The following is a 59,488-nucleotide window of genomic DNA, read 5'->3' on the forward strand; positions in this document are numbered from 1 at the left end:
GTTTGTGGAAAAAGCACCCAGTTCCTTTTTCACAAAAATTCCCTGGTGCAGATCCACAAGCTCTGCATTTACTGGAGCGCTTGCTTGCATTTGATCCTAAAGATCGTCCAACTGCTGAAGAGGTAAGAATTAATGAAACCAAGTTTACATGGCCTTTTATACGTCATTATTTTTCTGGAATGAGTATATTGTAAATGCTTCGTGCATCTCTTTCCTCACCCTTGTCATTGTTCTCTTAACAGGCTTTAGCTGATCCATATTTTCATGGACTGGTAAATGGGAAAGATGAAATATCTAGGCAACCCATTTCAAAACTTAAGTTCGAATTTGAAAGGAGGAAGCTGACAAAAGAGGATGTGAGAGAGCTAATTTATAGAGAGGTACTGGAGCAATTGATGCTAGCTTTTTTGGCTTTACATTATTTCACTTTTATCTTAAAGTGCTTTCCTTGCCCTTATGGTATACCTTATGTTAAATTTGACCAGATTCTAGAGTATCACCCACACATGCTGCAAGAGTACCTTCAAGGCACAGACCATACTGGCTTCATGTATCCAAGGTCAGGAACTAAAACCCTTTTTACTGCTGAAGTTTTAATAGATGCTGAAACAGAAAGTGAGGAACCCTTGTTCAGGTGCCATGCATGGTTGTGAAGATATTTCTAAAAAACCTAGAAATTCTTTGAATAACCCAAACATATGATTGGCCCTATGTCAAAAGCCGTTAGTTTGTAAATGTATCACTTGTGTTGAACTTAACAGGATGCTCACCATAGCGGAAGGTTCTTGTTGATAAGATAAAGCTGTCACCAAACACGCAATGAATGTGATTCAAGTTTATGATTAACATTAATGTTGAAAGATTTTATCCCAAAGAAATGAAACAAGTGTAAACATTGCATGTATGGGTTGTGTTTCTCCATTTCCTGTCTAGAAGGAGACTGTCATCACCTGTGGGTTGTGGCTTTGAAATTATTAAATTTGTTGATGGCACTAGTTCATCATTCTCATGGATCTCTGTACCTTCCAAGTGTTCCTTTTACTACATTCTTTGTCATAACCACAGATCAGTCATGGTATTTTTCTTCCCCAGTTTCAGTCAAGACCCATGTTCTGACAGTCCACTCCAATTTGCAAAGCGATTTTCATTTGTTGAACCTTACAAAATCATCAGATAGGATCAATATAGGACTATGTTAGATGAAATTTGCTTAATTGCTAGCTTTGTGGATGAACAAAACTTATGAAAAGGATTTCGGAACTTAAGAAATCTGAGATATTATTGCCTTCTTGTGGGCATTTTTAGTTCTTAAGCAAATCTTAGCAATGAACAGGACTTGTACCGTAGAATAAATTTTAATGTAACCAGTTGCTATTTCCTTTTTAAGAATCCTTTTCTGTATAACTGAAGTTGCAAGCTACTCGCTAAATTGATTGTGGCTTTGTGGGGTCTAGAACTTGGCATCTGGTTATCTTCGTACTTGTTATCTCCTTCTCACTTCTAAGAAAAAATTATTGACTACCATTTACTTTTTTCTGCAGTGGTATCGAACAGTTTAAGCGACAGTTCGCCCGTCTTGAGGAGCAGTATGGTAAAAGAGAAAGAAGCATCCCACTTCAAAGAAAGTATACTTCCTTGCCAAGGTAAAGTGGTTAGAAAAAAAACACGCCATGCATTATATCATTTTTTGTATCACTGATTGCTTTCCCTTTGTTACAGGGAAAGAATCAGTTCTGATGATGAGTCCACTGATCTAACTGATCTTGCAAAAAAGCGAACTGCTTCTGTTACTCGGGCAACTCTTCAGAGCCCTCCAAAATTGCAGGATTTTGCAGAATTGAAGTCTGCTAGTCAAAATGCTCCGCAGAATGGCTCTAACCATCGAAACTGTGGCGCCCTCTTGAGGAGCGATAGCATAAGTTCTTCAAAGTATGTCGACGTGAGCAAATGAGAGGCTCCTTAATTCACGGACAGAGACAAAAGGGAAAAAGGTACCTCATAAACCATGATCCCTTTATTCCTGGAAAATTCTTCTAAAATGATATGTTATTATTAACATACATTAATTTTTTATGGCCACTGATGTTATGGGACCCAACCAATCTTGACAGATACACTTCTGTAAACCTAATTTTAGAGAGAAGGCTCCTTACTCTTATCCCTCCTTATTGACCTTCCAAAATTATTAAAGATGGTTAACAATTGGACAACTAATTGTAGACCAATTTGTTAATCTTCAAATGTTGTATTATCTTACTTTATATGATTGAAAGTTTAGTATTAGGCTCTCCAAATAGCTATATTGAAGAAGTCTGCATCTTTTGTCAATAGTATGTTTGAATTAGAGTTTTACTATTCGCCAAATAAGGGATTAGTTGAACAGTCAGGTATATGGTTTAAACTTGGTTTTAAGAATCCGGTTCAGACCATCTCGTTTGACCAGGTTTTGGATACCAAAACCGGATTGAACGATCAGACTAGTTAAAACCTGCCGGTTCACATTTGCAATGGCTGGGTCTTAAACCTGAGAGCCCAGCCGTTACACAACATTGGAAAGCACTATAGGTCACACCATGTTTTGATTTTATGGTTTTTTTTTTTATTTGACCTATTTTTTTTTACATATTATAAAGAAAATTAAAAATTTTACATTTATTGAGACTTGAATTTAGTATCATGCTATTGATTGACCCGAATTGGCCAGTTGATTGGGTCAACATCTGATCTGGGTATGAAACCCATGCTCCCAAGTTTTGAATACAAGTTTGTAAAACTAAGTCTGGATTATGACAAAAAGATTTTTACAACTCATTCATTGATGAATTGATTGCTTATTGAATTGAAAAATAATATTACACCTATAAACACAAAAGTTAATTTGTGATAATGTGATTAATTTATTAATATAGATAATTGCATTAGAATTCAATGGCTGGTTAATGGGCACACGATTCACCAGGAATTCTGCCATGAATTTCACTACGGGTGGATTTGATGTGAACTAAATTTGGGTTTGCTTAACTTGGGTAAAATTCATGATGTATGGTTCAAGTTTTAGCTCATTCGAGTTTTGTGTAATAGCATCAATGGGTCGCTAACAAGTTGGATGGTGTCGTTAGAGGATAGATTAGTGTTGTCAACAATATGAACAGTATCCCTAAATGAACAAGCAATCTTCAATCAAACTACTTAGATATGGATTCAATTTAAGTTAAGTCTAAGTTAATTCAAGTTTAGATCAAATTTATAATACGTAATTTGAGCTCGAGTTTAAGCGCGTTCAAATTGATATACAACATTATTAGAAGGTTGTCAATTAAATAAATAGTATTGTCAAAGGGTTAAACAATGTCGTTGACCAAATGAACAATATTATTAGATAGACAAATAAATAATATTGAGTCAAGCTGAAACTTCATATCAAATTGAGATTGACTCAGATTGGATCCACCCCTAAATTTCACATTCTTCATACAAGCTTCATCCATTTGCTTTCTCTACAATTGCACTACATTCCTTGAACTCTATGCCTTTTCTGTCTCCCAAGGCACTTTTCACTACTTCAATACCCAAAAACTTGGTCACCCAGGCTGTTGGACATAAAAACCTTTCCTGTAATATCATACAAAGTAGCTAAACCTCTCATTTTCTGCAACAAATTCAACACACTGCTTCTTGCCTCACTCAATTTCCCCATTTAAACAGCCTCTATTTCGCCTTTCTGCAATTCACTCTTTTGCCTCTCATTGAAAATGAATAAATAAGCATTTTATCTTTAGTTTTGACCAGAGGCCTTTTAGTCTTTTTATAAAATTCTTCTAACACTAGTGACAAGGATGTAAATGTTACTTTCAGAATCAACTGAACCTTTCTGTTATATTTTAGAAGACAGGTTGTTGAGGATCGATTGATGATTGAGAAAGGAAAGTCCACATATTTTCCCTGTCTCACACTTTTTGATGCTTCAATGCCATATCATAAATAAAATTCACAATCAATCCCTATGTTAAAGAAGGGAAAACAAAAAAAAAACCTAAAATGACATCTTTGGCACAAAAACTTTATTACAATAAAGCAGACATCTAATATTAAGTTCTAAATGCCACATCCATTTACAGAGAACAAACATCTACTGAACTCAAATTTACGGGGCACAACTGGGAACATGGGGAGACCATAGAAAACCAAACAAACACCATTAATTCACCATTTCGTTGACTTACATTTTGCAGCTCGTCCATTGCCGATGAGGTAAGGCCCGAATGTTTTCATAACTTCCTCGTAGGTTGGCCTCTTGTAGTCCACTGCCTGCAATCGATATAGAAAATGGTGTTTAAAGAGTTTGAAATGATATAGAAAATGTTGTTAAAATGATTTCAGATAAGCTTTGGCGGAATACCTGCTCGATAACTTCATCAGGACTTGCCCATTTCCACTCTGCAAATTCTGGGTCTGCATTTCCTAGCTTGATCTCAGTGTCATCATTTGTCAATCTCATTAGGAACCTGCCGGTTGTCCAGAGACAGTGTTAGGTCACCAATGATAGGTGCAACATAAGAATATTATTATAAACACTTATCCCAAGAACTCCAGAGCATCAGATATAACATGGTTTAGCTATATCAGTACACAAACAGATTTGAAGACAGTTAGCAAAGCCTCTGTGATTTGAATCATACTATTCCTCAAATTAGACTTTGGCACATCTATCAAGTGCCAGTCTTGGATCTACGATAGAAGCCGATGAGAGATTTTAAGGCAGCTTAAAGCTTACCAATACAAAATCAAATAGTTCTGATTTAACAGTCCCAGGAAAAGTGAATTCTAGCAACTATATATCAAATTTACACCAATGCTTCTCCCTGGTTATAAAGTAGATATAATTCCTATGCTCCTAATCATCACAGAAAACTAAACGAAGTTCCCCAGTCAAGTGTCTTATTGCCCAGACTTGCACTTATTTTCTACTGGAGCATTTTCAATGAACTTTGTCACCGACAACTAGTCTTATTTGAACTTGACAAATCTTTACATCTTGTCCCCTATCAAACGATACATGATCCTTTGAGCTATCAGACTGACCTTGTTTTCTTTTCATGATGCAATTGGACAAGAAATGATTATGTGTACGTACAAAAGAGTGACAACAGAAGAATGAGAAACACAAACCACTTCTGCGCCTGTCCATGCCATTCACCTCCCCAAAGACGATTCACCTTGGCTTTGACAGCAGGAGGAAAGTCATGAGTCAACCAATTCGGTACCTGATTTTATACAACATTGATTATTTATATGAACCAAAATATCCCCCAACGAAAAGTAAATAAACAAATAAAATAAAACACAAAATAGGGGAGTTTTGAATATTATGAAAGTTTCCTATATTCAAAAGGCTGCTTCTACGTCCAGTAACGTCATCACTGTGAAACTATAATTCAATATAAACATCAAAGAATGCACAAACCTAACTTCTTCAATTATTTTTCTTTCCTTTATAATCCAAATATCCATGCAGATATTCAATGTCAACAAAAAGAAGAAGAAAAAATCGTGTATCTGTTCCTACAACAAACATTATACACGCTTCAGATCTTTTTGATAATCCCCATTATGTCAAATGAAATACAGTCTGTAGCCTAGATAGATATAACAGCGTATTGATAGTACCACCAACAATGGTGAAGTTTGTCAAATAGCTACCTAGAGAATAATAGCACCATCTTTTGATACAAACCTCAGCAATAATTTCAGCTGACACTACTCCAGTTTCCTCTTGCAATTCCCTTAAGGCTGCAGACTTGGGGTCCTCACCATCTTCAATTGCCCCCTGAAATCAAGAATAACATAAGCAATCGATAAAAATAACTAAGCTTAAAAGATGTACACACAATAGGGCAAACATTAGAAGTATATAGAAGCACAAGGATGCAAATGAATTCATCATCTCTAAGCAACTAAAATCAAACTTCTTCTGCTTAGTTACCCAAAAAACCCAGTATAACTTAAATCTCTAAATGACCCAATTAAACAGATCCTCTGCCACTTCCTCTCCTAGCACTCAAGGCAATTGCAGTATTTCTACTTGGAATAAAGTGTATCACAATTGCAGTATTTCTATGGAATTATTTATTTTTCTCTAATTTCAAAATCATCCTGACAAAATACAACTAATAAATGATTATAAATGAATAAAACTACTAAAACAAAGGAATCTTAGTGTCTTATCTATAAAAATTGACGAGACAATATGAGATTAGTTGGTACGATTGTTTATTCTATCTCTTACTTTAAAATCACTAAATCATATATTTGTAGATTAGTTTGTATCGACACTATTATTTATTATAAATCTCATACTATATGTCCAAAATAAAAGTTCAGCATATAAAAAATTATACCAAAAACAAAAAGTAACGTTACTAAACACGATACCAAGCATTTACCTCATACTCATACAATACAAGAAAAAGACTGATAATAAATTGAGAGGGCAGACTTCCAGTTTTGTTGTTTTCGTACTATTTTTTCATAAATAATGAATAAATACATGAATAAAAACAAAATTAGCGTCTATCAGAAAAACAACCTGAGGCATCTGCCACGCTCCTGGAACATTCAACCTTGACGCCACAAAAACCTATCAAAATCCACAAATAAAAACAAATTCATCGCATCATATCCAAACATACATCAGACATGCATACATGACATGATATGTCACGGCGGACAAATGAACAAATTTAAAAATCGGATGGAGAATCGAGTAATTTCCAGCTTTTTCAGAGCTTGAAAAGATGAAGTAAGAACCTGAGAGTCAGAGTTGATGAGACAGACACCGACGTGAGGGCGATAGCCAGAGGGAAGGCCCTCCATTGACGACGTTAACTAATGGAACGGAACTCAGTGGAGAGAATTTGGAAACGGATCAAAATTATTATTGTGCTCTGTAAATGGAGACTGAAATTTTGAAACGAAGAAGAAGGAAGAGTAAGAATTTTGAAAAAAAAAAAAAAAGAGAAATAAATAAAAATTAAAATTAAAAAATGAAAATAAAAAGTGAGTGAGTGAATGAGACGCTCGCTGACTTAATGGACAAACAAATGGCTGACTCTTTTTATAGTGAAGAAAGTCTCTGTGCTTTCTCGTTTTCTCAAAGTGTTACGACTCTTATCCTGCGCACCCTCTGTCTTCGCACTCAGGTTTTTCTTCTTTTATTATTCCGTTGAGTGGGTTCGGACCTAGGGGCTGTTGAGGTAGGTGAGTCCTCATGTTGTTACGATGGACCTCTCTGGCATTTTTTTTTAAGTTATTTAGTCTTTATAGATTTATATACAAAAATATTCGCGTGCTAAACAAATTTTACATCTTATAGGAAGCAATAATATATATATATATATATATATATATATATATATATCAATAAAATTATGTGTACCCACTTTAGGTACACAAATGTATACACATTTATATGTGTTATCATGTGATTGGATGATTTTGAATTAAGAATAAAACAATAACCGATCATATGATGACACATATGAGTGTGTATACATTTGTGTACCTAAAGTGGGTACACATAGTATTGCTATATATATATATATATATATATATATATATATATATATATATATATATATATATATATATATATATATATATATATATATATATATATATATAAAAAATTTATCATCATATAATTAAGTGATTTTAATTAAAATTAAAAAAATACTTAATCATATGATAATACGTTATCTGTATACCCATTTTACATATTCAAAGTGTATACATCTAGTATTACTTTTTCGAAAAATAGTTGACAATTTCATAATAGATTTACTATCAGTACAAGTGATTTCTCATCACCGTCTAATAAATGTAATTCTGAGTGTTACGTAAGATAAATTAAGATACGACAATTAAAATTAGTTACATAATTACGTAATTTACTATAATAAAATTGATTAAATGTGTGCAAATTAGACATAAAATTTTAATGTAATTCAATTCATTATTATAAAACCTTTAGGGGTCGTTTGGTTATGAGTTTTAAATATTACCTTGATAATTTATCTTTTATTGCTTTGTTTGGTTTGTCAGTAATAAAATATTACAGTAATCTTCTATTACCTATACTGACGTGGCAAGTAATATAAGTGGTAATCTGATTACTATCTTCACCTTAGGTATTTAAACATTACCAAGGTAATCTTGATTTTATTATAATTATATTAGTATTTATTAATTTTTTGAGACAAAAATAAATTTATTTTTAATTAATATAAAAAATATTTAAAAATAATTATATTCAAGGCATTTAAATAAAATAATTTACTAGTAATATTTTATTATCTTTAACCAAACACAATAATTATTTATACCATCAAATTTTATCAAACATAATAATCATTTATACCCAGTAATTTTTTAAGTAATCTATCTTCAAGGTAATTTTTTTATTTTGATAATAAAATATTACTCAAATCAAACGCCCCCTTACGGTTATATTATTGATAACTTTGAGAAAATAACCTAACAAAACACTGATGGTGTTTATAAAAAAAGATTTTCTAAAAAATAACTTGATTTCAAAGAGAATCTATCTAGAGTCATATTGTTTATTTTTATGTAATTTAATATGTGTAATGATTTTATTGTTTTATCTCTTTATTCTCTTTTTTGTCTCTCAATTACTTTATTTATAATTTATATTTATAGGACGGCGAGAAAGAGTTATAATATTATTCCTACAATTTGAATTTTCTTTTCCTCAATGTAGAAATTTATTGGTTTCCCACATTCTCATGTTCACATGAGATAAGAGAGGAACGAAAGTTCTCATGTGTCATTCATCTTGTAGCTAATCATTATTTTATATATGAATAATATTATACATATTTATTTTACATATATAAATGAATACAGACTTATATATATCATTATGTGATTAACGGTTAGTTTATCATTAATTTAAAATCATCTAATTATTTGATGACATATATGCGTATATATCTATTTACGTATTTAAAATGGGTTTATATAGTTTAATTACTCATATATTGCTATATAAGTTTGATCATGGAAAAGTTTGTTTGTATAACACAATCATATGTGGTTACTTATAAGACTTAGGGTGAGTATGAACTTGGCCAAGCTATAACACCCTTTGACTTTAGTTCGGTTTAAATAGAATATGATTTGACTTAAATTTGTCAAATTAAAATTAAGTCTGGCTCAAGTTCTATTCAAATAAAAAATAGTTTAGTTTGGTTTTATAACTCGAATCAATAATTCGAATTTATAACTTGGTTCAACTTGATTGATAGTTTAAAATTATGTCTTAGATTCATAGCTCAAGTTTATGATTTATCAAAAAAATAATATCGTTTTATTTGAATAATATTTAAAATTATTTATTCGAGCTACGAATTTTAGTTGAACTGTGTTACGAATTCAAATCACTAATTTAAACTATGAATTTGAGCTAAATCAAGACACAAATTTGAACAAAACTTAAGTCTAACCCAATCAAATGTCTCCTAACTCTAGTTCAGTTCAGTTTTAGAAATAGAAAAAACCTTTTAGCTTAAATTCAAATTGAGTTAAACCAGCTCAGAGCATATCTAGGCGTATTAAGATTAAGGTGAGAGTAGGGATCATGGTACTGAAAACTGGGGGTGGGTGCAGGTGATCAGGGCTAAAAGAAGGGGGTGGCGTATGATAGCAAGTAGGGAAGAGGGAGGATGATGTAGAGCGAACACGCGGACGGAGAAAAAAGCAGAAAAGCGAAAAAGTGGTGGGCGAGGGGGGAGGAAGCGTTGACTTTGAGCATCGATTTGAGAGAGAAAAAATAAAAATAAAAATAAAATAAATAAACAAACTCAAATCACTCTAATAACTAAAAAGTATCTCCTTTTTATGATGATACACATTAATCTTCATAAGTACCCCCCATGATTTTTAATACTCGCAGCTTCCTAGCGCGTCAGCCTCCAAGTTCTTACTGCACACGTGTCCCTGTCGTCTTCCGCCACTTAATATTAAAATAATTATATATATATATATAAGAGTTTAAAAATACACTAACCCAACTACTTTGATAAAATTTCAAATTGAATTAAATTTTCAGTTTGAGAAAAAAAATTAAACCCGAACTAATGTAAAAATTAATTAATTTTGAATTGAACAAAAAATATTAATTGATCGAACCAAATTTTTTATTAATTAGGATTGAATCAAATTTCAAATGATTATTTTATTTCACTTTTTTCTAATTTTTTAAAAAATAGTTTTTTTTTTAAATTGATTAGTTTTAAAAAATAGATAAATCAAATTTTTATATGTTTGAGTCAATATTCAACCGATTTTTCAAATAATATAATTTTTTATTTAAATTTCAATTTGATTAATTATTAAATGTATATGTGTATAAAATCAACATTTTTCTCTCACAAATTATAATAATATGATATTTTATGTTTAATAGATATATATCTATATATATATTATTAAAAATAAATTTTTATTCAGTTATACTTAAAAATTATTGTTGTTATTAGGAAAGATATAAATTTAAATTAAAAATAATCTATTTAAATTTAAATTAAATCTAAAATAATTATACGTTAAAAACAAGATAAAGGGGGAAAACGAAGTGTACGTAGGGTTGGATTCGAGCCGAGCTGAACTCGGCTCGCAGCTAGCTCGGGCTCGACTTGGTTTTTTTATGGCTAGCTCGAGCTCGACTCGAGCCGAACTTGGCTCAGCTCGAGTTCGGCTTGGCTCATTTACGGCTCAGCTTGGCTCGTTTTTCATATCAAAATGATATCGTTTTGTATATATATATGGATCAAAACGATGTCGTTTTATATAAAAAATTTTTTTAAAAAATCTACCGAATCAATCCGAGTCAGCTCGAGCTCGAGCTGGCTCGGCTCGAGTCCAGCCCTAAGTGTACGGTTTTGAAAAAATTAAGATATTTTTTTAATTTATAAAAACTATTGAAAAAAGTTCATTTATTTCGCACTCACGGTTCTCCAGCGCGTGGCCCACGTTGTAGCTGCATAAGTGTCAACCTCAATCCTCGACAATATCGGATCAAGTGCACGATTTTGAAATCATTTTTAGTTTTGTAATAATTATCCCAGCAAATAATTTTTAAATATTTTTAAAAACTAAATAATTTTCTTAAAAAAATAATTTTAAAATTGTTATAAACAGTTTGAGCGATATTGTCCGTTTTGGCTTTAGGCCCTCACGGCTTTAAAACGTATCATTCGAATTAAAGCTTCAGGCTTTTGCTTATATACAAACTCAGTAGATAGTATGGGAGCGATATGGGACTTCAGGCACAACACATCCCCCATCGCTATCGTACTGATAACGTCTTATAAAGAGCTCGACTGATATTATCCGCTTTGAGTTTTATGCCCTCACGACTTTAAAACACGTCATTTGAGTTAAGGGCTTCAGACCCCTGCTTATATATAAGTTCAGTAGATAGTACGAGAGCGATGTGGGACTTTAGGTCACAACAAAAATATATATGTGTGTGAAAATCTCATATATTTCAAAATGATTTATGCTTTTTTTTTCCAAATATACTTGTCTTGCGTACTGAGATATATTAGACATGTTATCAGTACGGTATAATATATGATAGATATTTTACTGTATAACATAATATAAATAAAAAATTATATATTTTATAAGATATATAAAATTAATACGATACAATAGATATATTATATAATATAATACGTATCTTATAATACAATATATATTACTAATACAAATCGATACATATTTTAGAAAAAAATAATATTATAATAAAGATGTATATAAAAATTTTTAGAATTTTAATAGTATTTATAATATTTTCTAAAAATAATGATGTGTCAATTAAAATTTTTTAATATTTTATTTTCCAAAAAACTTATACCTCTATATAAAATTTAAATTAGTATGGATTAAATATAAAATTAAATTATTTTTAAGTTTCAACTTGTTAAATTCAAACTAGATTTTTTATATTTAAATCAATCTTAAATTACGCATAATTCAAGTTTGATTTAAATCGAATCGAACCTATTTTATTGGATAATAACTAAGAATAGTGATATATATACAAAAAAAATATATACAACTTTATATATAAATAATGATATATCATAATATAATTAAGTAATTTTAAATTAAAGATAAAATAATATATAATTATATGATGACATATCATTATGTATGTATATAGTTTTATTGGATAACTAATCAATACTTTGCAAAATGCATAAATTAAAGTCAACAGCCGAATTCTACTTACATATTAAAATTTCAATAAAATTATATATACTCAAATTTAAATATTTAATTAAATTAAATAATCATATGATTTGTCATAATATTGTTAATTAATTTTAAATTAAAAATATAATTATTTATAATATAATAATATATCAGCTAAATTTTTATTTAAATAAACATTTAGAAATTTTGAATATAGAAATTATCAAGGGTGTCCTTAAAAAAAAAAACATTTATTGTAGATTACATTCCTAGTATGATAAATAATTTAGTTTCTTTTTACTTTTTAATTTCTTAGATTAATTTTGTAGAATTTTATTATTGATAAATAAATAAATATATATATATATATATATATATATATATATATATATATTAATTATCGAGAATAGGATAAAAAAAAGTGGTAACAAATTTGGGTATAATACGATTCGTTTTGAACTTTATTCTAACATTTTACGTGTAGAATACGTAAGGCTTCCAAAATAATTTTAAAAATATAATATGCGATACCCAATGCTCTTTAATGCGCATTTTAATTTTAATGCATAGATTTTAGGGGCCCATTAAAATTGACATCCAGTTAGATTATATTCAATTTGATTTGGTTGTAATATAAAAATAGGGTACTTTTATATATATAATTTAATAATTAAAAACTAAATATAAATTAATTTTTAATCATAAAATAATACATAATTATTTATACATAAATTGTGTATAAAAATTATATATATAATTTTTTTGATAATAATATATATTTAAATTTTATTTTAGTATTTATAAATAATTATTAGAAATTGTTAATGCATACGGATACAAATTAGATATTGCCATATTGAAAATTCTATATATTTATATTAGAGCTTCATGTGGCCAATATGAATAATATAGCAATGATTTTAGTTGTAGAATCTATATTTTTAGACGATCAAATTAATTATCTTATTGGTTTACAGTTTGATCAGTTCAATTTATTATTAAATTATTATATATTTATTTAATAATATCAAACATTTACTACATTTTTAAAACATAAAATATATAAAATATAATTTCAAAATATGTTAATTTCAAATTTGTATTATGTAAACTAGGTTTTATTAGTTTTAAATAGTTTTTATAGTTTAATAGGTTTATCGAATTTGCCCAAATTTCAATACTAATTGAATTAGATTGTAAAACTAAATTAAATTTAGACCGAATCTACTGATTTGATGTGTTAAACCGTGAACCAATCTAAATCAATATTAATTTCATAATCCGGTTTAGTTTATATATAAATATTAATTTATTTAAAATTTAGTCAAATTCAATAAACCCATTGAATTGGAAAATTATTTAAAGCCAACAAACCCAACATAAACATAATTTGGTGGTATGTGGGGTACATTATTTGTGAGATCGGCTCAGTTTGAATAATAATAATTGCAAAATTCTTTAAAACGACAAATCGAATTTAACCTATTGCCAACACATGACTATGTCAATTACATGATAATAGGTTAAATAAAGATGCGGCCCCATAACGTTATCATAATTTTATAAACTTTGCATCACTTCAACCAAATAGAAGCTTTTCGAGTGAATAACACATACACAAAGTCAAAAACAAATCTACATAGATAAGACTTAAAGAAGATAATATCTACTTTAACAGGTAAACCGATGTATAAACTTAAAATTATTTTATCGATTGGGTAAGGTCAGAGCTAGATTCAATGTGCCCAAAATTGAATAAAGATCACATCGAGATTGACAAGTTGAGGTTTAAACTCAATTGAAAAATAATTTTAATACTTATCTTAGTTTAAAATCAATTCGCGTATAAAAGTGAGTTTGATCATTTACTCAAACTTGAATTTGAACTCAAACTACTTGATGAAATATTATCAGAAGTGGGGTTAAGGGAGAATGATGGGTGATTTAGAAGATGCTTATAGCTTAATTATGATAGTTAAAGTGAATCCAAATAAATCATTAGTACCATATCTTTAAAAGATAATAAAAGACAAAAGAGTGAAGGCAAAATGATATTTCCCACCCTGGTTCGATGAAACGATAAATTTTCGTCTTTTAAGTTTCAAATAACCAAATTTTCACTCGTCATACACTTTTGATATTGAATCTGTATGGTTTTTCAGGAAAATGATTATTTTACCATTTTATTAAAATCACAAAACTACCATTAATATTTAATATAAATATTGAGTTACCAATATACCCTTAACAATTTAAAAATTTCTCACTTAGACTTCCCAAAAGTATTAAAACTCTAACTAACTTTAAATTATTGCATTTTAGTTTTATCAGGGTGTAATTATCATTTTTAAATCTATCAAGAAACATATTTAAATTTTAGATATTTTAAAACACCCTCAAACTTTTTTTTAATTTCTCAAAAAATCAATAAAAATTTAATTAACATCTCCAATATTTAAAAAAATTAAGTTTAGCCCAAAATACAAAACACATGAAAAAAATAAAAATTAAAAGAATTAAGAGAAAATAAGATAAATAAGATAAAAAATAAAAAAAATAAAAATCTCAAAGTAACTCACTGACAAAAGTTGATAATGAGAAAAACTTTAAAAAATTGAGAATTTGTAATCTTAGTCTTTGGGGGAAAGTTTTAATATAATAAAATTACCTTGGACTTTTTCAATTCCTTTATCTTGGTACAAAAGTCTTGTGTGTTTTAGTTTATCTATAAGAACATTACAAATGCCTTTATTATAAGGTCAAAATTGGTTGAATTCATTTGGCTTATCATCAATTGGGGTGGATTTAAAATTGAACTCAATCATGAGTTAGTTTAGGCTTAATTCAAATTTAAAATAGTTAATTTAAGTTTAAATTTAAACTAATTCAAATAATAAACAATGATATTTAGAATCAGAAAAGAAATAATATTATATATATATTTTTAATACATATATATATATATATAGATATATTATCATATAATTAAATATTATTTTATTATTAATTTAAAATTATTTAATTATATTATGATATTTTTTTATATATTTATATATTAAAAATATATATACATAATTTTATTAAAAAAAACTCTAATGCGACGAACCCCTGGGTCAATTTTATCTTTTTCTTTTTTCAATTGATTTGAAGTTTATTCTGGACAATTTCACGTGAAGCTCCAAAACCAATGCTATCCAAAGGTGATTAAGCTGAACTCCTTTCGTCTCAACCTCAACTACACAATATATCAAAATTTTAAATAATAAAATTATGTGTATTTATTTTAAATATATCAATATTAATATATTTAATATATATTATTATTTAATTAAATAATTTTAAATTAAAAATAAAATAATATTTAATTATATAATAATATATATAAAAACATATTTATTTATATGCTAAAAAACTGGACATGGATAATCTCACTCAATCCCAGATCATGAATTTGCGATAGGAAACGAAAAAAGAAAAAGTCATAAAAAGGGTGCGAGAGATAGTGGGAGACATTTGTTACTATTTTGTATTATTTTTCAATTTATTCATAATTAATATATTGGGATTGGACACCATTGATTTTGAGTTTTTTAATATTTTTTTATAGGCCAAAGCACTATTTCCCACCCAAGGATTGTTGTTTTTCAAGTATCCTCCTTTTAACTTTGAAAATCTCAAATATTTACCCATGAGTAGTTAAATTTAACGAAACTCTGACCTCTTAAAATTTTATCTCTTTTTCACCCTTTAAAATTTTATCTCTTTTTCCCCTCTTAAACTTTAAAAACTATAAGTTTTTCCTCCACGTAAGTTTTAAAAAATGACAGTTTCCCCCTAGGATTTGGTTCGCTCAATTCGGCGTTGTTGTCGACCATCTATCCCTTTTGAAGCTTCCTCTCCCTCCGATGGTCTCTCTCTTTCTATTTGGACACTCAATCAACGTCGAATGAGACTTGAAAGACGACGGGAGACAAAGAGCTTCGTTGAGAAAGACAAAGCTCTTCGCCTTTCAAAAGAAGATTGACGTCGAATGGACGTCCAAATGGGTGGAGACAGATCGTTGGAGGGAGAAGAAGCTTCGAGAGGGATAGATGGCTGGCAATGTCGCCAGATTTAGCATCATAGATCTGGAAACCAAACTCTATGGAGAAACTGTCATTTTTTAAAACTTTAGTTGGGAGAAACTTTTAGTTTTCAAAATTTAGGGGAGGAAAATGAGATTATATTTTAATTTATTTTTAATATTATAAATAAAATAATGATTTTACCCTTAATACTGTTAAATTTAACTGTTCATGGGTAGGTATTTGAAATTTTCAAAGTTAAAAGGGAGATACTTGGAAAAACAGCAATCCTTGGGTGGGAAATAGTCCTTTGGCCTTTTTTATATCTTGATAGTTCATGACCCAACTCCTCATACTATTAAAGACGTCTAGATTTGATAATGTTTTATTATCAAAGTTAAAAGATATAGATTATTTAAAATATTATTAAGTATAAATAATTATTATATTTGATAAATTTTGATAGATATAAATAATTATTTTGTTTTGTTATAAATAATAAAATAATAGTAACAAATTATTTTACTTAAATGTTAATGAGTATAATTATTTTAAAATATTTTTATATTACTTGTTATATTAATTGAAAATAAAGTTATTTTTGTCCTAAAAAATATAATTATAAAAAAATTAAGATTATTGTAATAATTTTATAATACCTAAAATGAAGATGGTAATAATAGTTTTACTTATATTACCTGTCATATCACTATCAGTAATAGAATATTATTATAATATTTTATTATTAACAAATCAAATAAGGTAATATAAATAATAAATATAGATTATTAACGTAATTTTGACCAAACAACCTTTAATATCATGTAGGAGTGGTTTCCAATTTATGTCAAATTTAAATAAAAATCAATAGAACCTCGCTCAAATTTGAAACAGCCAATTTATTGAACACGATTAATCTAAGTTGGTAAACACTAGTATCATAAAATATGAACAACATTAGAGAAAAGGTGAATGGTAATATTAGAGAAAGAGAACAATTGTCAAATACAAGATTAAATTCGATTCAAGTCAAATCTTAATATAGATTGATTTGAGCTTAATTTGAATCCATTTTGGTCAACTCAAATCAAATTCAAACTGCCGAGAGTGTTAGTATAAAATGAATTAACCAAAGAATTTCTATAATTCAATTTCACAGGAGCAATTCAATCAACTAATACACAAGATTATAAAACACTGTAATTAAAATAATTGACTTTTAGACAAATCTCTTAAAGCAAAAACCTGAGATTGAATATCAATCTGTAGCAGGGGTCTTCCTTCCTAATAATAGTTTCCAAAATGCAATAAATTGTAATGGGGTAAAATATCGCATATATATTTTTGGAAAGAGGACGTAACCTATTTTATTAATAAGTCTATTAGACCCTTCAATTAAAAATCCAATAGACCACAATAGTCCACACTTATCACTTAAATTAAATGACCCAATATGAAGTGTTACGGGCTATATAAAATGATCATATAATATCTAATAAACTGATTCTGAACTATACATTTATCCAATTTTATTTTAATCAAGTTAAAACCATAATCAATGTATGCCACATAAGAAATTCTAACAAAGAGATGTCATCAGACAATTGCTCATGAGATGAATAATATCAATAGAGGGGGATGCAAATTGAATTTGAGTCAAACAAAAACTTCAACGTAAAGATGCAGATTGAGTCAAACGCTAATTCATATCGAACTGATTCACTTTGAGTCAACTCTTTGCCAAATAAAAATAATAGTTAAAGAAAAATAATAGTCTTACAAGTTGAGCTTTGATGTCAATTTCAATCTCAATAAATTAAAATTGTTTTAATTTGAGTTTTATATAGCGAGTTAAGCTAACTCAGCTCGAAGCCCATCATAATCTCATGATAAATATTTATACAATCTTCTCTCTTCTTTCAATTAAATATAAGATGATGACATGACACAATAAATATGAAACATTGACATTGTATAGTCCTTATCATACTTACACCAAACTTGAAACCAATGATGTTATTGAATTTAATGGTGTTATAATAGGTAATATTACTAAAGATCATTGATTATTAATCTTATAATATTATCGGGTATTATTATCTCATAAAAATATGTATTCACGTGAAAATTCAATACCAATCTTAGGGTTGGTCATAATTCGAACTGGGTTAAGTTTGATTTGAATAAGTTGAACTCAAGTTAATGATTGGATTCGTTTCTATAGAATATTCAAATTTGATTAGAATTAAATTAAAAATCAAGTTGTATTTAAGTTGAGTTTGAGTTTCGATTTTATAAATCGAGCTAAGTTGAAGTAAGGAAATTACTGCTTGTTGATGGGTTCTGCTCAAATCGAATTTAACTCTGAACATTCTAATTGAATGGGCTGGTGCTTGCTAATGTGAAATATTGGGATTGACTGAGAGCCTAACAAATTTGGGCTCTCGGCCCAATAGCACATATGGGGCTGATTTTCATTAAAATTCGGGAAAATATTACATAAGAAAGTTCAGAGAAAAAATGTAAAATCTATACAATTCATTTCGATTGAAAGATCAAATTAAGTGATAATGTACGTATTTTTATAAAAATAAAAATTTATACGCGGCAAAAAAACATTTCATGCAAATAAATATAGAGCTAAAAATCTCCCTAAAAAAATTTATAATATTTAACAAATAAAAAAAATTATCACAATCGTAATTGACGAAACATAATATCTACAAACGGTAACCGAAGCACTAAAATTGGAGATGAAACATGATGTGTGGACACCACTGCTACCAATGTTAATAGTGAAGAGGTCAAAGTCCAGTTTCTAAGACCTAAATCGAATGGCAAAATGATGATGTTGTCTCTGGCTTGGAACATACATGTTACATAGAAGGAGAAGCTATGGCCATAGGAGGGAGAAAGAAGAAAAAAGTGGTAACAAAGAAGATTTTTTACCATCTTTGTAACAAAGACGGTGAAAACATCCACCTTAAGTGAATAATTGAGTCAGTTTAGCTCTATTTAATGTTTAGCTAGATTTGAATTGCAATTTTAGCTTAGCTTAATTCCATCTCTGAAGACATTGTTTATTTTATTATTACATTTTTTATTTTATCGATAGTATTATTTGTTAAATTTGTAATATTATTTATTTCATCGATAATCTTTCAATGATATCTCTGATCAATTCAAATAAACTTGAAGTGATTATTATAAATTTGAATTAATCTCTTGGTTCAAATATAATCATAGTTACCATCATTACTTATTATTAAATTTAACGGTATCGTCTATATTCACCTTATTATATATATTTGATATTGGGATTCAAAGTAATACTGTATACACACTTTTTTGAATTATTCAAAATTGTAGTTTTATTGTTTCAATAATATTTTCCGTTCATATTGATCGAAATTAGCTAAATAGAAAAAAAAAAAATTGTGAAGAGCTATACATTTTTGGGGATTATTGCTTCTAGGTAAGGTTGTTCATTTGAAATTAAATCGTAATTTCCAAGGAAAAAAAAAAGAAAAAAAAAACAAGCGGGAGAGCGTGTAGCAGGAAGCAACAGCAACAGAAGTTCAAGTGAAGCTGAAGCAAAACCGAACCCAACCCATGACCAGGAGAATCTCTTTCATCATCTTTAATTATTAAATTCAAGTTCAATTGAATTAATTATTAATTGAAGATTCTTACTGTTCTTTTTCTTTTAACGACCAACAACGCACCAAATCTTCAATTCAATTCCGTTTCAGAAACCAAAAAAAAAAAAAAGGAAACTATGGACGATGAAGTGGTTCAACGAGTGTTTCAAGAAGGTGGAAGAGATTATTTTCAATCGCCAACCTCGACTTCTTCTTCGTCTTCCTCTTCAATCCTGCAATCGCTCCCTCTCCACGTGGTTTGTTTATCTCTTTTTTTTGTGGGGTTTCGTGCTTGTGTTGTGTTTATTTTGATACATTTGGCCGTTTGTGATTCTGGGTTCTGTTTGGTTTTGGGAATTGAGTTCTTTGTTGTTGTTATTAGATTCTTGAAACTGGGTCGTTATATTTGCAACTTTTCTTTGTGCAATTTGAGTTTTGTTTGTCTTTGAATAAAATAGTTTTGGCTTGCTGAAATCGGTTGTTATGTGTTTGTTCTTGTAGAAATTTGTGTGGCGTGAAAATTTCTTATTTTCTGTGTATTAATCTAGGTTATTTATGTTGAAATTTTGTTATTGTGATGTGAATTTCTTGGTAATGGGTGAAAGAAGCCTAAATTGAGGATATAGAATTTGATAATTAGTGTTTTTGGTTGCTGATTGAGTTTTTCTCAATGTGTATGCTTGTGTTTTAATGCTGTGCTTGTAATGCTTTCTTCTTGTAGGTGTTTAGCTTAAAAGCATAGAATATATTTAGGCTCTTATTGCATTGAATTTGTTCCTTTATTATGAAGCTGGATTTGAGAAGTTAAACTGTTGGTGGGCTTGTAAAGTTTTAGTATGCTGGTTTTTGATTGTTGAATTCTGCAACATGTTTGTGTGTGCTTTATGTTTGTTGAATTCTTCAATGAGTGTTTGTTGAATTCTTGTATTTGATCTTCAGTTTTCTGGTGCTGATTGCTGCCATTTAATGGTGATTCATATAGTGAAATTGCATATGATTTTTGATATTGATCTGCATGTTTGTGAAAGTTTTCATATATTTTTCTTTTTATATGAAGAATTCTCATTATTTCTTGGCTTGAAATGATGCAGTCTTTTGATCATGGGTATTATTTGTTAGTAAAATCTATTCAAGAGCTTAGAGAGAAGAAAAGGGGTCTTGTTACAGTTGGCATTGGTGGTCCAAGTGGTTCGGGTAAAACAAGGTATTCAGACTGTATGTTTTATGTTGAATTTGTTGTATCTGTGAGGAAGATTTGTGCAGCAGAAGCACTTACTTTTCCATCTCTAATAAATATAATTTCTTGGGTATATTTGATGGTTCTTAAAGCTTAGCAGAGAAAGTTGCTTCTGTAATTGGTTGTACTGTTATATCAATGGAGAATTATCGTGTTGGAGTTGATGAGGGGAATGATTTGGATGCAATAGATTTTGATGCATTAGTGCGAAATCTAGAGGTTCATCTCCACTTCTCATCTCTTAAATATGTTTTGAGTCTTTGTACATACTGCATGTAGTCATATCCAAACACTTTACTGAGTGCTATACAATCATGGTAGTATTTCAAATGGTTTTGAATGAGTTTGTGGGCTTTGGGTTCCATCTAATTTAAAGGTTGATGGATTTTCTTTAATCCATCAGAGGGTTAAGTGGTAGTACTTCATTCACATATTTGTGAAGTAACTATGCTTATTTTTTGTGGTGAAATTCTGTGTCTTATAGCCATCTGTTTTTGAGTAGTTGGATGCATTGCTGATGCAGTTTAGGGATAAAATCAAAGACTTGTTGATTCTGGGAAATTAAACAAAAGCAAAGCTCGTTGATTAATGCATAATAATGATCAATCTTGGAATGCTATGATTAAAATACTAACAAGATTAAAGCTATTCCAACTTGATGACAATAATCTTAAATAAATGGAAAAGTGAACCATATCTTAACTCAATCTAATTTGATTATAATAATCTTAATAATGCTTGTATGATAATTATAATTAAATAAAGAAAAAATATTCCTGAAAGCTTCATCTTGACAAAAATCTTTTGTACACTGTCTTCATCAATTGCATATATAGTTTGTGGTGATATGTGTTGCATTTAATTTTGTGTAAGGCTTGCGTTCTGTTTAGCATGATGAGGCAGCCTCTGTTTTGATGATAGGATTTGACAAAAGGTAAAGATACTGTCATACCTATGTTTGATTTCCAACAAAAGAGACGCATTGGTACAAAAGCAATAAAGAGTGCTTCATCTGGTGTGGTAAGTGAGTCTAAAGTACATTTACTGTGTTTAACCACTACTGCTATGGATTTCATTTAATGACACTTTGTTTGTAGGTAATAGTTGATGGCACCTATGCTCTACATGCAAGGTTGCGCTCTGTGCTAGATATTCGCGTTGCAGTGGTAATTTTCTGATCCTAAGAATTTAAATTGTGCTTTGGGTGAGGTTTTACTAGGTAATCGGATTTTGTTTTAAAGACTAATATGATGTTTTTTCAGGTTGGTGGTGTTCATTTTAGTCTTCTTTCCAAAGTTCAATATGATATTGGAGATTCTCGTTCACTGGATGACCTTATTGACAGTATTTTTCCATTATTTAGAAAACACATTGAGCCAGATCTTCATCATGCTCAGGTTGGAGTTTCTGTGTTCTTGCCTCTGATGATTAACTTCTGGTTTTTCCTTTGATTGATGTATTTATTTTGCAGATTAGGATTAACAACAGTTTTGTTTCATCATTTAGAGAAGCAATTTACAAGCTAAAATGTAGAAGGGAGGTCTGTACTTATACTTTAGTTTTGTGTGTTAATAAACTTTTGACATACTTTCTATAATTGGAAATTGCATCTATTTTCATTTCATGTACCAATTTGCTTTGATGTCTTCTGAATTGGAAATGGGACAAGTATTTTCATTACATGAATTTGCATATGCAGTTTTACTTGCTCTTCATAATTTTTGACTGCATGTTGCAGAACAAAACTATTAATTTGCTGTGTGGATTGTCCTGATTGCCATTTTCTAGTATTTATAGCTTTTAGTTTTTATGTGTTTTTCTTTTTATAAAGTGATGTACTAGAATTGAAGCTGCGTGCTTTCATTGTCTCATTCAAAATGTTATAAGGCTTCTCTAAAACACTTGCTGTGGATTTCATTATTGCTCATGGCCTCCAGCAAATTTTCCTCTTTCTGTGAAAATAAGCAGTTGTTAACTATTGCTATATTGGTAAATTGTTGTAGCAGGAATCAGGTGGACTTTCTGCTTCTGCCTTCCAAGGAAATGAAGCAAAAACAGACAAGTGAGTTATTGTTCATGGTTCTGATTCCTACTGTTATATAATTCCGAGAAGATTGATGCTTCTGGGCTTTGGTTAAAATTGATATCCTGTTTTCAGTTTTATTGAGATGTACCTAAGGCCACCATCAGCAAGTGAAGAAGCAAGAATAAATGATTGGATTAAGGTGCGGCAATCTGGTATTAGATATTATCTATCCCTTGGAGACCAGAGGATTGTGGACAAAAACTTCATCATTAGGCCAAAAGCTGAGTTTGAGGTGAGGCATTTCCCAGTTGATGTTTCTAGCATTAATATTGTTGTCAGAGCATAGTCAGTGCTTGGGTTTTGTTTTGTGCTTAAACCTGTGCTGCTGTCAGTCCCATTTCATGTGTGATTATCTTACAGTTTGCGCTAATGGATTTGTTTTACTTTCTAAAATAGATGCTAACTCTCATAGCTCTTGTACCAGGTGTAGTGTACCAGCATGGCATTAAGTTGTAATAGTAAACGTGTGCAGTTCCATGACTGTAATTAAAAGCTCATTGCTGGAAAGTTTAAATCACTTTGAAAAATTTATTCCTTCTTTTTTCTTTGTCTGTATGATTCTGTTTTGTATTAAGAATTTTTTTTGGTTCTTGGTATGTATCTAAAAAAATGTTTCTGAAAATATATGTTGCAATACTTTATGGTATATCTCTCGATGGCTATCATCTGATAACCATAGATGATCTTCTCACCTGTTGAATAATGTAATATTGTCACAGGTTGGACGGATGACGCTGGGTGGTTTGCTCGATTTGGGGTACAATGTTGTTGTGAGTTATAAGCGAGCATCTACATCTGTTATTATTGGCAATCTTTCCTTGTCACTTGAAACTATTGATACACTTGGCGAGGCATTCTTGGTGCTGAGGGGCACAAATAGGAAAGTATGAATTTTTTTGTTTTGCTTAAATGAGTGTTTCCTTTTGTTCTCTTAATATTATTGCAAAGGGATTTCCTTTTACTTGGTGCTGGTCACTCTATAAATACGACCGAGTTTTCAGTATTACGTCAAACTTTGGTTATGGCTCATTCTTTGGCTTACTGGAAAGTTGGTTAAGTATCTTTAGTACTTTGACATATAGAATTTTTTCCTTTCGGTGATTATGGGAATGATTAATGCAATGAGCACTTGTACCTGTCTATTATGTTTTGGCCTTGAAAGAGTTTTGTTCCAACAAGGGCATGAGAAGTTAGACATGTAAATTCCCTAATCATTTTCTTTCTGTGTGCACTTCCAAAATATAACTATAGGCAGATTTTTTAATGTAAATGAAGTGTCTAAATGATGGCTGGGAATGGGTGGATATGAGAGTGCAAGTGTTTGACTCACACATGTTAAGTTGAGGTGTCCTCACCTTGAATGGCTGTCTACTACTGTATTTTGTGGTTTATATGCTCATTGTATCATTTAAAGTGTGTGATGTATATATGCTACATTCGTGCTTATTTTCCCCTCTTTTTGGATTTTAAACTCCATAAATCAGTCGAGCTTTTGTTTTACAAATTATATCTCCTCCGTCATAGTTCTCAATATAATCTCATTTGTTTGCTAGACCTCAGATCTTTGCTGTTCCAGTTATCTCTAAATTTTGATCTTTGATGACTTGGCCTGTCACTCTATTATTGTGTAGACAGTTGGAGCAGAAGCTTTGAGGATGGGCATTAATGGACCATGGATTACAAAATCATATCTGGAAATGTTTCTTGAGAGAAAAGGTCAGTAACTTAACTTTCATTTTAGTGTGATCAAGCTCTTTCCTACTAAGTCAACTTCAATTGCAGGTGTACCACGCCTTAGTTCACCACCACTTTTGCCTAACACAACTACAACTAGTTGTCAAGAAAGAGTAATTGCTGCCCCAAAGCCAATCCGTACCACTCCAAACCCTGTTGCACGGCTTGAAGATCTCTCTCAACCGTGGACTCGATCCCCCACAAAATCTAAAAGGGAACCTGTATTAGCAACATGGCATTTTATCTCATCAGATCCATCACATGCTGATAGCTCAGTCATAGGTATGTCTGCTCTTCTTGGAGAATAGCTTGACTGGCTTTAAATGTAATAGCTAAAAAAACTGTATCTTGGGAGTTATACTTTTTGATTTTGTGTTTAGACTTCTCTCATGAAGCAACCACAGGTTCTTCCTCTTTCAGGAATACAATAAAGCTTGCTCCAATGCCTGATTCATATGATTTGGACCGAGGATTGCTTCTTTCTGTTCAGGCAATACAAGTAAGGATTACAAGTTCTTTGGAAATTGTTTGAGAGGCTGCAATGCTGAAATGCTGTCATGCCTAGGAAGATTTGAAGTACATTTTATCAGATGAAGTTCATGTGCTTTTGTTATTGTTTCAGGCTTTGTTGGAGAATAAAGGTCTTCCTATTATCGTTGGAATTGGTAATGCATTCTTTATCTCTCTCACATAATTCTGAGAGTGCAGGTCAGCTAGGATAACTTAATAAAGCTTGTTAGGCTGGCAAGAGTATAAGGATTATCAACTTTTTAAATGATAAATAAATGATTCATCTGAACAATTGAATTATAAAAATTCCCATGAATGCAAAAGGATTATATTTTTGTTTTTGACTCAATGTTAATATTTTGTCTGGGAGTTTTCCCTTGTATAGCTGTTTGGTTTTAAGCCCTTAAATAGTACCTTTCACACTGTTGCTTGTTGTTGATTTCTTGTCATTGCAGGAGGTCCAAGTGGATCTGGGAAAACTAGTCTGGCTCATAAAATGGCTAATATTGTTGGTTGTGAAGTAGTTTCCCTTGAAAGCTATTTTAAACCTGAACAAGTGAAGGATTTTAAGTATGATGACTTTGGCTCTCTTGACCTATCTTTGCTTTCAAAGGTAGTGTATATCATACTTGGTTTTTTCTGAATATTGAATTTGTAAAATATGATCCTACACAAGTTCTTTATTTGCTAGTTTTCTGATCCAGTAAACACCTTTACTGATTGAGAGTTGTTTTATAAATTTTCTTTTTTTCTTTTCATTTTGTGAATTATATATTCATGAGAGATATCTAACGATCTTAATTCAGTTCTTTAGTCTCCATTTTTATAATTGTAAAAGTAGAAATGATTTTCAACTTTTAGCAGTGAGAATTGTGTATGAAACAGATTGCATATTGGTTACTGAACTCAAATATCAGAGGTTGAATTTGTAATGTACTTTCGTTTGTCATTTATCTGCAGAATATTAGTGACATAAGGAATGGTCGAAGAACAAAGGTACCTATATTTGACTTGGAGACTGGTGCTCGTAGTGGCTTTAAAGAACTTGAAGTTTCTGAAGATTGTGGCGTGGTATGTTTTCTCACTTGTTCTATTACTTGCAGAACTAAGCATTTCTGGAATTTTTTAACTGTTCTGCTCTTGACTAGAAGGCATGTTAACATAAACATCCAAAGCCATTGATAGGGAAAGGCCAAAAGCTTTTCTGGACTTTTTTAAACTGTTCTGCTTGACTGGAAAGCATGTTAACATAAAATCCTTGGCACAACTGGTTCGTTATGATTCTGTTAGATGCCTTGAGATTTCTAATGCTTTTAGGATGATGTTTGTATTCCCCATTTTCTAATTGGGCATTTATACCGGAATAATGTCTTTCTTTGTATTGGGTTTAGTCCAAGTTGCCAGCGTTAGTTTCAGTTTTTTGGGTTAGGGTTGAGCAAAATGCCTGGTAGGAATTTGAATCATCGGGTAACCGACTTGCATTCTGGTTCCTACTTGGAACTAACCTTACCCCAGGTAGGTTCTACTTCCAATTTTTGTGGAACTAGCAGGTTCCAGTTCTGATTCCACCCTTAAGAAATCATAACGTGTGCGGCTGTTGTACATGAGTGTATTACACTCACGATAATATGATATATTTTTATTGATTGATTGTTTGTTGTACACTTACATTAGAATGATATACTTTGATTGGTGGATTTTCTGATGTACACAAGTGTATTGCCCTCACATTAATATGATATATTTTCATTGACGGATTGTTTGTTGCACATGAGTGTATTGCACTCGTTAATGCACTCATCAATGTAATATACTTTCATTGGCTGATTAAACATATATAACTGATGCATACAGATTGATACTTTCGTGGTAATATACATAACTGAACAAATTCTGCTATAAGCTCAAGTATTCTACCAAAAGAGAGCTGTTTCAGGGAATCAAGTAGGCTTTAAGAATGTTTAGAGGCCATGTTCCCACTATATATGTAGACAGACTTTAGTGTCCTACTTATCAAAAAGAAAATGCTCAATTTCTCTAGGATTTATATATTGTAGTATTTTAGTAAATGTTTGTGTTAAGATCCCAAGTACAAGGTATGAGACTTGGATCTCACATTGGAAAGTATTGACAACTAATGTGGGATTTATATGGTTTTGGGTTGTCTTATCTCAATAACTAGCTTTTGAGGAATGATTCTCCTAAAGTTCATATCATTTGGTATTAAAGTCATTATCATATCTCCCAGTTGTAATCGTGTGACCAAATAGTGACATCGGCATTGCAGTGTTTGCCCGGAGTTAGTGCACAACTAGCGCGCATGGACGGTGAGATTGCAGAGCGTGGTGGTATATTAAGTTCCTAAGTATAAGGTATAAGACTTGGATCCCACATTGAAAAATATAGACAACTAATATGAGATTTATATGACTTTGGGTTGTCTCATCTCGATAGTTCGCTTTTGAGGTGTAGTTCTCCTAAGGTTCATATCAATTTACTAGACAAACACTCAGTCAATATATTATATACTCAAGTGGCATTTTGAGATACAAGTAGAAACAAATCGACCTCATTATGTAGCAAGTTGTATCTTGAAAGAGTCGTTACAATATCCGAATAGCATTAGGTTAGAAATTCTATTATGTGGAGTTGGTGAGTAAACCACATATGTATGAGGAGATATCTTTATTTCACTAGCTTTAAACTCCACTTTCAATGTCTTTCGTCAGTAATCTTGGCTCACAATTGCTATAGAAATCTTCCTAACGTGGGGCAAGTATGTGGAACTAGAATCGGAACTGACTAGGTAGGTTCCTATCTGTATAGGTTCCGGTTTCGATTCCTACTTCTTCAACAAGGTACGAAGATCCGTTCACCCCAAGTTTGAGTTTTTGTGGGGAACCCCTAAAATAAAACAAATACTTTAATATAAAACAATGTTAGCAACTATAGGTGTTAGCTTCTCTTAAAGGTCGTAGCCTCCCAGTTAACCAAAAGTTGTCTTTCTCATTCTTCTTCTTAATCCAACCACTCCTATTTATTTTTCTAATATCCTAAATTTCTAATTCCAATAAGATTAAATAGATTATTCTAATTTAATCAAATATATTATCCTAATCAAATTAAATTTATTGCCCTACTTAAATATATTATTAATGATTTCTTTTATTATTATTATTTGATCCTAAAATTACTCACCCATTTGAGAACAACTTGGTCCTCGAGGTGGGAACATTAGAAATTCTCTTTTTTGTTTTGTTTTTCTTCTTATTTTTGATCCAACTAGATTGATTTTTTTTCATCTTTACTTTTTTTCCTATTTAATTTGAAAAATATCTTCGTCATTATTTTAGTTGCCACTAGAGATTGATAAAGTCAATCCCGACTTCCTCTTTTTTCAACGTCATCTTTATCAATTTTGGCCTAGTCCGTCTTCATTAATGTCTCTTTTTCTTCTTCTTTTTGTTTCACATTTTCTTCTTTGTTCAATGCCCATTTTGTCTTTGTCAACTGAATCAAATCACTAGGTGAACAAATGGATTCTAGTAGCTAAAACATGTTGAAATCTGTTGATTGAACCCCTGAATCTATTGATTCTCCCTCTTGATTGTTGTATTTGACCAATTGAACCTTATATTTTGTCAAATCCCTTTTTTGGCCCATCTTAATAACTTCGTTAGAACTAGTTAATTTTTTGTTGGAATCTACCATCACAACTGGATTGGTTTCTTTCTTCTCTTATTGCTTGTCATAAACGATCAATGTAGCATTGACATCCAATTTCTCTTCATCCATCTGTAAGACATTCTATGATTTGTGTTTACAGTCATGATACTGTACCTCTTTACTTTCACAACAAAGACAAATTTCTTTCTCTCCCCTTACTCTAGCTTCCAATTCCATTAGTCACCGAACTTTCACTCCCATTTTGGTATTTATCAAGCCTCCACATCCTCAAAATCGCAATGCTCTGATACCAATTTGTTAGGAACTCTTAAAACAAAACAAATACTTCAATATGAAACAATGCCAGCAACAAGAGGTGTCAACTCCTCCCAAAGGTTGTAACCTCTCAATATACTTGTAGAAACTTTCTTGTATTTTCAAACAACCAAGGAACAAGCTATAAAGAAGAATTAGATGATAGTGGGAGAGCTAGAGCGCCCTGGTCTTGCTTCTCAATTACAACAGAAAGAAAAAAGGTAAGAAAGGTGAAAACAGAATTGTGGAAAAGAGAGCAAGGTTGGAGAGAAGGATGAATCTATAAGCTCTGTCAACAAATTTTGAATGCATTATATCTTCTAATCTTGTTTAGTGTGATGGTTCCTATATCTTGAGAACTTGTATAGAGCATTGAACATAGTATTAAAGTAAAACTTGACATGTTTTTTCCAGACGTAGTGAAACTTTCTAAATGAAGGTTAAGGATAATGATTGAAAAAGTTGGTGTCGGAACAACTAGAAGATAAAATTAGAAAATTGCCCCTTTGTTACTCAAAGCATCTTAATTTTAAAAAGTTTTAAATTTGGATTCTGCATTAGATAGTCTTAAAGAATGTATAAAATTGGTGGCTTTTGTTGAGACAAATAATGGATCCTAGTTTGGATGTCACTTTGAGTTACTTGCTAAGGTAAAGGAACTCTGAAGCTGTGAAGAAGGCGTAGAATGCCCCTTTTAGGAAATTGTTGTCTTTCTATCTTCCAGTCATACGTGGTGTGCAATCTGATGGCATTATAATGGAGAATTAAGACCATTGGCCCTTTGTCTGTTTTTACATGTTTAAGCTTCGAAGCTGGATGATAATGGTTGGTCTTTAACATTTTTAGATTGCATATGATCATAACAGTATCAGACAATGATGCAAGTAATATCTTCATGTCATGCCAATTTAATGCTTGAATAATGCTGGTTCACTCAGTGGTAAATTATCAAATCTTTGTAATGCAATTTGCCTTGCATGACCAGGTAATTTTTGAAGGTGTTTATGCCTTGCATCCTGAAATCCGAAAATCAATTGACCTGTGGATTGCTGTTGTAAGATGATTTTCTTCTTGACCTTTTGGCTTTATTTCCTTATATTTCTCATAAATATTCATGTTTTCTGAATTTTCTTTGAATTAACTCTTTATATTAATATTCAGGTTGGAGGTGTTCATTCTCATCTGATTTCTCGAGTTCAAAGGGACAAAAGTAGAGTGGGGTGTTTTATTTCCCAAAATGAGATCATGATGACGGTCTTTCCAATGTTCCAGCACCATATTGAACCTCATCTTGTTCATGCACATGTTAGTATACTGAAAAGATCCAAAATTTTCTCTCATAATTTTGTCTCCTTTCATGTAAAAAAATTTTAATGATTGTCATGGTTCCTCATTTCTTTTGATATTGTGCCTTTTAGCAGTTCAACTTTATGTTTGTAGATTCCATTGTATTTTAAGTTCTGGATGAATCAATTAAGGCCACTCCCTGTTCAGAACGAGTCCATTGATTGAAGTTCGAGCCATCAGTTGCCTGAGGTGGATATAGGCATATATGCCAGTGTTTCAAAACCTATGTTTATGATTGCAAAAATTTTTGGAATTGTTCCGTTGTTGTCATGTCTTTTAGGGTTTATTTCATTTTTTCTTATGTGTGATCTGTTAATATGAAGCACATCCTCTGTTATTGAAGGTTATTATATATTCCTTATTGTTGTCAAAATTTACCCATAAAAATTCAAACTCTTCGTAAAAATATCAAAAAACCCCTTAATAGGGTGCTACTTGATAATTTTCAATAATTATGGATGCATTTATTTTAAGCTTTCTCACATGGGAATAAAGAAAATAAAGTCTTTTAATGTTATCTACACAGTATTCACATGCATAATATATTTCCTCGAAAAAAGTGGCCTTCATACTTGTTATAGTACTTGTGCTGCTGTAGATATCTTAGTTTTTTTTTTTCTCTTCAATTAAATCAATTATTTGTCACTTCATATTTTGTGCCTTTTTCTCTTTTTGTTATACTGATTTTTTTAACCATTCTTTATTCTTCAGCAAGTGTTTCTTATTGCCAATTACTCTTCACTCTTGAAGACAATTGTTATTTTGCATGGGCAGCATTGCTGTTACAATTTTCTTTATATTGTTCCTGCAGCTAAAAATCCGAAATGACTTTGATCCCGTGCTTTCCCCAGAGAGTTCATTGTTTGTTTTAAAGAGTAACAAGCAAGTATGTCTGCTTATTTCTTCTGGCATGGGCTTATAAATGTGTTTGGCCACTGGCATGTTCTTACTATTTGTGATCAAAATAGGTGGCATATCAAGACATATTAAAAATCCTTGATCCTGCAAAGCTATGCAGTTCTGTTCAAAATTTCATTGATATATACTTTAGGCTTCCCGGAACTCCTGCTAATGGACAATTGTCAGAGGGTGACTGCATTCGTGTAAGAATATGTGAGGGCAGATTTGCATTGCTGATAAGGGAGGTGTATATCTTTTTTTTTTTTTTAATTTATATCCGTTGTATGAAACAATGGTTGTGCTTTGTAGAAGTAAATGCTTGACTCATATGTCTTTTGAATTCTCTATGTTAGCCTATAAGAGAAGGGAATTTCATCATTCAACCCAAAGTGGATTTTGATATTAGCATTAGTACTGTTGCTGGGCTCCTCAACCTTGGGTAAGCCACATTTTTATTGGATCGCAGTTTAAATTCAATTATCATCAATTTTCAATCCACTATTAGCATGATATCTTATGCTTGTTCCTAGTTGTTAAATTAGTTTGGGTTTACTTACCTGTGGCGGGAAAATTACAGTGATGAGTCTGCCTTTTTCTTTTATGGAAATGAACAGTCTACTAGGATATACTTTAGAGTATTAGTAATATAAACATTGAGTTGGACCGTGGCGAGTTTTGAAGTCTACGTGGAATTCTTAATACTATTAGGTTTCTATGTACTACATAACGTCAAGAATATGAGTAGGATAAGTACTTGCATTTTATTAATCTGCATATCAAGTTAATCTGGGTATAAGAGGATGTATTATGGTATCTATAAAGACTAGCTGAATAAAGAGAGAGCCAGAAAATACTAATTATTTGAATACATCTCTGGAGATAATAAGAGCTTTCTTGAGAGTTCAATTCATGTGAGATCTTTCGTCCAATGAAGAGCAATGAAGGAGTTTCTATTTTCTCAGTAGGAGACTGATTGGATGTTTGAGGCAATAGAGTTGCTATATATGCTTTCAAATGTGCTTACTCAGCATTCTATTTACCTGTCTTCTTTCTGTTCCACTTTACATACAATGACATAAAATTTCACACTTTTATCAGTCTTTTATTGATTCCTCATTTCAATGTTTTACAGTTAAATTTATATGCAAGTGGCTGGAATTTGATGTCCTTTTATCATGCCAGGTATCAAGCTGTAGCTTATATTGAAGCATCAGCATTTATCTACCAAGAGGGAAAGGTACACCACTCTAATTTTTTAATATAACAATAAAATTATGTATATTAACAATGAGTATTATTTTGTGCTAGCAATAATATGTTATCATGTAATTGAGTGATTTTGTTTTCGTAATAAGGTAAAACTCAGTCACATGATAACATATCATCATTAGTACACAAATTTGCACTCATAGTCTTGATCTTAATATAAATAGATTAAAATGACTTATTTATGGTTGAGTGGCATACTTTCTGAAACAAGTTATTTATGAATTTGTGTAACTTTTATTCCTCTGCCATGTTCTATCTGTCTTGTCCAGTACTTTTAAATTTAAGATTTGGTTATTGTGGTCTATTTAGATTCTCATCGAGGTGGATCATCTCCAAGATGCCCCTACTCCTTACGTACAGATTAAAGGTGTCAACAAAGAAGCTGTAGCAGCTGCTGGTTCAACACTTAAACTGGATGGTTCATACACAACAAAGGTTGTGTCTTTAACATTACTGAAATTCAATTATGAGTGTCTGGCAATGGTGCCTAATATATTGTTCCATGCTGTGACTTATTTTTGTCTACCATGTGAGTGAGATGACTCTTTTTGCGATACTTTCAGAGTTATCTTCAAATAATTTTGGAAAGATTACCGGCAGTGGAAAGAAGTTCAAGTGGAATTCACACACAGCAAGCCGCAAGGTTGCAGGAACTTGTTGAATTTATACAGTCACAGGTACTTCAATGTGGTTAAATGGGAATATCGTTTTTACTGAAATCTAGTATATTTTTGGATGAATGGAAACTTGAGATAAAGCTGCTCTTAAATAATTTATCGACATTGCCCAAGCTCACTATCCAGGAGGTTTTAAATCCCTCTTCACTATGGTATTTTTTTTATTTGAGTTATATTTTCACTCATTCTAATTTCTCTGATTTAGATATGGTAAATTGTTATGCTATGCTTGAGGACATTTGTTTCTGTATCTGTTAAAGAGTCATACATGCGGCTACAATCGAGCCGAGCCGAATAGTTTTGGCCTTGAGCTCGGCTTGATTGGGTAATGTCTATGCCAAGCTTGAGCTCAATGAGCTAGGAACTTGGAGGCTTGAGCTTGAAATAAGAATAACTGACTCGAACAATTACAATTTTCCCATAATGGAAGATTTTGTGTAAGATTTTAAACTTTCTTGAGTTTATTGATATTTTACTCGAGTTGAGCCGTGAGCTTATTGAACCAAACTATAACAAGCTCAAGCTAGCCTTGACAATAATTGAACCAAGTCTGATTCGACACGAGCCAAACTGCAAGCAACTCGCAAGCAGCTTGCTTGTCTTTACATATATTTGAATTCTAGAACAGGAAAACAATGCTTGTGCAACACAATAATTTAGAGTAAATCCCATATATTACAGTGTTATAAACATATATGGTGGAGATAGTTATCAAATCTTGCATATTTGATATTTGATGTGTTTGTGGTTGCATAGTACTTCTTAAACTTGATAATTTCTAGTATTGATGCTGCAAAATAACCGGCAGGTTAATAGTTCATCTTCGGAATCCTCACAAGGTAGAGAGGCTTCTCCTATAGAAGGCATGATTGAAGACATGCAATCCAGGATTAAGAGGCTTGAGCGGTGGCACACCATAAACACAGTAATCAAAATATGTTCTTCATATTGTTTCATCGCTTTGATTTCATTTTTTTTCTGGATACAAAATTATATGGACTTAAAATAAAAAAAAAACTTGTTTAGCGGCAGAATGTTTTTATAGATATAAATTCCCTAGTCCCTAGTGTAATACTTTAAATTCCCAAAAGAAAAAATCTCGTTAGTGTAATACTTTAAACAAATAGAAACTTGGAGCTCTGATTCCTGTTCTAAGGTCCCTAGTCCCTTCAAGGGGTTCTAATCTGCCCGACGAGGCTGTGTCTTATCTTTTCTAGATTGAATTGCTTCTGTTTTGTTCATTCTTTTTCTTTTGGGCTTGCTGATAATATGATCATCTATTTGCAGGTTCTATGGACTTTTCTGATGTCTGCTCTAGTTGGTTATTCACTTTACCAAAGAAAGCGGCAATGACCAACTGACTGACATCTTCGACGGCAAACATCGACTTCTAACAGAGTTTGCATGTTCCTTCTCTTCCCAATCATTTTTATTTCCCTGATCCCAAAACTTTCACACCTCAAAGCCTATTGTTTAGTTGCTCCCATTTGTATATACACTGTCTGAAAGAAAAATATGGCCCGAGGCTTGTGGCAAGGGCCATCCAAGTCGATGGAGGAGCGATTGTTTACTGTTTATTTTCTAGGCTGGCTATATATTTATTGGCTTCTGATGGCAGTCTCAGTTGTAATTCATAGACTTACAATCTGATTATTTACAGCCGAAATTGCTGCAAGAATTCTGCAAAATCCCCCCTCATTTGATAAAAGGAAATTTGTATAAATTCTTGGGATTCGAGATCGCTTCCCAATTTTTATATAACTCCAACCAAATCTCCTTTGATTTGTTGCTTTGAAATTCCCGATGAAAGCTCGAGAATGATTCACAGATAGTACAAAACATTTTGGTCTGTTTGATAAAATTTAGTAGAGCGGTGCTATATGAACTCAATTTTAAGTATTTAACTAAATATTTAAATGATATATTATCTTATGATTATTTGTTATTTTATTTTTAATTCAGAATAAATTAATTATATGATAACATTTTATCTAAGCATCTAATTAGATTGGGTTCAGATAATTATTTTTAACTTATTATGAGAGATTTAGGAATTACAAAAAATCGCGAATATACAAATGAATTATGTATAAAATCCAAGCATAAAATTGCAAATATTTTTTTTATCAACTTAACTATATAAAACCGGCCAAGGGATTATTTCTCATCCAAACTATGTTGAATTTTTAAAGTTTTTTTTACTAACTTTAAAAATACCATTTACCTATCCATGGATTGTTAAACTTAATTGAGTCTGTTGGTCATATCATTTTCCCTTCTAAACCTGAAAAACTAACACTTTTTCTCTAATCTAAGTTTTAAAAAACTGCATTTTGCCCCTTAAGGTTTCCAAACTTCAATTCAAATTTTTCGGCGACGATCGGCGATCTCCAAGCACTTACTCTCCCTCTCCGACAGCGCCTCTTTTTGATCGTGCGTCGTCTGACGCTCTTAAGCGTCGTTGTCGATGAAAAAACATCATCTTCGTCAACGATGATGCCTAGGATCGTTAAACGACGTACGATCGAAAAGAGGAGACGTCGGGGAGAAAGAGACGTCGTCTAGAGATTGTCGGTTGTTGTTGAAAAATTCAATCCGAAAATTTGAAAACCTTAGGAGAGAAAATGTAGTTTTTAAAAACTTGGATTGGGGGAAAAATGTTAGTTTTTAGGATTTGGGAGATTAAATTTAAGTTTATTTTTAATATTACAGATAAAATAACGATTTTGCCCTTGAATCCGTTAATCTGACTTTTTTTTAACAGCCTATGAATAGGAAAATGAGTTTTTCAAAGTTAATGGGTGAAAATTTGCAGAAAACGCATTCCTTGGTGGAAAATAGTCCTTTGGCCTATAAAACCGGGTAGAGTTGAATGGACCGATTGTTGGTACAAAAATTTGTATATTGATTGAATTTTTTTTTTTAAATAGTTTTTATATATTATTACAGTAAATTGACTGATAAAATAATAATTAATAAATAAATATTACAGTGAATGGGCTGATAAAATAACAACCACTAAATAAATGAGACATTATGTAAATTTCAATACATTTTATTGATTCACGAACGATTTTAGTAAAAAATAAATAATCAATGCCCTAATAACTTATATTTGAATTTTGTATGTATAAATTTATTATTTCACATATTAATTAAACATGTAATATTATATTTTCCCAAATTTTGTTTATGAAAATGAAAATTTGCATTTCACTGTATATCAGTCGAGCAATTAAATCTGTCAAAACGTAACCATACTTGAAAAGAGAGATTATTGAAACAATCCGAAGAACAATCTCCATCACTGGCAAGACTGGGGTTTGAGAATGAATTTATGGAACAAATGATCAGTTCTGGGTTCATTCGAGCCGAACAATAAACCAGAGCCGGCTCAACTTCACCCCTACTTCTGGGTTCAGCAGTTTGTGGTTACAATCAATTCTCACCAATCAAATCATCTGTTTCTAAGTCTATTTATTTCCCTATCATCTCAATTTCAATATCAGATCATGAATCAACAGTGTGATTTATAATCCAAAAATCATTTCCAAGAACTAAAATGCAACTGAAAAACTTACTAGACCTCCGTTATACCAGATTTAAAGTGTCATAAGACTCAAGAAAAAGCAAGGTTTGATTGATATTCTCTGAAGAAAGGTAAATCAGTAAATTATGTCAACAATGTTTATAAATGCGTAGCCAAATACAAAGACAATGAAACAGGGATTCAAAACTTCTGATTCACGGCTCATCGAAAATATTGGACATCTCAAATGTGAAAAATCTTACTTCAACACTGTTTGCTGGCGTCCATCTGGGATTGCAAACAGAACAACAGGCTTTGATGGTCTAGTGAATGGAACATCACATCTGTAGTAGCCCTTCCTCTCCAGCTGCAAAATCTCTCCCTGTTTCAGATTTCGCATGTTCGAGTCTCCAATTGCCAGAGTCTCAGTTTTAGTACATGGGTTGAGCACATCCAGGAAGTCCTCTCCTTCTTCAAGCTGCATCCACAAGGGTCATAAGCACCGACTAAAATCAGAACATCAGCTAAAATAAGTCCATTCCATTCTTGAATTTATAGAATCATGGGATTAATTCACAAGATCATATTGCTGCAAAATATTTTCGAGTTAGACAGTTTATAACAAAAAAAATAACGCAATGATAAGTTTGGTTTCTTAGTTTATTAATTGTACCTTCTTCTTTGTGATAAGGTAGTCAAATCCCATCAATGTGAGGTTAACTAATTCATTTGTTTCAGGCAGCCAGGTTAGCTTTAACTTTGTAGTCTTGACAGATCCTTCAAGGTGCAGAATACCTGTCAACTGTGTGACATGCCCATCCTGGTCCCTACTTATTTCCTTCACTATGGCATTCCCCCAATCCATCAAGGTAATTTCCTCATCAACCGATATTGATGCGGCATCAGCTTGGTCTATCCATATCCTCTTTGTGTATGTTGTAGCTTTCTCTCCAGCACCTTCAAATTTCTTATGCCTTGGAATAATGCGAACAAATGGTTCATCAGGGCCATTGGTAAGGGTCAATAGTACATGTCTCTCTTCAATGACAGCAGTGTGACGAGGACACACAGGATCAATAATCTTCTTATTTATAGTCCAAAGTTTGTCCCATTCCATGAGATTGAGATTTTTTGAAGCCCCCTGGAAAAAATTTTGGAGAGGTTAATCTTAGAATTAAATGAACGATAATCATCTACAATCATAACATTCCAGTATAAAAGTAAACTGTATCTGATAAATAAAAAGTAACTACAAGAGCATGTAATATGAGAAAGTCATCTAAATCATCTTACCTGTTCAAGAATAAATTGTATCAAAGCTTCAACTTTCAGGCCCCTTCGCACGATTCCTTGAACGGTTGGAAAACGAGGGTCATCCCACCCATCAACCTTTCCATTCTGAACAAACCAGAGAAGCTTACGCTTGCTGAGAAGTGTATAGACCATATTCAACCGGCTAAACTCATAAATGTGAACCTTCTTTACTCCCATGTCCTCTTGAATTCTATGATATTGAGCATTGCGATCATGATATTCACTAGAACGAAGTGCATGTGTTATTCCTTCTTTAGCATCAACGAAAGGACATGCAAAATCATATGTTGGGTATAACTTGTACTTAGACCCAATTCGATGGTGGGGAAGTGGATTGCAACGATAATACACTGGATCTCGTAGAGATTTGTTAGGGTCTTGCATGTCTAACTTCCCACGAAGACAGCACTGCACACCCCTTTCAGATCCCAAAATCATTTCCTTCCACAATTTCATATTCTCCTCTACACTGTTGCTCCTACATCTTGATTCAATCCCATCCATCCTTTCTTTCTGCATTTGCTCACGTGGTGTATCATCAACATAAGCTTTGCCCTGGCGAATCAAATTCTCAGCCATTTGCATCAGATCTGGAAAATAATCTGAAGTATAGGTAACTTCCTCATATTTGATCCCCAATGTCTGAATGTCCTTCAAAAGATTGTCAACAAATTCATTGCTTTCTTTAGCAGGGTTCGTATCATCAAACCGCACAATCAGCTGACCTTGGTACCTCTGGGCAAAATATTGGTTCAATAGTGCTGCTTTTGAGTGCCCAATGTGAAGATAACCACTTGGTTCTGGTGCAAATCGCAAACGCACCTTGCCGATTTCAGCATCAGGAAGATCTACTTCAAAAGATGGACGGCTTCCTGCTTTTCCCTTCTCAGAAACATCTGCATTCACACTTCTTGATTGTTGGACACCCTGTTGCTCCTTTGATTTAGCAGCCACTGGTTTCCCCACTGCTTTTTTACCAACATACGTTGCTGTAACTTCATTCAAGGAATCACTATATTCTGTAGATATTGAGTTGAACCACCGTACCAGATTCTGGTACTTCTTTGATTTCCTCAAACTTTCCCATCTCTGCCCAGTTCCTGCAAAGCATATAAGATTAAGCATCAATAAGAAAAATGATTAAAAAAAATTTATAAGTTCAAAAAAAAAAATAAAAGCCTTGAAATGGTCTATCAGTGACCAAAAACTGAAATCAGAAGAAGAGTGAAGGAATAATCTCTGATTACTACAGTTATAATAAAATATTTCTCATAATCATCCAATGCAATCTATATGACCCTAATCATCTCTTGGTGCTTTCTAAGGGGTGCAATAAAGTTAATGGTTTAGGGATAACAAAGGCACTCTATAAGACAAGAATTCCTGACATTCATCAAAGTCTCTCTGAATCCAAAAGAAAAGCAATAAAACCAATGAAACATTTGTATTCAAAATTGCCTACCAGTAAACAGACCGCCAAAAATATTCGTAAACACCCATTTAAATGGCCCTATGGTCCCCTTTGACATAAAAAGAAATTTGTTTTTCTGAACATATTTAAAGGTATTCCTTCTTTCTAAAATGATGCAGACCCAGGAAACTGAACCACAATGTAAAAAGAAACAGTCTATTCTTCTTATATTTAGCAGTCAGCCTAAATATGCCCTAAAGGTATCACATGCTAACATAAATAGACAAAATCTGAAACCCTTACCTGCAAGAGCTGACCAGACTGCTATATCTGCTATTGTCAAACACTGACCAACCACAAATGTACGCTTCTCAAGATATTTGTCAACATAGTTGCATGCATTCTCAAACTCAGAGCCAGATGAAAAGACTAAAACATATTCTAGCCACTCATCAACCTGAAGAAAAAAAAGGTAAAGGGAAAATGTGAAAGATACTTTTTAAGAACCAAAAATATAAACAAAACTGACACTGCTAAGCCTAAATTTTCATAATAAATACAATTCCTGGTAAGAGAGACTGTAAATACACAGACTAAAGATAATTACCTCACCAGATTCGCATGCGTTCTGCCCATACAATTTGGCAACTCTACCAAGGTACCTTAGAAGAACATATGTGCCATGCAATTTCAACCTAGAAAAAATTTTAGGTTAAAAGAACAGTAATTATTTTGTTCTCAAACTGATATATCAAAGGCAATAAAACATAACAAATCAAAAAATCGTCCCGACCAGAGAACCCTGCAAACAGATATATTTTTTGCAATACAATTTTGTCCTCCCAATGGCGAAATTGGGGGGTAGGAAGTAAAAGGAATAGGTTCCAATATCATTGCCCTGTCTTATTTTAGTCATTCATATTTTTAACAATATGTATACTAAAGTATTAGATTATTTCTATAGCAACATAAAAAATAGCAACAATTCCTAATAAAAGTTTTTTTTATTTGTTTCTATTAGTTAGTTCATGTTCAGCCACTCCACAATGAAAATCTTGATTCCTTTTGTGAGCATATATAAATGAGAATGAACAAACTTTATTGTTTCTGTCTGGATTTTTTTTTTCCCAATTTTACTAACCATTGCAAAAACATGAAAAGAAAAAACTAACATTACATTATTTGAAATTGATTACAATTAATAAATTCTCATATTAACATTGATTGTATCATAATTGTGATATTTAGTTATAGTGATTGGGGAATATAATTTATTAAATTACGAACATATCCATTTAGTTGAATTTGTTACTTCAAATCTAATTTTATATATACATAAAATAAAATTTAAGTGGGAGGAGACCATACCCATTAGAGAAGTGGAAAGTAGGAGCAGAACCAGAAGTATCTGTGGGTAAAGAAATGCCGGCAAGCTTTGCAGCAGCAATAACAGATAATGGAGGGCTATCGGCTGCAAATGATAACTGCTTGATCTCCATAGTCGCCACCTGCACTGCAATTTTTCCTTTATCAATACTAACAATTACAAAACTGAGAAACTCAATTAACTAGGAGGAAATACTAACCCCAAGGAAAACAAATTAAAGGAATCCTTCTAGAAAACTAGGATATACGCCAATGTAGAAATTAATTCCCAATCAAGGTGAGAATTGGATTATTCTTCTGACAAAACGAATCGTGAAAAAAATCATATAACCGTACAGTGACACCTCCAATAAGTAAAATAGAAGCAGCCGCCTTAGACCCAGCGAAGAGAATATGTGTTAAAAAGCTATATATAAAGATATTGAAAAGAAAAAGGTGGGCATTTGATTCTTGTATTCCAGGCAGCCTTTTTTTCCCACAATGTAAACGTAAATGTAAATCCAACGCTACAGCCCACAGTATCAGACTCGCAGTATTAAACTCAGCAAAACGAGTTGACTCACTCATAAAGTAACATTGACTCCCAAAACCCAACTGAATGGAAGTATCAAAGAGGTGGGAAATCCCTAAAATAAGCTGTTAACATTCGATGCTGATTGAAATTTCGATTTCAATTTCACCCAACTATAAAAAAGAATGAAAAGTAATCCAGAAATCGACGTGTTTTTATACTTACACAATGAAGAAGAGACTGAGAAGAGCGGAGACTAAAGCGATGGCGTTTCAATGGCGCTGCCGCTGAGCAAATTGGCACCGCAGAATTCGATTAGCTTTGGGTTTGGCTTCCTAAGCTGGCAGCTCCCGCTGTAAGGGAAGTGCTGCTGAGTGGGGCTTGGTACTTTTACAAAGTGAGTTAACGTAAAAGGGTAATAAAGTAATTTTAAAAATAAAAAATAACGTCCCTGATGGAGCAATAATACACAGATTTTATTATATTTGATAAAATTTTAAAAATATAAATAATTATTATATTTTATTAAATATAATAAAAGTATACAAAATTTTATTTTATTTAAATATTTTTTGGATGAAATTATTTTTAAATTTTAAAAATATTATTAATTATATTAATTAAAATTAAAGATAATTTTGTCATAAAAATTAATAAGTAAAAATATAATTCTAACAAAATTAAGATTTTTTTGGTAATATTTGAATATTTAAGGTGAAGATAGTAATCAGATTGTATTTTACATTATTTGTCACATTACAATTAATAATAAAAAATTATTAAAATATTTTATTATCGACAAATCAAATAAAATATTCATTACTAAGAAAATCTTTGAAAACTCCAAACCAAACATCATCTTAGGGTTCAAACTCTAGCTTTCTTGTTTGTTGATACAACTTGTGAGTGAAAATGAGTATTTGAATTTCATTCTAGAAATTATAATTAAATATTATAATTTATATATTTATTAATTACAATTATATTTAAAATTAGGTGATATTTAATAATGTGAATGTAAAATTTTAAAATTTTAAAAATATATTAATATTATAGTTGAGTCGAATAATGATTTTGTTAAACTAAATAGTAATTTACTCGAGTTAGATTTGACAATAATTGGATTGAGTATGAATTGACACGAGTTGCATTATTGGGAGCTCACAAGTGGCTTGAAACATAAAGTGAGTTTCCCATTTTGATCAATCTTTGTGAACTGGCTTTCAATTAGGGTTGAATTCAAATTGAGTTTATTCGAGTTTGAGTTTGAACTTGACTCAAACAAGCCCGAAACGAGTCAGCCCTGCTTGAGCTACTTGTTAAAATTTTTAATTAAAAATTTTGATACAAAACGATATCGTTTTGATTAATATGTATTGAAACGACGTCATTTTAATAACGAAATAGTTTAAAATTTGAGCTCGAAACAAGTCGAGTCAAATTCGAATCGAGTTTGAGCTTGACTTCTATGAGCTCGACAAGCTTGAGCTCTGTTGTATATAGATTAAATTGAGCTCAAACTTGATTCGGCTTAAATCTAACTCTACTTTCAATAAATAAAATTGTGGTAAAACAAAGAATTAAAATTTTAGTATAAAAAATTTATAGATGAGTAAAGATGAAAAGAAGTATATATTATTATAGAAAAATATTATATATATTAGTATTGAATACATAAATAAATATATATTTTTATGTATTAGAGTTATTTTATTTTTAATTTAAAATTATTTAATTATATAATAACACAAATTAAATATATAATTATTTATCAATTCAAAATAAATATATATAATTTTATTAATTATTATATTTAAAAGTATTTTAAAGGTTAAAAAATCCACACTAAATTGTGATATTTTTCCAAAAGAAAAGTTTAAATATTTTACTTCTCAATTCAGGACTATAAATAACGTCATATAATATCACTTCTCCTACTGTGGTTAAATATTTTACACTTAAGTTTTTATTTTGTATTATCAATATTTTATTATTAAAAATAAAATATTATTATAAAAATAAATTATTTAATAATTTAATAAATTTAAATTATTATTATTATAATTGATAAAAATTAATATAATTATTGTGTTTAATTGGGTATAATAAAATATATTAATATTTTATTTTATTTAAATGTTTTAAAGATTATTAGATATAATTATTCTAAAATACTATTTATGTTATTTGTTTTATTAATTAAAATGAAAGTATTTTTATTTTAGAAAATTAATCTGTAAGAATAGAATTGTAACAAAATTACAACCACTCTCTATATTACATGTTACATCATTATTAATAATAGAAAATTATCGAAATATTTTATTATTTTATAAATCATATAAAATAATTTTATTAATAAAAAATAATAAAATTATATGTACATACAATAACGTATAATCATGTGATTGAGTATTGTTTTATCCCTAATTTAAATTATTTAATTATATAATAATATATAATTATTTATGTATAAAATTATACATATTATTTATATATATAATATTACTCATAAAAAAAATAGATTATTAAAATAATTTTTAAATACTTAAACCAAAATGCCCAAAACAAATGTTAATAACATATATAGTCATTGTTCAATTAATTATATTTGAAATAAAATAATATTTTATAATCCATATTTAATAATATACATTGATTATAAATTTATATCACTTCAAAGAATCATTATTATTATTAGTATTATTCGATCAAAAGAGTTACTCTAGTTCAAGGTTATGTGAAATCTCAAATTTTTATTTGTTAATTTTTAAAAATTCAAATACTCATTATTTTGTTAAAGTTTATTACTAGGGTTAAAGATAAATATATTATTTAGCTAAAAATTATTTAAAAACTAAAATTTTATCATATTTTCTCTCTATAGTTTAAAAATCTAACAACTTTTTTCCATCCAAAGTTTAAAAAGTAATAATTTTTTGTTGCCACTTTCTGACAAACTTCATCATCTCTAGCTATGATATCTCTCTCTCTTGACTTCTCTCTCCCTTCCTCCTTGGTCAGCTTCATCACATACGAAAATGACAAATCTTTATCTCTCGTATGAAGATGACGAAGATGGCCAGAGAGGGAGGGGGGGGGGGAGGAGAGAGAACATGGCCAAAGATAGTGACGTTTATTAAAAAGTAGTGACAAAAAAAATCTCAGAGGACAAATGCTCATTTTTCAAACTTTAAATGAGATAAAATTATTAGATTTTTAAACTAGGAGAAATATAATAAATTTTTATTCTTTTATTATTGTTAACTAAAAAATATTTTTATCTTTAATTAGTAACAAATTTTAATAAAAAATATATATTTAAATTTTTAAAAATTAATAGGTGAGAGTTCTGAGATTTTACCAAACTTAGGTGGAAATAATTCTTTCAACCTTATTATTATTATATAAATATATATATATAATATCATTTTTGTCTAACAAATGAGCCAATGATGTTTAACCATGATATTATTGCGTGGGATAGCTCTAACCATAAAAATTATTGGGAAAATAATTAAACCCTATCTTTTTTTTTTAACTAAATAATATTTTTTTGCCTAAAGGACATGTTTCATACCCTTTGTCACGTGCTATTAATAAATTCTGTAAAATTTTAGTGTAAAAACATTGAAATAATGAAAATACTCTTGATATTTGACTCTTTTGAAGTTTTGAAATTACTAATAAGTTAAATTATTTTTGTACCCTTACATTAATACTAAAATCACTTATATTCCCTTTTGTTCACCTTATTTTACAAATCTCTTATATTAGACTTAAAATAGTCCTAGACACATTAATTAGGTCGGATCAAATAGAGGTTTGATCTAAAATACAAAACTAAGACCTAATATGTGAAGACCGAACTTCATACGATAGCATATCAAGCTAAGCTTATGAGCCTATTGGGTCGGGCTTAAAGCTTTAGTATTAAGCCCACAGATTGAGCCAACCCAACCCAATACTGTGTAAAAAAAAAAATTGGTTGCTTATGGTGAAAGCAACTGATGCTTCTACCACAAGTTTTTGCCTAGCAAAAGGCAAAACCTTGACATAAGTCAGAAGTGGCTTCTACCACAAACGCAAAGTCATCTTCAACTTGTTTTATTTTTTTATTTTTTTCTATATAAACCCATTTAACTTTTTTTTATTTTCAATTTTATTTATAAATCTCTCGATCTCAATTTTTTTATTATATTCTTAATCTTATTTTTTTTTATCAACTTTCTTTTAAAAACTATTTGAATTCATATATAATAATTTTTTGTATTTATAATTTCATTTTTATTTTATAAAGATGAGTTGATAAATAATATAATAATATATATATATATATTATTTATGTTTTATAATTTATACAGTATGTAAATTAATTAATTTATATTATGTTATAAATTTATAATATTTTTTATTATGTAATCACGATATTTCTCTATCACAAGTGATGAATTATAAATAAAATATTCTGGATATTGTCTTTGATTTTAATAATTAAAAAATAATTTCTATTTAAAAATTTTAATTAAATTTTTTTAAATATTATTCAAATGGGCTGGACTTGGGTCTTCACATGTCAATAAATCAGCCCAATTTAAAGGCCCATTACTATATGAGCCTAGGACTCAACCCGACTCATTGACGTATTTGAATAGTCCTCACTTGTTGCTGCCGACTAAGAACCTTGTTACTTGTTGTGCCATCCTTAACCATAACATGAGTTTTTGCTAGATCTCATCGATGTGGTCCATCCAAGAAGCTTGGATCTTGCCACCACATTGAATCAAGAGCGGAAGAATGCTGGATCGGGCCAATGTTGCCCCTATCGGTTAACAGTGCATCTCGCCCCCCACCAACATGAGTGGCCAAGCACAAATAATCAATGTTGCTTCTGTCGAGCACGTATGGCAAATTTATTACCTTCGTTTGTGTCTAAAGTTGCTTCTGTCAACTCTGCTCTTGTCGGCGACCATGATCTCCAACTACTCCACGTTAAAATATCACAAGTCAGACGTAATAGCGAAATAAAATAGAAAATAAAAATTAAGGATTTAATATAATTATGTTTTTATAATTAAATTTTAAAATTACATAGAGAAAATTACTTGAATTGTATGAAATATAGTATAGTGTCGTTTTTAAAATTTAAGAGTGAAAACTTGTCATTCACATAGAACGAATGAAAAATAATTATTCTTTAAAATAAATAAATATAATGTTATTAGTTTTATTTGCTAATAAGTGCATTCTAGTTATTTGCCCGATTTGTTAATATTAATGCCGGAATAGAATTCTAGTTTTAAATCATGCCTATGGCAATTCACAAATTTTTATTTTTTTTGTGACATTTGGTAAAAATTCACAAAAACTGTCACAAGCACTTAGGGATGGATTTGAGACACCAAGCTTGAACAAAAATTAATTTGAATTTGATTTGAATTTAAAATATTTAACTTGAACTTGACATACTTAAATTGGTAAATAGTAAAAGGAGAAAAATTATTAGAAAAAAGAAAAATAGCTGAATAAAAAGAAAAAAAATCATTAACAAAAATATCTCCAACAAGGCAAGCTCAGATAATGACATTAATTTTAAGCTTAAATCAAACTCAACAAGTTGAAATTTCTTTAACTCAAAATTAGTTCGTTAGAGCTCGAACCGGCTCAAATCCAATCCAGGACCATAGGCACCACCACAAACAACATTGTTCAACTTCAAATGTACCCACGAGATAGCCTACGAAGATACAATGAAGCACAAAATGAATGAGGGCCTCACTTGTGAAGCACAAGAAGGAAGTTTACTGTAAGAATTATTTGGGGTACAAATACAAATATCCTTTGTGTAGTCATGCATGAGTGGAAGATGAGCCTTTCATTGTTGATGAAAGTACAGCCACAGCCTCTCCAACTGTCAAGAACAAGCTATCTGGTCTTCTGAAATCTCCAGCTTCATCTGCTCTGTGCAATTTTTCTATCACTTCAGCCAAAGGATTCACCAGCACAAGCTGCAGATATCACCAACAGTGATCATAATCAATATCAAATGAATGACCAATTGAAAACAAATTACTTGCAATACTCAAATAGGGTTAGATTCGATCTGAGCCAAGCCTAGATCAGGTCCCGCTTGAGATCAGCGAAGTGAAAGTTTATCATTTACCTCAAGACCCTTCTTTTCCATTATTGTCCTTAAATCTTTGAAGAAAGAAACTCCACTTGTGTCTATGGCACTGACAGCTGAGAGACACATGAATAGAAGGGTCAGTCCAATTGAACTTATGACTTCTTATCCATGATAAAATGCTTGCACTGGAAAACTTACCTGACACATCCAAAATTACAAATTTAAGGCTTGATTGATTTTTCAGATCTTCTTCCGCTTCATATTCATCGATCCACCGTGAGATCCTTGATAACAAAAGCAAAGAAACCGAGGAAACAGGATCAAAATTAATGCATAAGCTAAAGATTTCATGAATAAGAGTTTCTCAAGATATCATAACCAAACCTTTCATTTAGATATGTGGTGTTGGTGAAGTTGATTGGAGCTTCAATGCTTAAAATGAGAAAACCAGGAACCTTCACAGCTTCCTTGTAATGCTGAAGATTTCGGTAAACGTCTGTCCCAGGAATCTTTCCCAACATCACTGTTTTTGGCCTAGTGATTTGTAGGAGGATCTTGAAAATTGATATCCCAACCTGATAATCAGAAGCACCAGTATTGCATATTATATGAAACATGTAAATTTTGATGGCGTATTAAGTCCATTGAAGCTTGAGAATGCTGTGAACTTACTGCAATTGCAAGGCCATCTTGGACAGAGATGAAAATGACACCTAATAACGCACACAACATAACAAGGAAGTCAAATTTGTCGACCTTCCAAATTTGATAAGCAGCTGGAATGTCAATGAGGCCAACCACTGCTGACACTATGATCGCACCCAGAACAACATCTGGTGTGTACTGGAAGAGTGGCATGAGGAAGAGGAGAGTCACCATAACTGTTACTGACATTACCACATTTGACACCGCTGTCTTAGCGCCTGCATTGTGATTGACAGCAGACCTTGAGAATGCACCTGTAATCAAATTCTAATTAAAACTACTTCAGATGATTAGGCCTGCTTAGTTTATTGATTTGCACCTGTTGTAATGTAGCATGAAGTGGAGGAGCCAACCATGTTCATTAGCCCAATTGCTATCATTTCCTTGTTACCGTCAACTTTATAATTCTTAAGAGCTGCAAAAGTCCTTCCTACTGCAATTCCTTCCTGTTCAATTCAAAGTTCAAAGGAAAACAGGCAATAAGTTTCTGGTGATTTTGCCTCAGTGAATTGGAGCTCTTGTTTGTGCAAAGACATGAACTAGACTTCATTACTACAAAATACAGTGAAACACAAATTATAGATAGCAGGTCTGTGACCATTATTGTGCAATTTCTACATACAAGTCTTCTACATCATCAAATCAGTTCTTTTGTTGAGCTTTCTGAAATAAATTTAAGTATGACACAAAAACAAGGCTATACTTACTGTTAGAATTACTGATCACTTCGCCTATAAGGTGTCACAGTGACACGTTCGGGGGTTTGTAGCCCGGTTAGTGGGCAGAGGCCCCAATCTCCAGTGAGTGGACAGGGTGCAGAGGGAAATGCCCCCAAGCCCATAAGTGGTGTTTAACTATCTACACCTTTCATGTAGCGGTTAAGGTTACACCCACTAGTCATTTTAGGAATTTTCGAATAAGAATTTTAATAGAGTGTGGTTCAGTAACTAGAAGTTTGGTTTAGAGATGATAATCCCAGTACAAAAACACATGATTCTTGTATGAGTGTAGCAATAGGCAAAACAAAGTAACAAGGGAAAAGAATAATTGTTTGAATAATATTGACTCTCCTTGACGTAACCAAATTTGTTATGAACAAGGATAAATCATGTGTGTTATATAATCCTCTGAAGAGCCGTTATAGATTTTCCTCATAAACAAGAATTATAACTAGACACTAATCAACGATTTAGGATATCCTATGAAAAACCATTTTAGGATTTTTCTCAAAAATAAGAAATCTAATAGAATTTGGTCTAGGTATGATAATCCTAAGCAAAAGCACACATAACCATTCATTAATAAATACAATTATTATAAATGTTAACATTGACTCTAGTGTGAATCAAGACAAATTACTTGTATATTAATCTCATACACAGGTACGATAAAAAGTTTTATCTCAACTCAAGGAGAGTAAAATGAAAACTTACAGTGAGAGAAATAATGCCGGTGACAAGCCCAGTTTTCATGACTAGTCCCAAACGGTTTCCATGAAACCTCAACATATTCCATGAAGGGGGATTCAGTCCTCCTTGCAATTTCCCAATCTGACAACAAAAACCCACCAACATTAGCAATTTGAGGTGAGAAAGATCAGTATATCATCACATTATTCCTACGTTTGTTCGTTCAATATTTGATAAGAAAATTATGGAATCAATTTAGAGACCCAAGACTCACTGTGCTGATGCCATGGTGTTGAGCCTTCAATGCGAAAACGAGAAAAGTAGAAATGATCACAGAGACAAGAGGGGCTCCAGCTGACACCCAGAAGAATTTCGGTCTGTTCATACCCTGAAATTCCAAGGCACCTAGTCAATGCCATTTCACTACAAAATTGACTCAATAATCAAATGTCCGATTCACGGGGACCATTAAAGCCCTTGGACCCTCGTAGATATTCAATTAAATTATGATTTGACAATTGTCGGAAATATAAATTGGGCTTACAAGTGTGAAGATTGAAACTCATGTTACATAAAACCAATTGGCTTATGTTCTTAAGTGCAAGCACCTAGGCCGTTTGGCTCAGTCGGTTTTTTGACTGGGTGCATTGTCACTTGTATCCAGGAACACTTAGGCTGTTAAACCCGTCATTTGGCTTGTGCTCTGATACTATGTCAGAAATATATATTAGGCTTACAAGTGTGAAGATTGAAACCCATGATACACAAAACCAATTTGCTTATGTTAAGGTCTAATCCACAACACTTATATACCACACTCTTATGTTCTATTTATTAGATGTGAGACTTTTTTTTTATTCTTTATTTGAGTCTCCAACAACAATATTCATATAATCCAACTCTCAATCTATTTTAAGTTCATTGTTTAAAACAAATTTTAATCATGATTTAGAGTGGATTTGGCATTGGTTTCCAATCAAATTGATCAAAGTAATTAGTTCGATCCAGATTTAAAAAGAGTCTTAAATTTCTTTTTATTTATTTATTTCCAAAATGTTTTTATTTTATTATTATTGTAAAAATAAGTCACTCTCCGGGACTAAATCAAGCAAAAGCGAAAAGGTAATTTATAGTAGCCCTGTTAGTTTGACCGCACGATAGAATTTCCATTTTGTAAAGGGAAAGCAACCCTGGCCATATTTAACACGTGTCATTCATGCATGCAGGCTCAGAAAAAATATTTTAAATGTTTTATTTATTGAATATTATTATTATCGTCTTTCACTAATAAAGATCTCTGATTATTAATTTAATATATTATTGTTTCCCATTAATATTAAAAGACAAATTAATTTAATTTTGATATAAAAATAATAGTATTTTTATAAATATACTAACATATAATTGAGAGGTCTTAATTATATATTTAAAAATATGTATAAATAATTATATTATTTATATAAAATTAAATTATTTTTTGAATAAATGGAAAAGAGGAGGTTGAAGAAAAGAAATAACTCACAAGATGCCTTGTAACAAGAAGGAATACAAGAAAGCAAAACCCCATCAATATTGTTTGCCATGACCACTGCAAAAAAACAAGATCATAATTATTATATTATAATTAGGGTTAGATTCGATTTCAATTATTCGAATTCAAATTTGAGCTCAAATTAAATAATTAAGTTTGAGTTAAGAATTCGACTAATTTTCATAAAACAAACCAAGTTTGAGATTATTTAATTATTCGAGTTCAAACAAATTTAAATTAAATCAAATTAAAGATAAAATTATTTTTAAACTCATTTTAAATTGATCATTTTAAATTCAAACCAATTTCAAATTATCTTGTTCAAACTTATGTCAGACTGAATCATTTGATGAACTTTCAAGGATTTTTTTTGTACCTCATTAGTTGTGTGAAAAACAGAACTCATTACAGGAACCAGACCCATTTGTTTTGTGAAATGAGTGATTCCAAGGAGGCTTTTAAGCTGTTGCAGAGAAACAATAATGGCGGCACCCGCCATGAATCCAACAAGAATAGCTTTCGACAGAAAATCAATGATAAATCCGAGCCTGCATCAACAAATATATAACATTACTCTAAAACAATTAAATCATCAAAAGGGGTCTTCTTTGTTTTTACCACAAAATTTTCACCTCAAAAATCCCAGAGAAGCTTGAACAACACCGGCGAAGAAAGTTGTAGTGAACGCCAGTTGAAGAAACAGAAGAGGGTCTTTTGTGGGAGACACTTCTTGGCCGAGCATTGAGCCCAGAATCAGAGAAGCAATCGAAACTGGCCCGACTGCAAGGTCTCTGGAGCTTCCAAGAACCGCATAAACAAGCGGCGGCACAAAGCTAGAATCTAAACAAATCATGTAAAAAGTAAAAAGAATTTCATCAAAAGCTTGTTTTTTACTTGAACTGATGGAAGAATCTCTGAAGGAAGTACTCACAGAGGCCAACAATGGGAGGCAGATTGGCGAGTTTAGCATAACTGATACCCTGAAGAAGAAAATTCTGATGAGAAAATAGAGCTGATACAGAAATGAATTATAAAGTTTGTGTTTTTATGATCACCTGAGGTATAGCTAAGCTGGCAATGGTGAGGCCAGAGACTACGTCGGATTTGAAGAGTTTGAAGCTGTAACAGGGACCCCATTCGAGAATAGGGAAGATGTATTGAGCAGCAAGGATCCCTTTTTTCTGTACAGACTGGTTTTTGAACTGGCGCAGAGGGTCATCAGGGAAGAAGGTTTCTTTGAGCCTGGATTTGAGCTTTTGAATGGTGGTTTTATGGGGTGGTGGCACCACTCTGTGCACCTCCATTGTTGTTATTTCCAAGCTGCAATGCTCAGAATCATGGCTATGGTGGTGGTGTTGCAGGGTGGTGGTGCTAGAATTTGGCTCCATGGATGAAAAATGAAAGAGGGTATTGGGTATAGTTTGTTTTGGCTCTACAATTCTCCCTTCATCAATCAATTTTTTAGCAGAACCGCTAGAGAACAAACAAATACATGCCTAATGGAGAAAATGAAAACGGCAGAGGGGGCCAGAGGGGTTTGGCTAAAAAATGAGCCTTATCAAAATTGTGGTAAGTTTAGTTTGAGCCCACTTTGATTTTTTGCCAGGTGGAAACACAAAATCAGAAGTTAACTGCATTTATATCTGGAAGGCAAAAAATGGCATGTTTTAATGAGTTTTCAATGCCTCTTTTTAATTGTATCAATTGATATGTTCTCTCTTAGCCAAAGAAGTGGTGCACTTCTCAAAGGTAGTTCTGATTTTGATGATGATGGTGATGATGATGATTGATCATTTGATGTAAATGTTAACGCTAAAAGTTGCCTACAAAGAGCGAAGGAGGAAAATGTTAACCGCTTCAACTGCAAAATTAGAATGACATTATTAAACTCATTAAGTTTTCAGTATTTATTAGAGTATTTAAATAATATATTATGATTAAATATTATTTTATTTTTAATTTAAAATCACTTATGTAGATAAAAAAACAACATCAATATTGAAACCGTTTGTGAGGACAATGTCAGATGTTTTGATGTCAAAAGTCTTAAATTGAATGGGTGTTGAGGACCTTGGGTTAGGTTTATATATGTCTCCCTCTCTCGAGATGCCTTCGCAAAACTCTGATGTCAATAAAAGTCAAAATAAACAATACCTTATGACTTTAAATAATCTACTATATTTGGATCGAGACAATATCGACATCTGCTTATATTAGTGTGATTTTATCATTAAATAGGTCATCATAGTTCATTTGGTTGGTCATGCATAATTGTTGTATTCATTTAGAAAGCACAGACGGGTAGACCCTTTTGCAAAAATCATTATTTGATATAAAAAAGTAAATGACTAATTTTAATGGATCAATGTTTTTGTAAGGGCAAAGATTTATGAAGATTATAATTGTTGGCCATTCCCAAAATACATAACCTTCCATTCATGATAATCTAATTAGAGTCAGATTCGGGTTTTTTTTTTTTTTAAATAATGAAGAATCCCATCCAAGATAAATCGTTCTAAGTCAAGTGATCAACCTCATAACCACTAAACCAAATAAGTTAAGGTTTGATATTAATATGTCATCAGAGTAGACTTGAACTCATATTTTATTATATATCAATTTTTTTTTCACTCAAGCTATCTCTTGGGGGTTTTGAATTGAGTTTGCTCGATATAAAAAATGAGCTTAAATCTAATGAGGGGTGTTTGACAAGCTAAGTTCACAAACCTAAACAAATTTTATTGGAATTAACTAAAACAATGTCGCTACGATCAGTACATATCAAAACGATATCATTTTAATTATTTTTTGTTTAATTACAAAACCCAATGAAACTCAAACTTGACTCAATGTATGCTGTAGTTGAATTCGAGCCAAAAGTTGAACTCAAGTCCTCTCAAGTGAATCGAACTCAAACTAATTTGAGGGGATTAGACTTCCCCAAACCGAATCAAACTCAAATTGGCCTAAAGAATAAATGTTAGATTGGTTTAAATTATTATTATATATAACAGTTTACACAGATACTATTTAATTATATCACTCAAAATGGGAGGTCTAGAATGCGATTAATTAAAACCATAAGCTCCCACAGTAATTAAATTAAATTGCTTAATCAGAAATAAATTTTAAAAAAACATTAATTTTAAAATAATTAGACTAAAATTGTACCGATAAGCCTCCTGATTATGACCTTTTTAAGTGTCCTTTGATTGAGCTGCATTATCCAGAGTAGTGCGGCTTCACAGTATTATTCGACAAGTAATAGTGCATGACACGTTTAAATATACAAATAAATATATATTTATCTATTATATTATATGATTAGAAAATATTTTATCTATAATTTAAAATCACTTAATCATATGATGACACATATAAATATATACTTATTTGTATATTTAAAATAAATATTCATAATTTAATTATTATTTTATTATTACTGATGTGTAAAATAGTACTATTGAGAAGTATGCTACATTAGGAATGCAATTTCGTGTAAATAAGGAAATAAGAAGACACGAAAAAATATAGACCTTTTTAAGGGGGTTCAATTTGTTACTCAAAAACTTATATGTATTATTATGTTATTGATGATTCTGAAAAGAATATAACACCGTAACATTATGTGTGTTAAAACTATTGTAAAAAACTCATGTCATTTTGATGTTGTATGATCCTTACTTTATATGACAAGAGGCATGGGTACATGTGGTTACGTAATAGAATGCAATTAGTTCATAGTACAATAATAATTATAGATATTTATTCCACTTTGACGATAAGTAAACATTCTTGATTTGGTGGGAATTGACTATTTTCCTATACATGTACCAGATGAAAAAAGAATGTAATATTTTTAATATAAAAAGAATAATGTTATGTGTATCTATTTTTGGTATATAATTTATATATATAGTGATATATCATCATATAATTAGGTGATTTTAAAACATATATTATCATATGATAAAGAAATATTCAATCATATGATAACACTTCATCTGTGTACATAAATTATATATTAAAAATAGATACACATAGTTTTATTGATATAAAAAATCACAATTGACACGCCAAGAAGGTTGTGGAAACGATTTAATCAATCAAATATGACTTTTTGTATAAGGTTTCCTAACCACATGTTAGGTTTCTATTCTAACCAAAACAAGTCTTATGGGAAAACAATTATTTTATTCTAACCACTAATGAGTTGGGTTTTGAAAAAAAAAAAGTCAATTTTTGTCTAATCTCAACAGTGCAATGCATAATACATTAGGAGTCTTTATTTTTTATTTTTCTTTTTTTAGAAATAACCGTAATTTGAGTTAAGTTATCTTATAACTAAAACTAAATTGATTACATTAAAGAATAAAAAATTCTATTTTTAGCGATTAATTAACTAATTTTAAATTTATACTATTTTGTTTTGGTACTTCATTTTCGCTTTTCAAATTACCTATTAGGGGTATGACCCATAAGTTTTGTTATCTCTAAATCTTTCATTTGAGTTCTCTAGAAGTAAAAAATTGCATAAGAGGATAATCATTTTGGCTTTATGGTGAGAGTCCAAGAATGACATGATAAGAATAAAAATGTGAAGATTTGAAAGGGGGGAAAAGGGAAGGTAATGATTTGTGATTGAAGAGCACTGAAGAATGCCAATATAGGACAAAGTTTAAACAGGGAATGACATGATGAAAATATAGGTTCTTGTCAATCTTTTTATCTAATCTTGGTTAGCCACTCACTTTTGTAAATGGGTTTATTATTTTTGGCATTACTAATCCAAGTGCACCAATAAAGTTCAACCTAATCTTGCTAAATTGAGATTTTGGTATTGGGTTTGCCCACTAATTGGATATTGAAAGCTAATTCTATCAGCTTGAAAGATGTAAGGGTGTGTTTGGTTTTTTTCCTCCTATAAGTAAAATATTGTGATATATAATATTAAAAATAATTTAATTAACATATTTATATCCATCTTATTAAATAATTATCGAGGTGATTTTAATTTTATTATATTTTTATCTTTATTAAATACTTACGACAACATGCCCTCATTTTGAATATGAGAATCATGAACCTTACTTGCTGTTAGGAAAGCAATCAAGCCAAACCAACTTGAGCTTGATTGCTAGTTTGACTTATATGAGTTTGAAATGAGTTTGACTTAGGTGAACTTAAGTTCAAGTTTGAGAATATTTTGTTTATCAAACTTATGAACTTGAAAAAGTTTAATTTTAATAAATTATTATATCATCATTTTGATTGATGCATATTAAAACAATGTTGATTTGGTATATTTTGTCTTGACTATAGTACCAAACCGAGTCTGAACTAAACTCAACTCAATACTATAGTTGAACTTGGGTTGATTTTAAAGGATTTTGTCAAGCACAAGTTTGGTTGAACTTGAGTTGGCCCAATCTCAAGTTTGACTCAATTTGAATTCATCCATGTCTGTCACATCATCACCTAACAATGCTTGTTGTCAATTCACTTGAGTTGATTGTTGGAGACACTGACAACTAATGCTAGATTGAAGTTAAACTGAATTTGAATTTAGGTAAACTCAAATTCAGTTTGATTTAGAAAAAAGTTTGAACTTAACAAACTCCTCTTAAACCAATTCAAGTTCAACTCAATTTGAAGGGTGTCCAACTCAAATTCATCTATTGTATCGAGTTGAATTCAACCAGCGTAGGCAAAGAACCCAATACACTAAAAGATGGTGACTTATCCAAGACTTTAATTTTATCAAAATTATACTGGGCCACAAAAGTAGATTCCAGTATTTTAAAAAGGACCCCCACAGTATATCTCTTGTTAAAGTGGAGGAATAAAGGACATCATGAAGCGGTTGGAGGTGCACAAAAAGAGATCATTCCTTCAGAATAAAATAGTTTGCTTTTAGGATAAAAAGGGAAGCTTCTCAAACTAAGGTCACAATGAACTCATCCCAAAATTATGGGCTCCCTTTAGGTGGATTGAGATTTGAGAACACAATATTTTAACAAAAGTCATGGTATTTTCTTAATTATTTGTGCATTGTTGTACAATCGAAACTTCTTTACAGTCAAACTTAGGATTGGATTCGATATTTAAGAAGCGATTAGTCATCATGTAAAGATAAGTTATGTGATCAACGATTAGATGTGTTCTCTGTATGTGAACCGACTCAAGATATAGGTAAAAACTTCTACATTTCAAGATATTGAAATGTGTAAAACTTGTTATTTATCATGATTTCCTTAAAAATACAACTATTATTTCTTATTATCATGAGACCACTTTCCATGATAGCATCAATTGCAATTGAAGTATAATTATTTTTATACCATTTCGAGAAAACATGATCATTAGGATTTTTTTTTTTCGATTAAGCATATAACCCTAGTCTCTTTCCCTATAAATTAAAGATTGCATAGAGGTTTTAAGAGATCTACAACCTTTGCATAACGACACTCGACAATTATATTGTAATCATCTTAAAATTTACTCAAATAAGTCAATAATATAACCGTGAATAGAGGCTTTCAAATCACAAACCAAATTACGATAAACATTTTTATTATTCAAAATCTTTTAACTCTAAATTTTGTTATTGTTCAAAGTATTTATCGTTGGTACAATTTTTTTCACCAACATGTACCTAAGGAAAAACGCACAATACAACACTTATCTAGCGGGGTTTTAAAAATCTTAATTATTATAGTGTATTCAAGGTTTATGTTCATAAATGCATATGTATATGTTAATCTTAAATATGTAGAATTATGAATTTGGTTATTCACTGAATTAATATTATTGAAAAAATATTATATAATATAAAATATTATAGTGTAGTCTAAACTGAAATTTTAATCTTATTAAATAGGAAAAATCATAAATAACTAAACTAAAATCATAATCCCATCAAATAGAAAAATAATAAATAACTAAAATATAATCTTAATTCTATAAAATAGAATAAATAATAAACCAAAATCAAACTCATTTAGTAGGGTTAGATGTAAATCGAGCTTGTTTGAACTCGTTCGAATGAGTTAGAAATGAGCTAAGCTCAAACGAGTTCGAGCTTGAAACTTCAACATTTTTGAGCTCGAGCTTTTAAGTGTTTAGCTCGTTAGACTCACTAGTTAAAAATTTTAATATAAAATAACATCATTTTAATAACACACTAGTTAAAAAATTTGAGTTTGAATTAAATTTAAACTTAACTTTTTTAAAACAAATCAAGCTCAAATTCGAGCTTAATTTTATATAAATCAAATCGAATTTAAACTCACGTATCAATTAAAATAAGGTTAAATTTAAACTTAATTTAATTCAAATTTAATTTTATCAATCATAATCAGATTAAGTTAGAACCGAACTAAAACTTTGTATTAAAGTATTCCAACTGAATGATAAATTTGAATCAACCCAAGTGGAATTAATTCCACCACTGATAATAAAGAAATATTCACACGACATTCAACAACTTGAACCAAAATGAAATCATCAATCATTTGCCTTTAAAAAGGCCCACAATTGAATAGACATTATTTCACAATTAACCTGCCACGTGTCAAATCATACATTGAGTTCAAAGAGTTAGGTTTTTTATTATTTTCTTCAAGACGAATCATGTTCGATAAAGACATATACCGAAATAGCAAATAATGTTGATAATAATTTTACCCACAAATATTTCCATAAGGTTTCTCTTAGAAAAAAAAAAAAAAGTTGATGAACCCATGAATCCCCATGTCTACACTTAACGATTACACTCAATTTTTTTTCATGTATAAAAAATAATTAAGATATGGGTTTGACGATTTTAAACATAAAT

General features: G+C 30.9%; 5 protein-coding genes across 11 annotated transcripts in view; 2 read left to right on the forward strand and 3 right to left on the reverse strand.

The window, feature by feature from the left end:
* Positions 1-2,310, forward strand: part of LOC123213840 (mitogen-activated protein kinase 9-like) — a 4,523-nt gene extending 2,213 nt beyond the window's left edge. The window contains exons 7-11 of the mRNA XM_044633450.1: positions 1-122; positions 243-380; positions 486-559; positions 1,542-1,643; positions 1,720-2,310. The exon at positions 1-122 is cut by the window's left edge and continues 34 nt beyond it. Coding sequence (XP_044489385.1) covers positions 1-122; positions 243-380; positions 486-559; positions 1,542-1,643; positions 1,720-1,951 — 668 coding nt within the window. The 3' untranslated portion in view covers positions 1,952-2,310. The remainder of the gene's footprint in view (positions 123-242; positions 381-485; positions 560-1,541; positions 1,644-1,719) is intronic.
* Positions 2,311-4,046: 1,736 nt separating this feature from the next.
* On the reverse strand, positions 4,047-7,219 carry LOC123213841 (nudix hydrolase 25-like). 2 transcript variants are annotated; one of them, XM_044633452.1, is made up of 7 exons: positions 7,086-7,219; positions 6,808-6,957; positions 6,587-6,637; positions 5,735-5,827; positions 5,170-5,264; positions 4,400-4,505; positions 4,047-4,308 (listed from the first exon to the last, which is right to left on the reverse strand). In XM_044633452.1, exons 2-7 carry the CDS (start codon positions 6,871-6,873, stop codon positions 4,204-4,206), a joined length of 516 nt encoding a protein of 171 aa, XP_044489387.1. In that variant the 5' UTR covers positions 6,874-6,957; positions 7,086-7,219; the 3' UTR covers positions 4,047-4,203. The 2 variants fall into 2 exon arrangements, with proteins under 2 accessions (XP_044489387.1, XP_044489386.1); XM_044633451.1 differs by lacking the exon at positions 7,086-7,219 and having other exon boundaries at positions 6,808-7,041.
* Positions 7,220-19,806: 12,587 nt separating this feature from the next.
* LOC123214079 lies at positions 19,807-35,525 on the forward strand. Of its 2 annotated transcripts, none has more exons than XM_044633786.1 (26): positions 19,807-20,244; positions 21,079-21,191; positions 21,317-21,443; positions 22,146-22,244; positions 22,322-22,390; positions 22,487-22,621; positions 22,696-22,764; positions 23,228-23,286; positions 23,383-23,542; positions 24,030-24,194; positions 24,942-25,026; positions 25,093-25,326; positions 25,425-25,543; positions 25,667-25,709; positions 26,010-26,167; positions 26,515-26,625; positions 30,521-30,589; positions 30,697-30,840; positions 31,694-31,768; positions 31,851-32,027; positions 32,136-32,221; positions 32,965-33,019; positions 33,361-33,486; positions 33,615-33,728; positions 34,537-34,653; positions 35,016-35,525. In XM_044633786.1, the coding sequence occupies exons 1-26, from the start codon at positions 20,125-20,127 to the stop codon at positions 35,079-35,081; spliced, it is 2,895 nt and encodes a 964-aa protein (XP_044489721.1). In that variant the 5' UTR covers positions 19,807-20,124; the 3' UTR covers positions 35,082-35,525. The 2 variants fall into 2 exon arrangements, with proteins under 2 accessions (XP_044489721.1, XP_044489722.1); XM_044633787.1 differs by having other exon boundaries at positions 19,809-20,244; positions 25,449-25,543.
* Positions 35,526-37,347: 1,822 nt separating this feature from the next.
* LOC123214223 (glutamate--tRNA ligase, cytoplasmic-like) lies at positions 37,348-42,260 on the reverse strand. 4 transcript variants are annotated; one of them, XM_044634006.1, is made up of 8 exons: positions 42,105-42,244; positions 41,569-41,665; positions 41,351-41,490; positions 40,590-40,677; positions 40,286-40,439; positions 38,551-39,671; positions 37,931-38,398; positions 37,348-37,735 (listed from the first exon to the last, which is right to left on the reverse strand). In XM_044634006.1, exons 3-8 carry the CDS (start codon positions 41,479-41,481, stop codon positions 37,517-37,519), a joined length of 2,181 nt encoding a protein of 726 aa, XP_044489941.1. In that variant the 5' UTR covers positions 41,482-41,490; positions 41,569-41,665; positions 42,105-42,244; the 3' UTR covers positions 37,348-37,516. The 4 variants fall into 4 exon arrangements, with proteins under 4 accessions (XP_044489941.1, XP_044489940.1, XP_044489937.1 ...); XM_044634005.1 differs by having other exon boundaries at positions 41,351-41,495; XM_044634002.1 differs by lacking the exon at positions 41,569-41,665 and having other exon boundaries at positions 41,351-41,495; positions 42,105-42,260.
* A 5,177-nt stretch (positions 42,261-47,437) lies between these two features.
* Positions 47,438-53,286, reverse strand: LOC123215126 (probable sulfate transporter 3.3). Of its 2 annotated transcripts, none has more exons than XM_044635197.1 (13): positions 52,707-53,286; positions 52,583-52,631; positions 52,284-52,491; positions 52,028-52,199; positions 51,643-51,708; positions 50,395-50,508; positions 50,145-50,261; positions 49,031-49,157; positions 48,679-48,929; positions 48,391-48,581; positions 48,205-48,290; positions 48,043-48,119; positions 47,438-47,887 (listed from the first exon to the last, which is right to left on the reverse strand). In XM_044635197.1, exons 1-13 carry the CDS (start codon positions 53,037-53,039, stop codon positions 47,729-47,731), a joined length of 1,950 nt encoding a protein of 649 aa, XP_044491132.1. In that variant the 5' UTR covers positions 53,040-53,286; the 3' UTR covers positions 47,438-47,728. The 2 variants fall into 2 exon arrangements, with proteins under 2 accessions (XP_044491132.1, XP_044491131.1); XM_044635196.1 differs by having other exon boundaries at positions 48,679-48,965; positions 52,707-53,282.
* Between the last annotated feature and the right edge of the window lie 6,202 nt (positions 53,287-59,488).

Source organism: Mangifera indica, chromosome 4 (genome assembly GCF_011075055.1).
Source record: "Mangifera indica cultivar Alphonso chromosome 4, CATAS_Mindica_2.1, whole genome shotgun sequence".
Lineage (NCBI taxonomy): Eukaryota > Viridiplantae > Streptophyta > Magnoliopsida > Sapindales > Anacardiaceae > Mangifera > Mangifera indica.

Bases quoted from the DNA above. Each gene is read 5' to 3' on its own strand.
- LOC123214223 (XM_044634002.1), bottom strand. From the start codon at position 41,481: ATGGAGATCAAGCAGTTATCATTTGCAGCCGATAGCCCTCCATTATCT. The intron at 40,678-41,350 runs GTATGGTCTCCT...AATTTTTTCTAG, and splicing joins ACTTTCCACTTCTCTAATGG to GTTGAAATTGCATGGCACAT. The intron at 40,440-40,589 runs GTAATTATCTTT...TTTTTTCTTCAG, and splicing joins ACGCATGCGAATCTGGTGAG to GTTGATGAGTGGCTAGAATA.
- LOC123214079 (XM_044633786.1), top strand. From the start codon at position 20,125: ATGGACGATGAAGTGGTTCAACGAGTGTTTCAAGAAGGTGGAAGAGAT. The intron at 25,710-26,009 runs GTAATGCATTCT...TTGTCATTGCAG, and splicing joins TCCTATTATCGTTGGAATTG to GAGGTCCAAGTGGATCTGGG. The intron at 34,654-35,015 runs GTAATCAAAATA...ATCTATTTGCAG, and splicing joins GGTGGCACACCATAAACACA to GTTCTATGGACTTTTCTGAT.
- LOC123215126 (XM_044635196.1), bottom strand. From the start codon at position 53,039: ATGGAGCCAAATTCTAGCACCACCACCCTGCAACACCACCACCATAGC. The intron at 51,709-52,027 runs GTACAAAAAAAA...GTTTTTTTGCAG, and splicing joins TTTTTCACACAACTAATGAG to TGGTCATGGCAAACAATATT. The intron at 50,262-50,394 runs GTGAGTCTTGGG...TTTTGTTGTCAG, and splicing joins AACACCATGGCATCAGCACA to ATTGGGAAATTGCAAGGAGG.
- LOC123213841 (XM_044633452.1), bottom strand. From the start codon at position 6,873: ATGGAGGGCCTTCCCTCTGGCTATCGCCCTCACGTCGGTGTCTGTCTC. The intron at 6,638-6,807 runs GTTCTTACTTCA...GGATTTTGATAG, and splicing joins TCATCAACTCTGACTCTCAG to GTTTTTGTGGCGTCAAGGTT. The intron at 4,309-4,399 runs GTATTCCGCCAA...TATCGATTGCAG, and splicing joins CTGATGAAGTTATCGAGCAG to GCAGTGGACTACAAGAGGCC.